This window comes from Pseudophryne corroboree, chromosome 3, assembly GCF_028390025.1.
Source record: "Pseudophryne corroboree isolate aPseCor3 chromosome 3, aPseCor3.hap2, whole genome shotgun sequence".
Taxonomy (NCBI): domain Eukaryota; kingdom Metazoa; phylum Chordata; class Amphibia; order Anura; family Myobatrachidae; genus Pseudophryne; species Pseudophryne corroboree.
The window spans coordinates 68414648-68486736 of NC_086446.1; the positions used below are offsets into that span (position 1 = coordinate 68414648).

The 72089-nt window shown below is 47.1% G+C and overlaps 1 protein-coding gene and 1 long non-coding RNA gene across 2 annotated transcripts in view; both read right to left on the minus strand.

Moving 5' to 3' along the window:
- Positions 1 to 1481: 1481 nt before the first annotated feature.
- LOC135054763 (gastrula zinc finger protein XlCGF17.1-like) lies at positions 1482 to 29984 on the minus strand. Its single transcript, XM_063958085.1, has 3 exons — positions 29933 to 29984; positions 28561 to 28646; positions 1482 to 3790 (listed from the first exon to the last, which is right to left on the minus strand). The coding sequence occupies exons 2-3, from the start codon at positions 28589 to 28591 to the stop codon at positions 2817 to 2819; spliced, it is 1005 nt and encodes a 334-aa protein (XP_063814155.1). The 5' UTR covers positions 28592 to 28646; positions 29933 to 29984; the 3' UTR covers positions 1482 to 2816.
- A 34927-nt stretch (positions 29985 to 64911) lies between these two features.
- LOC135054764 (uncharacterized) overlaps positions 64912 to 72089 on the minus strand; it is a 10127-nt gene continuing 2949 nt past the window's right edge. Inside the window, exons 2-4 of the long non-coding RNA XR_010243566.1 lie at positions 70632 to 70682; positions 66320 to 66395; positions 64912 to 66132 (exon numbers count right to left, since the gene is read on the minus strand). This is a non-coding gene — a long non-coding RNA (uncharacterized LOC135054764). The remainder of the gene's footprint in view (positions 66133 to 66319; positions 66396 to 70631; positions 70683 to 72089) is intronic.

The window sequence follows — 72089 nt, forward strand, 5'->3', positions numbered from 1 at the left end:
GCGGGCAGCGAGGGCACATCCGGTCACACCAGGCATTCCACATTATGGATCCCACTAGTATATTGGACCTGGCATATGCTGGGTCACTGCAGTCTCCATCCCCCGGCTCTGCCCCTACAAACCGCTCCACACTGTACCATCCACCCCATGCCCACTGCTCCAACCTAATCAACCCTCGTCACTCTGTCCTGACACCCACAACTCCCCCCCCCCCCCCCCCCCCCTGGTTTTTATTTACCCCTGTACCCAATGGCAGGTCCTCCTCTCCTAATTAACTTTTAAGACCCGGTTTTGCCTTCTACATTGGTATGAAAGTGTACAGTTAAGTGCATTGTTTGTCGTAGTTCTCTTATCAATGTATGTGAGTAAAGCAAAGTTTTTAATGTTCTTTAATTATATTGGTGTCTTTTCTTGCTTTCTGTCTTATGCATGATCTAACGTAAACATCACACCACCTTACTTACCTTCAAAGTGATATTCATAATGATCGGTGGTCTTCTTGGGACTCGCAAATGCTGTGCTTCATGGGCAACTGGGTCTAAAATGGCATAACTGGCCATCAAAATACCACTGCATAGAGCAAAATTATAACAAGTCTTACAAAAAAAACACTTACGCAATGACACAAGATATGACCAATCTTAGATATGAAAATGTCCGAATGGGTCTTACATAAGAGCATTCGGACATGTTCCAATTATCTGGTGCTGTGTACAGCAAGGTTCCAGCTAGGCAGGCCAATCCCGGACCGTTTTTCCAATCCCGGGGCTCGGGATTGAAAAATGCTCAATCCCGGGATTCACAGAGGTCCAGAGGCAGGCAGCAGGGCAGCGCATTGTGAGTATCACTCCACCTGCTTTAGGGTCCTCGTTACTTTAAAATTATGGTGGGCAGGAGAGCTGGCAGGCAGGCGCATTGGAGGGCGGATGTGGCAGAAGGAGCGGCCATGTCTGGTAAGGGGCTGTGCAGCGTGACCTCGCTGACATTACGCCGCACACAGCAGGGCAGCCAGGCCGGGCAGCGTCTGAGGCTGAGCCGAGCGCTAGTGCTCAGCGGCCCTGCCCGGTCAAGAATCAGTAGTTCGCATGCGCACGTGAATCCCGGGATTGAAAGCTCCAATACCGGGATTCAAATCCCGGCATTTTTTGCCCCAAATCCCGGGATCCCGCCGATCCTGATCCCGGGATTGGCCACCCTAGTTCCAGCAACCGATGTAAAAATAAGGATCACTTATTCTTATGTGAAAACAAGAATCTTCAGTACAGTATTATTATTTTTTTTAAAGATGATTGATCACGAATGCTCCTTATATGATTTTTGGTCAATCATTTGTGTGGAAAATGACTCTCTCAATCTCAACTAGGGATTATTGATCCTTTTTTATAAATCTATTGTGGTTGCAACACATATCATTCTATTACAGGCATCTGCGTAATAGCTATAACGAAAATAAATGATAAAAACAAGTTAATGTTGAGCACTTCAAATTTAAATATACCATTTCCTTTTATTTATGCAGCGACATCAAGTCTCATCTGATGAGCCAAGTCTTTTGAGTGTTTTTATACAGTCTCAGAGTTACAAATGCACATAATACACAAAATAAATCTGTGTTAATTAGCAAACGAAACAAAAAAAAAAACCCGCTGTAATTTGTCTTGACAAAAACAGCATTTGTTGGAAAGCCGACAAAGAAAATGTCCTGTGCTGAAACGGGGGGAAAAAAACACAAATACCAATATTTTCCTATAATACAGCTCTTTTTGGCAGAATAAATGCTTTAATACACGTTTAATGCTTTACGGTGGGGTCAGCTATGAAGGGTCAGCCTTCGTCAGAGAAATGGCCTGGCCTGTGCTTCCCATGGGCATAATACTAGGATCAAGCTGCCAGGTTTTATATCATGTTCATCATGATATTGTTTATATGTTATGTGAAATTGCTACTTTATTTAATGTTACACTTAAAATCAACCCCACAGTAAGGAGTACAGGAATGCGGACTGGCCCATTGTGACCAATGTTCAACGATGTAGACATTTTATTGAGCATACAACCGCACGGATGCAAGCCAAATGTTTATTAACGGTTAGCCAGTCACCGGTGAAAAGAGGTCATGACCCAATCAACGATTTCCCTGTCACCCAGACCATATAACTGTTTCCTGCTGGTTACAATGTGAAGAAAGGCTTATGGATAAGAGGTCTACAGACAAGCTTCATGTCATGCCCACCACTGCGGACTCCGTGAGAAGATGTAGGGAATGTCACAAAATCCATAAACCGCTTACGTTAAAGTCAAACCGTTTGGATACAACGTTATACCCATACTTGGGTATTTGAACAGATTGAAGCTTCCAAGACTTATTCTCAAAGTCAGATATGGTATTCAAAGTTGACCTCTTCTTCAAAAAGAGTGAAGGTTCCTCTTCTCAGACACCATTAGTTTGGTCAAAGATATGTTGCCAAGCACTTTTTTTTTGATTTTTTAAGGATTTCCTTATTTCTCCAACCAAGGCCAGAATTTACCAAAACAAATAGCCACGTACATCAAAACATCACGACTTCTTGAACACGAAGAATCTCAAGCATCTCGCCCTGTCACAAATGATCATTAGTAGCCCAAAGCACCACTAAGCATGAAAACACTAGTTGCTTGACATAAAAGAGCTAAAATGATCATTCGCAAATATACATCTTAACGTTTTCGGGGTACTTATAAGGAGTTAAAATATTTTAAATGTAGAAAATTGTGACATTGATATATATTCATAGGTTAATAGTAGCTCTTCTGTATAAGCCGACTTGTGCTTTAGGCTCACTGGTCCTTTAGCATTTTTTCACTGGTAATAAAGACGGGAGGAGGTTTTGGGTGGGTTTTTTGGTGTCTGAGAAGTTTCGAGTACTGGGTAAAGTCTTTGCCGCAACCCGAACACAGAAAGAGTTCTTCCACAGGATGGACCCTCCGGTGGGCAATGAGCTCAGACTCAACTTTGAAACATTTCCCACAATCGTTGCAGGAAAACTTTCTCTCTCGATTGTGCATCAGCTGGTGGTTAAAGAGGTCATCTGTTTTGGCAAAACCCTTCCCGCATTCCGAGCAGGAATACAACTTCTCCCCGGAGTGGATCTTCCCATGGGTGACCAAACTTGACCTGGCATTGAAACATCTTCCGCATTCGGTGCAACAGTACGGCTTTTCCCCGGTGTGGGTCCTGCGATGTATCACAAGAGCGGTGTTGTGCCGGTAGTATTTCCCACACTCGGTGCAGGGAAAGAGTTTGACATTTAAGGTGTGCATGGGCTCGTGTCGGGCAAAAGCCTCGCTGGTGGCGAACATTTTTTTGCACTTGGAACAGTAGGTCGGAGTCAGGACAGACGTGGACGCAATCTCGGTGTTCGGCTCGCCCAGCTTCCTGCCCCTAGATCCCAAGAGGTGCTTGTTCTGTTCTATAATATAACTGCTGCTTTTGCTACGCTCTGCCATAGTAGTTGGCATGTACGATGTCTGGGTGTGTTGTCTGGGTGCCTGGATGCTTGGAACTTTGAAACGTGCAGCTTCACTTGAGACTACTTCCACCTTATTCCGGATAGATGCATATTTTTTCTCTGTGTGATCTGTAGATGTATAAATGTAATCAGCTTTGAGGTTTCCTTGTTCTGTCGGGACTGGTTCCCCCTTAAGCCGTTTAGATGCATGCTGCATAGTATCTGTGGATGTGCTTTTATTGGTGTATTTAAGATCTCCTTCTTCACATAAGACCGGTTCTACTTTAACATGAGTAGATAAACCTGTGGAAAAGATAGCATTCAGATTATTCTGGCAATTATTAATTATACTTCAAATCTGGCACTACTAAGGGGGGTATGCAATTTGCGCCTGTAATTTCAGAGCTGTTGATTTCAACCCCCTGCCTATTCAATTGAGGCCCGTTTTTTAGGGAAATTTTGACCAATGCTTTTTCACCTTTTTTTGCCCCCAGGGAAAAGGCATTGGGGAAAAAAAAAATGGCTCAAAATCGTTGAGAACGGCAAAATCGCCGATACACGTTTTTCACACCTGCTGAATTTTTTACCTACCTGTAGGCAAAAAAACAGCCCTGCTATTGAATAGGGTGAATCCCCACTCGTCCTAAAAATAGCGTAAAGTCATGTTTTTATCACCTAAAAACACGGACCTAATTGCATATCCCGTAAATCCTTTAAGTACTAAAAAAGCCCCACTGCGGGCAAAAAAAAAATAAAAATTATTGTCGGTAGGCTGTTTTTTTTTGGTTTTTTTTCTCCCAATGAAATGAATGTTTAAAGGTTTATAAATGCTTTAATTTCTTTTTTTATATATATATTTTAAGACTCTTTTTTTTTCCCCCACAAGGAGGACTGAGAACCCAAGCCGGCTAGCCAACTCCTACATGCCCACATTCCCAGAGGCTGGCCTGGCAAAGCAGTAAGTTAGCATTTACCATGCCTGACCAGTCTTGCAGGTGATATTATCTTGATAACTGAATGAGTGGACACTCCTGGTGGATGCCCCAACACAAAAAGCTCAGAATGAATATATTTAACTATGCACCTCTTTCATCATAATATATAAAATGACAACATTTGGTACAGTTACACAATAGTTTATTTATAGAATATTTTAAGACACAAATAATAGTTTCTTTTATGTCTACTTATTGAGTTATATTCACGCAATAGTCATTACAGCTGGTACTACATCACACCAAGGAGGTAAATTTACTGACGGTCGATTTAATATAGAGAGAATAAGTCACAAATTTAGTAACTCTTAAAAAACTTATTAAAAAAAATTGTGTGTTAGTAAATGTGCAAAAAGCCCCAGGAACAACACAGATCTAGATCGTTTTGAAATTCATTAAAATAACCTTAAGTGAAGTTATCCCCTAAAGATTGTTCACATTACAATTCCATTACCTAAAAAAAAAAAAGCATGTTACACTCCAACTAGAAAGTTTATGCGATTCTGTAACCATGTTTAGCACTTGTTATGTTTGCACATATATAGGTATAGGTGAAAGCACAGTCACTGTTTTCATTATTACATGATTGAAAAATGACTTTCAATCATTTATGATAATAAGAGCACTTGTATATTTGGTCCAAAGCAATAAATCTAATATTTAGGTTGCGATTTCATTAATTAATGTATTTAGTGTTCATTCTAACATCTGTGTAGTTCCTCCTTCTTGCCTTGGATGTTGCTGTCTACTCTGGTGCTTCTAGCACACTCAGGTCTGTATCTCAGTGCTGAGATACAGACCAGAGTGTACTAGAAGCACCAGAGCAGGGACCGACAACCCAGGCATGAAAGAGGAACTGCACGGATTGTGACAGGTGCAGGGTGCTAGAATGAACACTACCTATTTGATATGACAATTAACTATACTAATACAAAGGATAAATCCCCCACCCCCCCCCCCCCCCCCCTTTGGACAAAAGATTTTGGCATTCTCATGTATTCATTCCTGCCCTGATGTAATATAAGTAATGGAATATACTAATTTGTTTGGAAACACGTGAATGGTGGCTTTAAACTTTAGTTCGGAAGAGAAAAACAAGGAACCAATTAGCTTAAATGTTCTTTTGATTGGTTAAAGGTGATGACCAATCAAAACGTAGTTCTAGGATTGGCAAATGTCCTCTTTATAAAACCAGCAGTTTTGGAACGGCAGTTTCACTCAATGGGGTCAATTCAATTTGCCGTCAGTTGAATAGCGCCGGGAATTAGCTCCCGGCGCTATTCAATACAGCAACATATGACACTAAATTGTCGGGAATTCCTCTTGCACCCCCGACAAAAGTGCTGGCGTGCGGCCGGTGCGAGGCTGATTCTGACGGGAATCAACATCGCGCCGGGCAGTTCAGTCGGAGAATGCCCGTTCTCCCGACAAATCAATCTGTTAAATCCGGGAGAACGGGCATTCGCCAACTTAACATGAGCAGAATTGAATAGCGATGGGAGCTAATTCCTGGCGCTATTCAACTGTCGGCAAATTGAATTGACCCCAATGATACAGTAGTTGGTAAAACGCGTGTCAGACATGCAGACGCCAGGGGCTTGGTTTGATTAGTTATATCAGATAATCTTTGGCGTAGACAGATAACTGTACAATGTAGAAGGAATATGGCAAAGACTATGGGAAATCTTTAAGGAAGTGTTATCAGAGAGTGCGGTTATATGAAATGATATGTAAAATAAGGGTAAAAAAGTGACAGTATCCGGATGACAGATCTACAATGTCCAGGTAGTCAATAGGTCAACAGCATATGGTCGGAAAGCATTAGGTCAACAGGTACAAATGAATGGTCACCAGTGCTTAAGGTTGACAGGTTCAAACGGTCTACATGTAGTACAACCCCAACTAGGATGCAGGATCTTAAGCCAAGGAAATCAATAATAATACAATTAGATTTTGAATACCTGTATAACCAAATTTTGAGTTTAAGGTCCAGATTCTGGGGGGCATGCAAATGCAGCAGCGTCTATTGGCAGTCGCCCATCTGTGAGTTTATGCAAATGGCCCATAAACGTCTTCCCCTGTGCGTATCCGTGCGGCTGGAATGTACAAGGTCTGAGACGCCCACTTTTAGCATCCATGCACACAGTACTTGCTGCGTCCTTATACGCCATCACTGACTCTTGCATCTGCATTATGTCTACGTCTGTGAATGCAGCCGCTTCCACATAACACACCCCCTGAATGTACCATTTTTTGCATTCATTTCTTGCCTCCCCGTCCAGTCACTGTGCCGGAACGCCCATGACACTTCCGCCATACTCTTGATACTACGGGGGGGGGGTTGGAATGGGGAGATGTAACAGCCTGCGAGAAGCAGGAAGTGCAAGACTTTGGGCGAGTGTACTTCTTTTTCTTTAACACATCTCAAAAAAGTTCTAAAAAAAAAATGCTATGTGCAGACACAACCCTTAGAGTTCTATGATATGTATAGATGGTCCCTCCAACTTATTCGATTGGAAATTTAAAGTTCCTAAAATGTAGAACATGAAGCAGATTTAAGTTGACTCTAACCCTGAAGTACTCACCATTTTTTTGTGGTGAAACATTTTCTAAAGTCTTTGGCTGCTATTAATGGACATCTTACCACCATAGACTATGGGCAGTATGGATGGTGTAATGATTAGCATTACTGCCTCACAGCACTGAGGTCATGGGTTCAATTCCCACCATGGACCAACTGTGTGGAGTTTGTATATTCTCCCCGTACTTGCGTGGGTTTCCTCCGGTTTCCTCCCACAATCCAAAAATATACTGGTAGGTTAATTGGCTCCCAACAAAATTAACACTAGTATGAATGTGTCTGTGTACATGTGGTAGGGAATATAGAATGTAATCTCCACTGGGGCAGGGACTGATGTGAATGGCCAAATATTCTCTGTACAGCGCTGCGGAATATGTGTGCGCTATATAAATAACTGGTAATAAATAATAAAAATAAAATAGACTCTATGGGACAGATTCCATTCAGAGTAATAAACTCAAACCTGCCATCAGAACGGCACATCGTGACCGCAACATGCTCATTTTACCCCCAGGGGTGTGCTGTAAAGCTATGTTGCGCTATGGTAATGGGCGCAGTCGCACATTGCCCGGTACTGAACTGCACTGTATGGTTACATTTTAATGCATGTAGTGGCGGAACATCCCTTATATGCAACGACTGAAATCTCACAACCTGGGAGAAACCCTGGGTTAAGTTAGGCTCCTCAGGGGAGGTGTAACAGGCGTCCTGAGACTTCCATTCTCTTTGGACACTGGGAAAACTTTAGTGGTTTTGCCAAACTCCTTCCATGATTATTAATAAAGACAATACTACTGTCTGTATGTGGGTGTGACATGCATTGACTTCTATGAGCACCGTGTAACCCTATTTCAATTTTAAATGGCATGTGCCTATTTCTCACCAGCAGCAAAGTACAAATCCCTGGTATTATATGTCAAGACTTATCTAGCAGTAAAAGGGCCCATGAAATTCGGTGGCGTGTGCCTCTTTTCCACCGAGACCCTCAACTGAGCCCCTCAGTGGAAAACAGGCACATGCCACAAAATTACATTTTGATAGGACAAGTTATAAGAAAAGAAGTGTCCTGTGGAAAGTTGGCGCCTATGGGCAGTACAGATGGTGTAATGGTTAGCATGGGTGTAGCATGGTATGCCGGCGGCCAGCGTACGGCAGCTGGGTGAGCGCAAATGAGCCCGTTGCGGGCTGCTACGCGCGACACGCTATTCTCCCTCCAGATGGGGACATGGACCCCCAAGAGGGAGAATAATTGTCGGTATGCCGGGTGTCGGGATTTCGGCTCCGGTATACTGAGCGCCGGGATCCTAACAGCCGGCATACTGAAAACCACCCGGTTAGCATTACTGCCTCACAGCAGAGATCATGGGTTCAATTCCCACCACGGCCCTAACTGTGTGGAGTTTGTACATTCTCCCCGTGCTTGCTCTGAGTACTCCGGTGTCCTCACCACAATCCAAAAATATGCTAGGTTAATTATCACCCAACAAAAAATGAACCCTAGTGTTTGCGTGTACATGAGTAGACTAGATGGGCCAAGTGGTTCTTATCTGTATTTATTTGAACTGGAATTTAAATTAAAAGATTTATTGCTGCTATTATCAAATCTTGGATTAAAATTCATGTTGTTTTCTCTAACGTCCTAGTGGATGCTGGGAACTCCGAAAGGACCATGGGGAATAGCGGCACAACTAAAAGAAAGCTTTTAGACTACCTGGTGTGCACTGGCTCCTCTCACTATGACCCTCCTCCAAGCCTCAGTTAGATTTTTGTGCCCGGCCGAGCTGGATGCACACTAGGGGCTCTCCTGAGCTTCTAGAAAGAAAGTATATTTTAGGTTTTTTATTTTACAGTGAGACCTGCTGGCAACAGGCTCACTGCAACGAGGGACTAAGGGGAGAAGAAGCGAACCTACCTGCTTGCAGCTAGCTTGGGCTTCTTAGGCTACTGGACACCATTAGCTCCAGAGGGATCGACCGCAGGACCCGTCCTTGGTGTTCGGTCCCGGAGCCGCGCCGCCGTCCCCCTTACAGAGCCAGAAGCAAGAAAAGGTCCGGAAAATCGGCGGCAGAAGACATCAGTCTTCACCAAGGTAGCGCACAGCACTGCAGCTGTGCGCCATTGCTCCTCATACACACTTCACACTCCGGTCACTGAGGGTGCAGGGCGCTGGGGGGGGGGGGGGGGGGGGGGGGGGGGGCGCCCTGAGCAGCAATAAAAATACCTTGGCTGGCAAATAGATCACAATATATAGCCCCAGAGGCTATATATGTGATAAATACCTCCTGCCAGAATCCATTAAAAAGCGGGAGAAAAGTCAGCCGAAAAAGGGGCGGAGCTATCTCCCTCAGCACACTGGCGCCATTTCTCCCTCACAGCTCCGCTGGAAGGAAGCTCCCTGGCTCTCCCCTGCAGTCTACACTACAGAAAGGGTAAAAAAGAGAGGGGGGGCACTAAATTTAGGCGCAGTAAATATTATAGCAGCTATAGGGGACATAATTCAGTTAGTCCCTGCATTATATAGCGCTCTGGTGTGTGCTGGCATACTCTCCCTCTGTCTCCCCAAAGGGCTTCTGTGGGGTCCTGTCCTCTGTTAGAGCATTCCCTGTGTGTGTGCGGTGTGTCGGTACGGCTGTGTCGACATGTTTGATGAGGAAAATTATGTTGAGGCGGAGCAGATGCCTAAAGAAGTGATGTCACCCCCTGCGGGGCAGACACCTGAGTGGATGGTCTTATGGAAGGAATTACGTGCAAGTGTCGACTCCTTACACAAAAAATTTGACGACATGCCAAATGCGGGACAGCCGGCTTCTCAGCTCGTGCCTGCCCAGGTGTCTCAAAGGCCATCAGGGGCTTTAAAACGCCCGCTACCTCAGATGGCAGACGCAGATGTCGACACGGATACTGATACCAGTGTCGACGACGATGAGTCTAATCTAATGTCCACTAGGGCCATTCGTTACATGATTGAGGCAATGAAAGAGGTGTTACACATTTCTGATATAAACCCAGGTACCACTAAAAAAGGTATTATGTTTGGGGAGAAAAAACTACCCATAGTTTTTCCCCCATCTGAAGAATTAAATGAAGTGTGTGAAGAAGCGTGGGCTTTCCCCGATAAAAGATTGGTAATCTCTAAAAAGTTACTAATGGCGTTCCCTTTCCCGCCAGAGGATAGGGCACGTTGGGAAACACCTCCTAGGGTGGATAAAGCACTCACACGTTTTTCTAAAAAGGTGGCACTTCCGTCTCCGGATACGGCCGCCCTGAACGAGCCTGCGGATAGAAAGCAGGAGGCGATCCTGAAGTCTGTATATACACACTCAGGCATTATACTTAGACCAGCTATTGCGTTAGCATGGATGTGCAGTGCTGCAGCTGCATGGTCAGATTCCCTGTCAGAAAATATTGACACCCTAGACAGGGACACTGGGGCAGATGTATTAACCTGGAGAAGGCATAAGGAAGTGATAAACCAGTGATATTTGCAAGGTGATAAAGGCAGCAGCCAATCAGATCCTAACTGTTAATTTACATATTGGAGCTGATTGGCTGGTGCCTTTATCACCTTGCAAATATCACTGGTTTATCACTTCCTTATGCCTTCTACAGGTTAATACATCTGCCCCACTATTCTGCTAACCATAGAGCATATAAAAGACTCAGTCTTATACATGAGAGATGCACAGAGGGAGATCTGCCGGCTGGTATCTAAAATAAGTGCATTGTCCATTTCTGCTAGGAGAGGCTTATGGACTCGGCAGTGGACAGGGGATGCAGATTCCAAAAGGCACATGGAAGTTTTGCCTTATAAGGGTGAGGAGTTATTCGGGGATGGTCTCTCGGACCTAGTTTCCACAGCAACAGCTGGGAAGTCAGCATTTTTACCCCATGTTCCCTCATAGCCTAAGAAAGCGCCGTTTTATCAGGTACAGTCCTTTCGGACCCAGAAAAACAGGCGAGGAAAAGGCGGGTCTTTTCTGTCCAGAGGCAGAGGTAGGGGAAAAAGGCTGCAACAAACAGCAGGTTTCCTGGAGCAAAAGTCCTCTCCCGCTTCTTCCAAGTCCGCAGCATGACGGTGGGGCTCCACAGGCGGAGCCAGGTACGGTGGGGGGCCGCCTCAAAAAATTTCAGCGATCAGTGGGCTCGTTCACAGGTGGATCCCTGGATCCTTCAAATAGTATCTCAGGGGTACAAACTGGAATTCGAGGCGTCTCCACCCCACCGTTTCCTAAAATCTGCCTTGCCGATTACTCCCTCAGACAGGGAGGCTGTGCTAGCGGCAATTCACAAGCTGTATTCCCAGCAGGTGATAATCAAGGTGCCCCTACTTCAACAAGGACGGGGTTACTATTCCACACTGTTTGTGGTACCGAAACCGGACGGTTCGGTGAGACCCATTTTAAATTTGAAATCCTTGAACACATACATAAAAAAGTTCAAGTTCAAGATGGAATCGCTCAGGGCGGTTATTGCAAGCCTGGACGAGGGGGATTACATGGTATCCCTGGACATCAAGGATGCTTACCTGCATGTCCCCATTTATCATCCTCACCAGGAGTACCTCAGATTTGCGGTACAGGATTGCCATTACCAATTCCAGACGCTGCTGTTTGGACTGTCCACGGCACCGAGGGTGTTTACCAAGGTAATGGCGGAAATGATGATACTCCTTCGAAAAAAGGGAGTTTTAATTATCCCGTACTTGGACGATCTCCTAATAAAGGCGAGATCCAGGGAGCAGTTGTTGGTAGGAGTAGCATTATCTCAGGAGGTGCTACACCAGCACGGTTGGATTCTGAATATTCCAAAGTCACAGCTGGTTCCGACGACACGTCTACTGTTCCTGGGAATGATTATGGACACAGTCCAGAAAAAAGTGTTTCTCCCAGAGGAGAAAGCCAAGGAGCTGTCATCTCTAGTCAGAGACCTCCTGAAACCAAAACAGGTGTCGGTGCATCACTGCACGCGAGTCCTGGGAGAGATGGTGGCTTCTTACGAAGCAATTCCTTTCGGCAGGTTCCATGCCAGAATCTTTCAGTGGGACCTGTTGGACCAATGGCCCGGAACGCGTCTTCAGATGCATCGGCTAATAACCCTGTCTCCAAGAACCAGGGTGTCTCTGCTGTGGTGGCTGCAGAGTGCTCATCTTCTAGAGGGCCGCAGATTCGGCATACAGGACTGGGCCCTGGTGACCACGGATGCCAGCCTTCGAGGCTGGGGGGCAGTCACACAGGGAAGAAACTTCCAAGGACTATGGTCGAGTCAGGAGACTTCCCTACACATAAATATTCTGGAACTAAGGGCCATTTACAATGCCCTAAGTCAGACAAAACCCCTGCTTCTACACCAGCCGGTACTGATCCAGTCAGACAACATCACGGCAGTCGCCCATGTAAACCGACAGGGCGGCACAAGAAGCAGGACGGCAATGGCAGAAGCCACAAGGATTCTCCGATGGGCGGAAAATCACGTACTAGCACTGTCAGCAGTGTTCATTCCGGGAGTGGACAACTGGGAAGCAGACTTTCTCAGCAGGCACGACCTCCACCCGGGAGAGTGGGGACTTCATCCAGAAGTCTTCACACTGATTGTAAATCGTTGGGAACGGCCACAGGTGGACATGATGGCGTCCCGCCTAAACAAAAAACTAGAGAGATATTGCGCCAGGTCAAGGGACCCTCAGGCGATAGCGGTGGATGCTCTAGTAACACCGTGGGTGTACCAGTCAGTTTATGTGCTCCCTCCTCTGCCTCTCATACCAAAGGTACTGAGAATAATAAGAAAACGAGGAGTAAGAACAATACTCGTGGTTCCGGATTGGCCAAGAAGAGCGTGGTACCCGGAACTTCAAGAGATGATCTCAGAGGACCCATGGCCTCTGCCGCTCAGACAGGACCTGCTGCAGCAGGGGCCCTGTCTGTTCCAAGACTTACCGCGGCTGCGTTTGACGGCATGGCGGTTGAACGCCGGATCCTAAAGGAAAAGGGCATTCCGGAGGAAGTCATTCCTACGCTGATTAAAGCCAGGAAAGATGTAACTGCAAAACATTATCACCGCATATGGCGGAAATATGTTGCTTGGTGTGAGGCCAGAAAGGCCCCAACAGAGGAATTTCAGCTGGGTCGATTTCTGCACTTCCTACAGGCAGGAGTGACTATGGGCCTGAAATTAGGCTCCATTAAGGTACAGATATCGGCTCTGTCTATTTTTTTCCAGAAAGAACTAGCTTCACTACCTGAAGTTTAGACATTTGTAAAAGGAGTGCTGCATATTCAGCCCCCTTTTGTGCCTCCAGTGGCACCTTGGGATCTCAACGTGGTGTTGAGTTTCCTAAAATCACATTGGTTTGAGCCACTGGATCTAAAATATCTCACGTGGAAAGTGGTCATGTTGTTGGCCTTGGCTTCGGCCAGGCGTGTATCAGAATTGGCGGCTTTGTCATTTAAAAGCCCTTATCTGATTTTCCATATGGATAGGGCAGAATTGAGGACTCGTCCCCAGTTTCTCCCTAAGGTGGTATCTGCTTTTCACTTGAACCAACCCATTGTAGTGCCTGCGGCTACTAGCGACTTGGAGGATTCCAAGTTACTGGACGTAGTCAGGGCCTTGAAAATTTATGTTTCCAGGACGGCTGGAGTCAGGAAAACTGACTCGCTATTTATCCTGTATGCACCCAACAAACTGGGTGCTCCTGCTTCTAAGCAGACTATTGCTCGCTGGAATTGTAGCACAATTCAGCTGGCGCATTCTGCGGCTGGACTGCCGCATCCTAAATCAGTAAAAGCCTATTCCACAAGGAAGGTGGGCTCATCTTGGGCGGCTGCCCGAGGGGTCTCGGCTTTACAACTTTGCCGAGCTGCTACTTGGTCAGGGGCAAACACGTTTGCAAAATTCTACAAATTTGATACCCTGGCTGAGGACCTTGAGTTCTCTCATTCGGTGCTGCAGAGTCATCCGCACTCTCCCGCCCGTTTGGGAGCTTTGGTATAATCCCCATGGTCCTTTCGGAGTTCCCAGCATCCACTAGGACGTTAGAGAAAATAAGATTTTACTCACCGGTAAATCTATTTCTCGTAGTCCGTAGTGGATGCTGGGCGCCCATCCCAAGTGCAGATTGTCTGCAATACTTGTACATAGTTATTGTTAACTAAAGGGTTATTGTTATGAGCCATTTGTTGAGAGGCTCAGTTATGTTTCATACTGTTAACTGGGTATAGTATCACGAGTTATACGGTGTGATTGGTGTGGCTGGTATGAGTCTTACCCGGGATTCAAAATCCTTCCTTATTGTGTCAGCTCTTCCGGGCACAGTATCCTAACTGAGGCTTGGAGGAGGGTCATAGTGGGAGGAGCCAGTGCACACCAGGTAGTCTAAAAGCTTTCTTTTAGTTGTGCCCAGTCTCCTGCTGAGCCGCTATTCCCCATGGTCCTTTCGGAGTTCCCAGCATCCACTACGGACTACGAGAAATAGATTTACCGGTGAGTAAAATCTTATTATTACACACTACTAACAATCTAATAGTTCCTTATTTATTCAGATTTTTCTATTAGGATGATAACATTTAATAACGCACCTGTTGCATTATTGTGAATAATGAAATAACACATAAAATACTAAATTAATATAGATTACCAGTACTAAATATTTAAATTGACAAATTATGTAAAATTAGGTATACAAAGTCAATGGGTAATGAGTGATTATTATTACTAAACTTTTTCTATCACATCAAACTCCTCATCAATGTTTTCAAGTTCTATGACAATATGTAATAGCCTTCGAGATGCAGACTGTTCGGGAAATTGTGTGTGTCTTCCCGTATTTTTAAAGCAGCAATCATTTCCAAGGCAAAAATCGACCTGGTTTTGCTTTGTAAGGATTGCCGCTTTAAAAATACTGACCTGGTTTTGCCTTGTAAAAGATTGCCGCTTTAAAAATACTGACCTGGTTCTGCCTTGTGATTGCCGCTTTAAAAATACTGAACCGGTTTTGCCTTGTGATTGCTGCTTTAAAAATACCAACCCGATTTTGCCTTGTAAATGATTGGCGCTTTAAAAATACCGACCTGGTTCTGCCTTGTAAGTGATTGCCGCTTTAAAAATACTGAACCGGTTTTGGCTTGTGATTGCCGCTTTAAAAAATACAGACCTGGTTCTGCCTTGTAAATGATTGCCGTTTAAAAAATACTGAACCGGTTTTGCCTTGTGATTGGTGCTTTGAAAATACCAACTCGGTTTTGCCTTGTTAATGATTGGCGCTTTAAAAATACGGGCAGACTCGCACAATTTCCGGAACAGTCTGCATCTTGCAGTCTATTATTTAATGCCCCTAGTCTTTCTTGACTTTCATCAGATTTCAAGGATTGATAAAATTTCAGCAGCAGTAGCAAGGGGTCTGTTGACATGCTTACCTCTTTCACCTTGATGGGGCGTATGAACAGACACCCGTGAAGAGTTCCACTCGGAACTAGAGGGAGATAATGGACTTTTTTCTTCCTCAGAAATATCACTGTGTATTTTTTCAGCTATTCGCACATTTCTTAGACGCTTCACTGAAATTCCGTGGAGTGCTAAAAAGGCACTTCTGCAAACTTCAATTTCACTAACACTGGTATCACGAACAAAGTATCTAAATGATACTTTCCTTTGGCTTGTCGTTGCAACCTTCCTTTTGTTAACATAACCTCTCTTGCACTTATATGGCCTTACCAGTCCGAGCAAATATGCGTTTTGCTTGCTGTATTCCTCTAGCCGGTAAAACTCTAGAAATATTTCTTCTTTCTGAATTTGACTGAGCATAGAAAACTTACATGAACTTAGTTTGCAGCAAGGATCTAGGTCTTGAAACACTTTTTCAGGCAAAACTGTATTATTTCGACGTACAAACTGTTTTCTGCTGTTTCGAAATCTTTCTTTCATTGTCCTTCCATTTATATTCATTACAAGAACGTTTTTTAAACCCGTTAATTTGGCATTTTCTTCATCTAATACATTAACCTCACTGCCTGCAGCCGCCATCTTGAAAACAATGTAAAAAGCACTGGAAAAAAAAAATTCAAAAGAAACAGCCAATCAGAGCGATCGGAATATAACCATTAGCAGACCAAGAGGCATGGGCCCCTTTGCAACTAGATATGTCTTGAAATATAATACCAGGGATTTGTATTTTGCTGCTGGTAAGAAATAGGCACATGCCACTACGTCAAAAGTTAGCAGAGTAGACACTAGATGGCAGAAGCTACTTGTTGGCAGCAAAAATTCACAATCCATGTAGATGTGGCATGTGCCCCTAAATTATGGGAATTTAATAGCGAGTCAACTTTATTTTTTATATATACATATGTTTACAAGACTTCTTCCTTATAAAGGGTATTTGCTTTGTTTGGCCAGTAGAATAGTTATTTGGGCAATTCGACAGCTGAAAGGTCTTCACCAAAATGATGGAACTCACATTTGTTTCTAAATTCTGTTACATACATCAAAGAGACATATCCAGAATACACACTATATCTTACACCGGACACTGCACTCTATCTCCTGCATTGATTACTGCAATATTCTCCTTACTGGTCTTCCCCATACAAGACTTTCATCCTCTACAACCTATTTTGAAAGCAAGGGCTAGACTGATCTTCCTCGCTAAATATTCTTCTTCTCTTCTATTGTTTCAATATATCTCCCAACTCAACCCCTCTGCTCAGCACAAGATATTGTCACTCATCTGTTCTCAATCTCTTCTCCGGTTACAGCACCAACTCTGTGGGATGCCCTCCCTCACACTACAAGACTTTCCTCTAGTTTCCAAATCTTCAAGTGGTCCCTGAAAGATGACTTCATCAGGCACGCTTTGAAATTCCAGAACCACCCACTCAACCTGCCTAAGCCATTCTAGGCATTAAAACACTAATCTACAGAGTTCCAACAAAATGTACCGTATATACTTGAGTATAAGTCGACCCGAATATAAGCCGAGGCACCTAATTTTACCACAAAAACCTGGGAAAACTTATTGACTCGAGTATAAGCCTAGGGTGGGAAATGCAGCTCTACCCGTACACAGACCTCATAGTGCCATATATGCCCCACAGTGCCAGATATGCCCCACAGTGGCAGATATGCCAGCTATGCCCCACAGGGCCAGATGTGCCCCACAGTGCCAGATGTGTCAGATATGCCCCACAGTGCCAGATATGCCCCACAGTGCTAGATACTTCCCCTCCGTCGCTACCGCGCTGTCTTCTGAAGGAGGGACACGGAGAGCGCAGCGCGCGGCTCTCCTGTGCCCCTCCTGCGTGTATGTGTTAAAGGAAGTGCCGGTTCGTGCACTTCCTTTAACACACACACGCCGCTGCCGCCGGACACGCAGGAGGGACACAGGAGAGCCTCGCACTGTTCCCTCTGTGTCTCTCCTAAATCCTGACTCGAGTATAAGCCGAAGTGGCTTTTTCAGCACAAAAAAAATAAGAATTTACTCACCAGTAATTCTATTTCTCGTAGTCCGTAGTGGATGCTGGGGACTCCGTAAGGACCATGGGGAATAGACGGGCTCCGCAGGAGACTGGGCACTCTAAAGAAAGATTAGGTACTATCTGGTGTGCACTGGCTCCTCCCTCTATGCCCCTCCTCCAGACCTCAGTTAGGGAAACTGTGCCCGGAAGAGCCGACATTACAAGGAAAAGGATTTTGGAATCCAGGGTAAGACTCATACCAGCCACACCAATCACACCGTACAACTTGTGATAACTTTTTTTACCCAGTTAACAGTATGAATAACAACCGAGCATCACTCAACGGATGACTCATAACAATAACCCTTTATTAAGCAATAACTATATACACGTATTGCAGAAAGTCCGCACTTGGGACAGGCGCCCAGCATCCACTACGGACTACGTGAAATAGAATTACCGGTTTCTTATTTTCTCTAACGTCCTAGTGGATGCTGGGGACTCCGTAAGGACCATGGGGATTATACCAAAGCTCCCAAACTGGCGGGAAAGTGCGAATGACTCTGTAGCACCGAATGGGCAAACACAAGGTCCTCCTCAGCCAGGGTATCAAACTTGTAGAACTTTGCAAATGTGTTTGAACCTGACCAAGTAGCAGCTCGGCAAAGCTGTAAAGCCGAGACCCCTCGGGCAGCCGCCCAAGAAGAGCCCACCTTCCTTGTGGATTAAGCTTTCACTGATTTTGGATTCGGCAATCCAGCCGCAGAATGAGCCTGCTGAATCGTGTTACAGATCCAGCGAGCAATAGTTTGCTTTGAAGCAGGAGCACCCAGCTTGTTGGATGCATACAGGATAAACAGCGAGTCCGTCTTCCTGACTCCAGCTGTTCTGGTGACATAAATCTTCAAAGCCCGGACTACGTCCAGCAACTTGAGAGTCCTCCAAGTCACGAGTAGCCGCAGGCACCACAATAGGTGGGTTTAAATGAAAAGACGACACCACCTTCGGCAGAAATTGTGGACGAGTCCGCAATTCTGCCCTGTCCTTATGGAAAAGCAAATAGGGGCTTTTACATGACAAAGCCGCCAATTCTGACACCCGCCTAGCCGAAGCCAAAGCCAACAGCACGACCACTTTCCACGTAAGATACTTTAGTTCCATAGTTTTAAGTGGCTCAAACCAGTGGGATTTCAGGAAATCCAACACCACATTAAGATCCCATGGTGCCACTGGTGGCACAAAAGGGGGATGAATATGTAGCACTCCCTTTACAAACGTCTGAACCTCAGGCAGTGAAGCCAGTTCTTTTTTAAAGAAAATGGATAGGGCCGAAATCTGGACCTTTATGGACCCTAATTTTAGGCCCAAAGTCACCCCTGACTGTAGGAAGTGCAGGAATCGACCCAGCTGGAATTCCTCTGTAGGGGCCTTTCTGGCCTCACACCAAGCAACATATTTTCGCCATATACGGTGATAATGTTTTGCTGTCACGTCCTTCCTAGCCTTTATCAGCGTAGGAATAACTTAATCCGGAATGCCCTTCTCTGCTAGGATCCGGCGTTCAACCGCCATGCCGTCAAACGCAGCCGCGGTAAGTCTTGGAACAGACATGGCCCTTGTTGCAACAGGTCCTGTCTGAGAGGCAGAGGGCAGGGGTCCTTTGTGATCATCTCTAGTAGTTCTGGGTACCAAGTCCTTCTTGGCCAATCCGGAACAATGAGTATTGTTCTCTCAGCAGCTTGGGTATGAGAGGAAGAGGATGAAACACATAGACTGACTGGAACACCCATGGTGTTGCTAGTGCGTCCACAGCTATCGCCTGAGGGTCCCTTGACCTGGCGCAATATCTTTTTAGCTTTTGTTGAGGTGGGACGCCATCATGTACACCTGTGGCAGTTCCCATCGATCTGCGTGAAGACTTCCTGATGAAGTCCCCACTCTCCCGGGTGGAGGTCGTGTCTGCTGAGGAAGTCTGCTTCCCAGTTGTCCACTCCCGGAATGAACACTGCTGACAGTGCTAGCACGTGATTCTCCGCCCAACGAAGAATCTTTGTGGCTTCCGCCATTGCCACCCTGCTTCTTGTGCCGCCCTGGCGGTTTACATGGGCGACCGCCGTGATGTTGTCTGACTAAATCAGCCCTGGTTGGTCTCAAACCAGAGGCTCCGCTTGACTCAGGGTGTTGTATATGGCCCTTAGTTCCAGCAGATTTATGTGCAGACAAGTCTCCTGACTTGACCACAACCCTTGGAAGTTTCTTCCTTCGTGGAGGCTTGCATCCGTGGTCACCAGGACCCAGTCCTGTATGCCGAACCTGCGGCCCTCGAGGAGGTGGGCACTTTGCAGCCACCACAGAAGAGACACCCTGGCCCTGGGGGACTGGTGATCAGACGATGCATCTAAAGATGCGACCTGGACCACTTGTCCAGCAGATCCCACTGAAAGATCCTCACATGGAATCTGCCGAATGAAATGGCCTCGTATGACGCCACCATCTTTCCCAGGACTCGCGTGCAGTGATGCACCGATACCTGTTTTGGTTTTAGGAGGTCTCTGACCAGAGTCACGAGCTCCTGTGCCTTCTCCACCGGTAGAAAAACCTTCATCTGGACTGTGTCCAGAATCATGCCCAGGAAGGGCAGACACGTCGTACGAATCAGCTGCGACTTTGGGATGTTTAGAATCCAACCGTGTCGATGCAACACTTCCTGAGAGTGTGCTACGCTGATCAGCAACTGCTCCCTGGACCTTGCCTTTATGAGGAGATCGTCCAAGTATGGAATAATTTTGACCCCTTGCTTCCGAAGGAGCACCATCATCTCTGCCATCACCTTGGTAAAAAATTCTCGGTGCCGTGGACAGGCCAAACGGCAACGTCTGGAATTGGTAATGACAGTCCTGTACCACAAACCTGAGGTACTCCTGAAGAGGCGGATAAATGGGGACATGCAAGTAAGCATCCTTGATGTCCAGAGATACCATAAAATCCTCCTCATCCAGGCTTGCAATGACCGCTCTGAGCGATTCCCTTTTGAATTTGAATTTCTTCAGATAGATGTTCAGGGATTTTAAACTCATAATGGGTCTGACCGAACCGTCCGGTTTCGGTACCACAAACATAGTGGAATAGTAGTCCATTCCCCTTTGAAGGAGGGGAACCTCTACCACCACCTGCTGGAGAAAAAGTTTGTGAACTGCCGCCAGCACTACCTCCCTTTCTGTGGAGCCCCAGCGTCATGCGGTGGATTTAGTGGAAGCCGGGGAGGACTTTTGTTCCTGGGAACTGGCTGCGTGGTGCAGCTTTTTATTCCCCATGGTCCTTATGGAGTCCCCAGCATCCACTAGGACGTTAGAGAAAAGTGCTGAAAAAGTCGGCGTATACTCGAGTATATACGGTATAAGTCTTCTCTTTTCAAACTCAACAACCCTTTGACCTCAGGACAATGTTGTCGCTTGACTGCACCATGTAGACCACTAAGCACTTTTCAACCTTATAATGTGGATGAAGCAAAATGCAATGAGTGGCACCTAACCTCATATATAAACCTGCTATTTCCCCATAGATTGTAAGCTTACAAGCAGGGCCCTCTTACCCCGGGCCTAATTCAGACCTGATTGCAACAGCAAACTTTTTCTTTAATGGGCAAAACCATGCGCACTGCAGGTGGGGCAGATGTAACATGTGCAGAGAGAGTTAGATTTGGGTGGGGTGTGTTCAAACTGAAATCTAAATTGCAGTGTAAAAATAAAGCAGCCAGTATTTACCCTGCACAGAAACAAAACAACCCTCCCAAATAAAATAATAAACTAAATAAACTCACCAATATAAGCTACAATTGCAATTACTAAGGAGCTATAATTCTGAATACCAATCGATTATAGGCTTGTTACTTGTAATGAACTAATACAAGTCTTCACAGTTTTTGTTCCAATTTGCCATTACAAAGAATTCCTAAATAAATGATTTTTTTATGGCCGAATACCAAAAGGGGGCGAATACTCTCTATAGCCAATGTGCGCTCATAAACGCAGTGTATTCACATCATGCACACCACGATACACTTAGCTCTAAAACAGACGGGGACCTCTATACATGCTAAACCTATGCTGGATGTTATCTGAAGTCTGATATATTACATGTGGAAGGACTGTAGATGATTTCACCATACACCTTCAGCAGAGTGATTAATGAAAACATGTACCTTAGTGCGCGCGCAGTGCAACCGTGACGCATACTCAGTTGGCTGATAATCGCTCAACGCATAAATATCTGCATTGCGTACATCTGTTAATGACCCTTCACAAACTTCTCTCTTTAATCTTAAGTGTACCAAATCCAGTGTTCTCCCCCAGAAATGGTTTTATGCCGGGCAGCATTACGCTGCAGGTAGGGGTGGGAGGAAGAGGTGTGTGTGTGGCCGCGTGCAAACCGGAAGGGGAAGAGGTTTGTGGCTGCTTCAGAACCGGGGGAAGGGGGTCTGAACCCTACCACAGCAGGTTAGCGGCACTCCATCTTGCGCCCCCGGTGGGCACAGTAAAGGGGGAGGCTGCCCTGTTTGCTTTTATTGGTAGGTTGGGCCAGGGTTGAGGCGACGGCCGGCATCCTTTTGCTGGGTGGACCACCTGTGAAATATAGCGTGGGGAGAACATGCAAAATCTATCCTTGTCCGATGTCTACTTTATCAGGCAATGCCCAACATTTCCTTGAATGATACAATATATCTGATGGGTTTCCATTACTAAAATCTCCAATAAAACTGGATAATACTTGACAATGGGGGGCATTCCGAGTTGATCACTAGCTGCATTCGTTCACTGTGCAGCGATGAGACAAAAAATAAGAATTTACTTACCGATAATTCTATTTCTCGTAGTCCGTAGTGGATGCTGGGACTCCGTCAGGACCATGGGGAATAGCGGCTCCGCAGGAGACAGGGCACAAAAGTAAAAGCTTTAGGATCAGGTGGTGTGCACTGGCTCCTCCCCCTATGACCCTCCTCCAAGCCTCAGTTAGGATACTGTGCCCGGACGAGCGTACACAATAAGGAAGGATTTTGAATCCCGGGTAAGACTCATACCAGCCACACCAATCACACTGTACAACCTGTGATCTGAACCCAGTTAACAGCATGATAACAGCGGAGCCTCTGAAAAGATGGCTCACAACAATAATAACCCGATTTTTGTAACAATAACTATGTACAAGTATTGCAGACAAACCGCACTTGGGATGGGCGCCCAGCATCCACTACGGACTACGAGAAATAGAATTATCGGTAAGTAAATTCTTATTTTCTCTGACGTCCTAGTGGATGCTGGGACTCCGTCAGGACCATGGGGATTATACCAAAGCTCCCAAACGGGCGGGAGAGTGCGGATGACTCTGCAGCACCGAATGAGAGAACTCCAGGTCCTCCTCAGCCAGGGTATCAAATTTGTAGAATTTTGCAAACGTGTTTGCCCCTGACCAAGTAGCAGCTCGGCAAAGTTGTAAAGCCGAGACCCCTCGGGCAGCCGCCCAAGATGAGCCCACCTTCCTTGTGGAATGGGCATTTACAGATTTTGGCTGTGGCAGGCCTGCCACAGAATGTGCAAGCTGAATTGTACTACACATCCAACTAGCAATCGTCTGCTTAGAAGCAAGAGCACCCAGTTTGTTGGGTGCATACAGGATAACAGCAAGTCAGTTTTCCTGACTCCAGCCGTCCTGGAAACCTATATTTTCAGGGCCCTGACAACATCTAGCAACTTGGAGTCCTCCAAGTCCCTAATAGCCGCAGGTACCACAATAAGCTGGTTCAGGTGAAACGCTGACACCACCTTAGGGAGAAACTGGGGACGAGTCCGCAGCTCTGCCCTGTCCGAATGGACAATCAGATATGGGCTTTTGTGAGACAAAGCCGCCAATTCTGACACTCGCCTGGCCGAGGCCAGGGCCAACAGCATGGTCACTTTTCATGTGAGATATTTCAAATCCACAGATTTGAGCGGTTTAAAATGTGATTTGAGGAATCCCAGAACTACGTTGAGATCCCACAGTGCCACTGGAGGCACAAAAGGGGGTTGTATATGCAATACTCCCTTGACAAACTTCTGGACTTCAGGAACTGAAGCCAATTCTTTCTGGAAGAAAATTGACAGGGCCGAAATTTGAACCTTAATGGACCCCAATTTGAGGCCCATAGACACTCCTGTTTGCAGGAAATGCAGGAATCGACCGAGTTGAAATTTCTTCGTGGGGCCTTCCTGGCCTCACACCACGCAACATATTTTCGCCACATGTGGTGATAATGTTGTGCGGTCACCTCCTTCCTGGCTTTGACCAGGGTAGGAATGACCTCTTCCGGAATGCCTTTTTCCCTTAGGATCCGGCGTTCCACCGCCATGCCGTCAAACGCAGCCGCGGTAAGTCTTGGAACAGACATGGTACTTGCTGAAGCAAGTCCCTTCTTAGCGGCAGAGGCCATGAGTCCTCTGTGAGCATTTCTTGAAATTCCGGGTACCAAGTCCTTCTTGGCCAATCCGGAGCCACGAGTATAGTTCTTACTCCTCTACGTCTTATAATTCTCAGTACCTTGGGTATGAGAAGCAAAGGAGGGAACACATACACCGACTGGTACACCCACGGTGTTACCAGAACGTCCACAGCTATTGCCTGAGGGTCTCTTGACCTGGCGCAATACCTGTCCAGTTTTTTGTTCAGGCGGGACGCCATCATGTCCACCTTTGGTCTTTCCCAACGGTTCACAATCATGTGGAAGACTTCCCGATGAAGTCCCCACTCTCCCGGGTGGAGGTCGTGCCTGCTGAGGAAGTCTGCTTCCCAGTTGTCCACTCTCGGAATGAACACTGCTGACAGTGCTATCACATGATTTTCCGCCCAGCGAAGAATCCTTGCAGTTTCTGCCATTGCCCTCCTGCTTCTTGTGCCGCCCTGTCTGTTTACGTGGGCGACTGCCGTGATGTTGTCCCACTGGATCAATACCGGCTGACCTTGAAGCAGAGGTCTTGCTAAGCTTAGAGCATTGTAAATTGCCCTTAGCTCCAGTATATTTATGTGGAGAGAAGTCTCCAGACTTGATCACACTCCCTGGAAATTTTTTCCCTGTGTGACTGCTCCCCAGCCTCTCAGGCTGGCATCCGTGGTCACCAGGACCCAGTCCTGAATGCCGAATCTGCGGCCCTTTAGTAAATGAGCACTCTGCAGCCACCGCAGAAGAAACACCCTTGTCCTTGGAGACAGGGTTATCCGCTGATGCATCTGAAGATGCGATCCGGACCATTTTTCCAGCAGATCCCACTGAAAAGTTCTTGCGTGAAATCTGCCGAATGGAATCGCTTCGTAAGAAGCCACCATTTTTCCCAGGACCCTTGTGCAATGATGCACTGACACTTTTCCTGGTTTTAGGAGGTTCCTGACTAGCTCGGATAACTCCCTGGCTTTCTTCTCCGGGAGAAACACCCTTTTCTGGACTGTGTCCAGAATCATCCCTAGGAACAGCAGACGTGTCGTCGGAAACAGCTGCGGTTTTGGAATATTTAGAATCCACCCGTGCTGTCGTAGAACTACTTGAGATAGTGCTACTCCGACCTCCAACTGTTCTCTGGACCTTGCCCTTATCAGGAGATCGTCCATTTTCTTTGAAGAAGAATCATCATTTCGGCCATTACCTTGGTAAGGACCCGGGGTGCCGTGGACAATCCAACCGGCAGCGTCTGAAACTGATAGTGACAGTTCTGTACCACGAACCTGAGGTACCCTTGGTGAGAAGGGCAAATTGGGACATGGAGGTAAGCATCCCTGATGTCCCGGGACACCATATAGTCCCCTTTCCTGGTTCGCTATCACTGCTCTGAGTGACTCCATCTTGATTTGAACCTTTGTATGTAAGTGTTCAAATATTTCAGATTTAGAATAGGTCTCACCGAGCCGTCTGGCTTCAGTACCACAATATAGTGTGGAATAATACCCCTTTCCTTGTTGTAGGAGGGGTACTTTGATTATCACCTGCTGGGAATACAGCTTGTGAATTGTTTCCAATACTGCCTCCCTGTCGGAGGGAGACGTTGGTAAAGCAGACTTCAGGAACCTGCGAGGGGGAGACGTCTCGAATTTCCAATCTGTACCCCTGGGATACTACTTGTAGGATCCAGGGGTCCACTTGCGAGTGAGCCCACTGCGTGCTGAAACTCTTGAGACGACCCCCCACCGCACCTGAGTCCGCTTGTACGGCCCCAGCGTCATGCTGAGGACTTGGCAGAAGCGGTGGAGGGCTTCTGTTCCTGGGAATGGGCTGCCTGCTGCAGTCTTCTTCCCTTTCCTCTATCCCATGGCAGATATGACTGGCCTTTTGCCCGCTTGCCCTTATGGGGACGAAAGGACTGAGGCTGAAAAGACGTTGTCTTTTTCTCCTTTATACGGCAATACTTCCATGTGCCGTTTGGAAACTGCATCACCTGACCACTGTCGTGTCCATAAACATCTTCTGGCAGATATGGACATCGCACTTACTCTTGATGCCAAAGTGCAAATATCCCTCTGTGCATCTCGCATATATAGAAATGCATCCTTAAATGCTCTATAGTCAATAAAATACTGTCCCTGTCAAGGGTATCAATATTTTCAGTCAGGGAATCCGACCAAGCCACCCCAGCGCTGCACATCCAGGCTGAGGCGATCGCTGGTCGCAGTATAACACCAGTATGTGTGTATATACTTTTTATGATATTTTCTAGCCTCCTATCAGCTGGCTCCTTGAGGGCGGCCCTATCTGGAGACGGTACCGCCATTTATTTTGATAAGCGTGTGAGCGCCTTATCCACCCTAAGGGGTGTTTCCCAACGCGACCTAACTTCTGGCGGGAAAGGGTATAACGCCAATAATTTTCTATCGGGGGAAACCCACGCATCATGACTCACTTCATTTAATTTATCTGATTCAGGAAAAACTACAGGTAGTTTTTTCACACCCCACATAATACCCTTTTTTGTGGTACTTGTAGTATCAGAAATATGTAACACCTCCTTCATTGCCCTTAACAAGTAACGTGTGGCCCTAAAGGAAAATACGTTTGTTTCTTCACCGTCGACACTGGAGTCAGTGTCCGTGTCTGTGTCGACCGACTGAGGTAAATGGGCGTTTTAACGCCCCTGACGGTGTTTTAGACGCCTGGACAGGTACTAATTTGTTTGCCGGCCGTCTCATGTCGTCAACCGACCTTGCAGCCTGTTGACATTATCACGTAATTCCTTAAATAAGCCATTCATTCCGGTGTCGACTCCCTAGAGAGTGACATCACCATTACAGGCAATTGCTCCGCCTCCTCACCAACATCGTCCTCATACATGTCGACACACACGTACCGACACACAGCACACACACAGGGAATGCTCTGATAGAGGACAGGACCCCACTAGCCCTTTGGGGAGACAGAGGGAGAGTTTGCCAGCACACACCAAAACGCTATAATTATACAGGGACAACCTTTATATAAGTGTTTTTCCCTTATAGCATCTTAATATATATAATCATATCGCCAAATAAGTGCCCCCCCTCTCTGTTTTAACCCTGTTTCTGTAGTGCAGTGCAGGGGAGAGCCTGGGAGCCTTCCCACCAGCATTTCTGTGAGGGAAAATGGCGCTGTGTGCTGAGGAGAATAGGCCCCGCCCCCTTTTCGGCGGGCTTCTTCTCCCGTTTTTCTGAGACCTGGCAGGGGTTAAATACATCCATATAGCCCCAGGGGCTATATGTGATGTATTTTTAGCCAGTATAGGTACTTTCATTGCTGCCCAGGGCGCCCCCCCCAGCGCCCTGCACCCTCAGTGACCGCTGGTGTGAAGTGTGCTGACAACAATGGCGCACAGCTGCAGTGCTGTGCGCTACCTCATGAAGACTGAAAAGTCTTCTGCCGCCGGTTTCTGGACCTCTTCACTCTTCGGCATCTGCAAGGGGGTCGGCGGCGCGGCTCTGGGACCGGACTCCATGGCTGGGCCTGTGTTCGATCCCTCTGGAGCTAATGGTGTCCAGTAGCCTAAGAAGCCAATCCATCCTGCACGCAGGTGAGTTCACTTCTTCTCCCCTAAGTCCCTCGTAGCAGTGAGCCTGTTGCCAGCAGGACTCACTGAAAATAAAAAAGCTAACAAAACTTTTACTCTAAGCAGCTCTTTAGGAGAGCCACCTAGATTGCACCCTTCTCGGCCGGGCACAAAAATCTAACTGAGGCTTGGAGGAGGGTCAGAGGGGGAGGAGCCAGTGCACACCACCTGATCCTAAAGCTTTTACTTTTGTGCCCTGTCTCCTGCGGAGCCGCTATTCCCCATGGTCCTGACGGAGTCCCAGCATCCACTAGGACGTCAGAGAAAACGGCACTTCTGCGCATGCGCAACGTACAGTTACAACAAACGATGTCGTTTCGCACAGGGTCTAACAAAGCCTTTCAGTTGCACTGCTGGCCGCAGAGTGATTGACATGAAGTGGGCGTTTCTGGGTGTGTTTGGAAAAACGCAGGCATGTCAGATAAAACGCAGGCGTGGCTGGGCGGAAGCAGGGCGTGTTTGTGACGTCAAAACAGGAACTAAACAGTCTGAAGTGATTGCAAGCGCTGAGTAGGTTTAGATCTACTCAGAAACTGCACAAAAAAACTTTGTAGCCGCTCTGCGATCCTTTCGTTTGCACTTCTGCTAAGCTAAAATACACTCCCCAGTGGGCGGCGGCATAACGTTTGCACGGCTGCTAAAATCTAGCGAGCGAACCACTTGGAATGACCACCAATGAGAGAAGAGAGACCAAGACAGCTCTTCAAATTAACCATTTTCATAACACCCTATATTTGTTTAAATGTCTGAAAAGAGATTTGTATCTACACAATCCAGCTTACAGTCTTATAGACTGCATTACAGCACCCGACTTGTCCAGTCCTGCCATCTCCTTGAAGTTTACATGTCAGCCCCTTATAAGGAACTTTATTCCAACTAGATCTACTATAGTTTCTATAACAAGGCAATTACACACATCCATAGCACAGGCTAAATAATCTATACTTTTCCATACCCAGTGATGGAAGGCGCTGGCGATTCTCCATCGTGTCCACCTTGTATTTAGTGTTCAGCTCTTTGATACCACGAGAAGACAGGAACCTAAGAAACATAATGATCTAGTCATCATCCAGACACATTCCTAGATGCAATAAGTCGCCCCTGCTCAAACGTCTGGCGTGTGTTGTCTCTAACGTTAATGTTCTGCACCTCTAATTTCCCCATCAGTTACTGACCAACTGCAGGAATCTGGGCTGCATAAATTGGGTAACAAATATAATTACGGGAATGTTTTGCTATTGGAAAAGGTTGGTTCTATATCGGAGTGGCTGAAGGGACCTTGTGACGTACCTAGGGGAGGAGCTACGTCACCAGGGGGAGGAGCTACGGGCGAACAGGGTACCCGAAAAGTACCCTCGCGGGCTTGCTTCGCTCGCCACGCTTCGGGCACAGTGGCTCGCTTCGCTCACCACCTAATTACTAAAGGTAATAGTTGGTGGCGTGGATAGTAGAGGAACTATCCCGCTGGCCTAGCTCCTCCCCCTTGCATCGTAACTCCTCCCCCTTACGGAAAAGGTCCCTTAGCCCACTTGATTCTAGCATCTACCTATTGGAAAATGGGAGTACACAACACTGTTGGAATGGGTCATGGTGCCAGGTCATCTGCAAGTGGCCCCACACACTGGCTCTCTCAGTGGGTCAATGCTAACCTTGCACACATATTTAATAGCAGGTCCATTCCAACCCTACCCAGACTTCTGTACGTTAAAAAGTGCAGGCTCATTATAGGATGGTCAATAGCTCCTTCCACCACCACCGGGTCAGTCACTGAGGGGTCCATTCATGAAGCAGTGAAAAGTGTTGAGAAGCAAGCCTGTGGAGAAGTTGCCCATGGCAACCAATCAGCTGCTCCGTACAATTGTACAGTATGCAAATTATAAATGTTACTTCAATGCTGATTGGTTGCCATGGGCAACTTCTTCACAGGCTCGCGTCTCAACACTTTTCACTGCTTCATGAATAGACCCCTACGTCTCCTCCCTATCACCGGGTCAGTCACTATCTCTCCTCCTTGTTACTGGGTCCATCATTCTGTCATACATGACCAGTCACTATGTCCCTTCCCGCCACCATTGAGCCAGCCATTGTATCCTTCCGCGGGTCAGAACCTGTCACCTGGACTGTCATCATGTCTCTTCCCCCATTACTTGACCATAGACTTGCCCCTGCCGGTCTATTGACACCCGACACCACCCCCCCCCTGTCATGGTGGCTCAACCTCCTGTCACAGTGGCTTCTCCTTTCCACCACTGTGACCAGTCAGTCCCTGTAACCCTTGTTTATTGCATTCAGTCTGCCTCCTAACCAATAGATACTCATCACCATACCTTGTGCCCCCAATAACGTGACTAGAGGGTGTCAATTCCCCCAATAACCGGAGAATACCCACCTACCGACCAGCGCGGCCCTTCCCGACCTGTCTACACAGCACCGGAAGCACAACCTGCAGGTCTCCGGCAATCCCGCCCAACTTCCGGCCCGTGCGTTCCAAATCACTTCCTGCTTCGCTCGCAGCTGGTGCGTTCCACCGTTTTCCTTTCCGGGTGATGCGTTCCAAAAGGCACCCAAGACCGCGCTCCCATACGGATAATGCGTTCCAAACCACTTCCGGAACCCCTGCAGAGGAGGCGCTCCACCGCAGCCACTTCCGGGTCTTGCGTTCCAACTTATGCCCAGAGCGTGCGTTTCACGGGAGCCTCCTCTGAGATTCTGCGGAGAGTGCTTCTGGGTGCCGGCTCCCTCTGGTCTCTAGGTGCTGCCGAGATGGTGCCGGGATGCTGATGTTGCCAGTAGTGACCAGTATTAATAGAATTCTACTGACATAAATAGCTCTACGTCATTACTATGGGATATTACTGCCAGCTGTCCCTATTTTCCCAGTATTTTCCCTCAAAATAGAATTCCCCTTACCATGTATGTTTATTTACCTTGGTATTTATTGAGAGTGTTTTTTAAATTCGTAAAGATTCAGCTTGATCTCATTCAAGACTCATGGCATGCTGGGCATTGTAGTGCATGCAGCTGCATCAGGAAATATTGACGCGTAACCAATATGGAGATTGGAGACGCCAGCCCAGCCTCAAGTGAAACGTTGAAAAAACAAAATCAGCTGCGCAAAATATCAGGGAAAAAGAAACAATGAAGTAAAAGAGAGCCGATGTATATATATAAAACAGATATTATATTTATTAACTGAAAATAAGAAATAAAAATAATGAATAAAATTGCTAATGTGACAGTAATTGTTGATAATTAAAAAAGCACACCTTAAACCGATATATCCATTAAGGCAGACACTAATAGTGTCAATATTGTAGGTATAGTCCACAAAAGATAAAGTCCAAGTGTTTTGGAAGCAGTTTAGTGGTTATAGCCGTGGAGTTTGATACTCAGAATGCGGTAAATGAACAGTGAGATATGGTCCCATATCATGGATTTATGCCAGTGTTGGTTGCTGATTAAGTTACCTCTCCTTGGGTGGGCTGGTCCAATATTGACACTATTAGTGTCTGCCTTAATGGATAGATCGGTTTAAGGTGTGCTTTTTTAATTATCAACAATTACGGTCACATTAGCAATTTTATTCATTATTTTTATTTCTTATTTTCAGTTAATAAATATAATATCTGTTTTATATATATACATCGGCTCTCTTTTACTTCATTGTTTCTTTTTCCCTGATATTTTGCGCAGCTGATTTAGTTTTTTCCTTGTTTCTTCACAAACACCCACATAGTGTTTCTCAGCTGCGCATAAACCAGGGAATTAGTCCATCAGTTTCTTGCTATTTAGGCGCTGTATAAGCAGTTTTTTGTTGTCTCTCAAGTGAAACGTTATATACGTCAATCAGTGCATGTTTACATTGCCGGTTGGGTAAATTAGTTTGGCGTACTGAGAGTAGAGATTAGTGGTCCCCTTAACTAATTTGTGAAGGCCTGTTGTGAAAATTGCCCCCTCACCGCTAGCATTGTAGATGAAAGATGCGTTTTTCAAGGTTAACAAATGTCTCTGATTTTTTCCATACATTACCAGATTCTTAAGATCAGTCCCTGGGAATGTCCCTGGCATGAATAAGGAGCACAGTACCACTTCTCTGGGTGTACATCCTCATCATCTCACCAGAGGCTCATTATGAGTGGGACGCAAAGGCGGTTGTGTGTGCATGAAGCTGCAGTTAATGTGAGCTTCTGTAGGGCTAATGCGAGGATCCTTATGGCTTGAAGTGGGAAAACCCTCCGTCCGCTGTTGTTCCATTCACAGCCGCCACCATCATCATTAGTATCTGCACTTGTACCAGCCCCGTGCATGACACCCATCTGAAATAAAGCTTCCCTCGCATGACTAGTTCGGAACTCAAGCTACAAACCCTGACACACCTACAAAGAGAGCCATCATCTGACTAGGAATCAGTCCCCAGGTGCATTCTATGGGGGTCATTCCGAGTTGATCGTAGCTAAATTTAGCACAGCTACGATCATCTTCACTGACTTGCGGGGGGACACCCAGCACAGGGCTAGTCAGCCCTGCATGTCAGTCCGGCCCCCCCTTCCCCCTCCCCTCCCGCACAAATACAAAAGCATTGCACAGCGGCGATGCCTTTGTATTTGAGGAGCAACTCCCGGCCAGCGCAGCTACTGCGGCTGGCCGGGAGTTAATTGTCGCTGCTACTGGTTGCAGCGGCTGCGAGACGTCATGCAGCCGCCACGCCCCCCCCACGGGCCGGCTACGCCTGCGTAGGCCGGACCGCTTCCCTTAAACGGTGGCTTAATGGGGCTAGACCGCCCGCATGTCAGGCCCTACCCCCTCTGTGGTGATGTTTTTGTACTTGACGGGTAGCTCCCTACCTGCACAGCTCCTGCGCGCTGGCAGGGAGCTACCTGTCGCTCTCCGGGTCGCAATGCCTGCGTTGCCTAGACCGTGCCCCCAAAACGGCGGCCAAACGCCGCTGGCCTGCCCCCTCCCACCCAGCGACCGCCTCTGCCTGTCAATGAGGCAGATGCGATCACATGGCTGAGATGGCCATCGGCTGTCTGGCATGCAGCGGCGCATGAGCAGTTCAGACCGATCAGGTCTGAATTAGGCCCTATGGGCGTGATGTAATGGAGTCCTAGATCGCAGGAGGTGCGGGATGCCGGATTTTATTTAAAGGGGCAATCATTCACAAGCCATCGTTTTGCCTTGTAAATGATTGCCCCTTTAAAAAAAAGTCTGAGATCTGCTGGCATCCCACACGTTCTGCGATCTCAGACTCCATTACATCCTGCCCTATTTGTTCACAAAAATACTGTGCTGTGTCTGTCTGACTGAGCTACATCCCATACATAACGTTTTGTTATAAAACAAAATAATAAAAAAAAAAATTATGTTATCTAAAAAAACCTGCATTTTTTTTTCTAATTCAGTTTAAATTGTATTTTTCAAAAAGTGTGTGTTTTGTAGTTGCAGTGTATGTTACGGACTTACGGTTGGTATCCGGATGATAGGTCTGACCAACTTAAGGGGGTAATTCCAAGTTGATCGCAGCAGGAATTTAGTTAGCAACTGGGCAAAACCATGTGCACTGCAGGGGTTACAAATATAACATGTGCAGAGAGAGATAGATTTGGGTGGGGTGAGTTCAATCTGCAATCTAATTTGCAGTGTAAAAATAAAGCAGCCAGTATTTACCCTGCACAGAAATACAATAACCCACCCAAATCTAACTCTCTCTGCACATGTTATATCTGCCTCCCCTGCAGTGCACATGGTTTTGCCCAGTTGCTAACTAAATTCCTGCTGCGATCAACTTGGAATCACCCCCTAGGTCAAGAGTCAATAGGTTGACCCCATATGGTTGAGACACTTTAGGTCGACTGGTAGAAAAGGTCAATGCGGTCATTAGATCAACACATAAAAGGTCGACTGTGTCTGAGGTTGATAGGTACAAAAGTATGACAGGTGCAAGTGGTCAACATGACAATGGTCGACACAACATTTTTTAAAATTTTGTTTAACTTTTTAAAACTTTTTTCATACTCATTAGTCCATGTGGACTAAGATTGCCCGAGGCGTGGTCAGTGAAGCGATATACTTATTGGGGTATTAGAGTTTGAAAAATTATTTTTAAAATAAAAAAAATCCTTCAAATATGTTGTATGAGTTATGGTCAACTATCTGCACAATATCCATGTATAGAGAAGATATAGGTAGGTTGCAGCCACAAAATCAACTATGTTCCTCCTCAAGTATACTTAAGAGTTTTTGTCCCAGACCTTTCTAATAGGCTCTACACACTTTCCGATCCGCCGCCGAGCTGCCCGACGGTGGGGGGGGGCAGTGACGGGGGGAGTGAAGTTTCTTCACTCCCCCCGTCACCCGGCTGCATTGAAGTGCAGGCAAATATGGACAAGATCGTCCATATTGGCCTGCATGTACAGCCGACGGCGGACCAGCATTGAACGAGCCCATCGTTCATCGCTGGAGCCTCCACACTGCACGATATGAACGGTATCTCGTTCATATCGTGCAGTCATGTCGGTCAGTGTGTAGGGCCCATTAGTGTGTGTAGTGGGGGAGAGGGAAAGGGAGGGTTGGTTAAAGAAAAAAAAGGGAAAGCGATCCTCTTGGGAAAAAAAAAAAATTTAAATGTTTTTTTTTCCACAAAAATAGAAAATATTTCTCATACGTCCTAGAGGATGCTGGGGACTCCAAAAGGACCATGGGGTATAGACGGGATCCGCAGGAGACATGGGCACTTTAAGACTTTGAATGGGTGTGAACTGGCTCCTCCCTCTATGCCCCTCCTCCAGACCTCAGTTAGATTCTGTGCCCAGAGGAGACTGCTTGCACTACAGGGGAGCTCTACTGAGTTTCTCTAAAAATACTTTTGTTAGGTTTATTTTTTTTCAGGGAGCATGCTGGCAACAGTTTCCCTGCTTCGTGGGACTGAGGGAAGAGAAGCAGACCTACTTCTGTGAGTTTAAAGGCTCTGCTTCTTAGGCTACTGGACACCATTAGCTCCAGAGGGTCTGATCACTTGGTGCACCTAGCTGTTCGTTCCCGGAGCCGCGCCGCCGTCCCCCTCACAGAGCCTGAAGAGAGAAGCCGGGTGAGTATGAGAAGCAAGAAGACTTCAAAGGCGGCTGAAGACTTCAGATCTTCCGGAGGTACCGTGCAGCGGTCGCGCTGCGCGCCATTGCTCGCTTCACAAGTTGCACTACATGGGTGGGTGGCGCCCTGGGCAGCAATAAAACCTCAAATTAGGACTGGCTACATATATATATATATATATATATATTGCCTAGGCAATGTATAGGGACCCCCGCCAGTATAAAAAAACGCGGGACCGAAGCGCGCCATATAGGGGGCGGGGCTTCCTCAGCTCTCACCAGCGCCATTTTCTCCACAGCACAGCTGCAGAGTCGCTGCTCCTGGCCCTTCACTGCTCCTTCAAGTAACGGGGCACAAAAACGAGGGGGGGGGGGGGCATGGCAATTTGGTGTTGATTATTATCATATAAAAGCGCTTACAGGTCTGGGGCATTGTTTAATTCCGTCAGACCGGTGGGGCGCTGGGTGTGAGCTGGCAAACTCCCTTTCTGTCCCTCTGAAGGTCCTTCTTGTGGGTCTGTTCCCTATAGCCCAGTGTGTTTGGGGGTGTCAGTACTTGTGTGTCGACATGTCTGAAATTGAATGCTTTTCCCTGGAGGAGGCTGGTGAGGGGGAAGAACAGAATGTGGGAGTGACTCCGTCGGCACCGCCGACTGCTGATTGGTTAGATATGTGGAAAGTTTTAAATGCAAGTGTGGCTTTATTGCATAAACGGTTAGACAAATCTGAGTCTCAGAACCAAGCATGGAGACAATCCATGGGTGATGTTTTATCACAGTCTCAGACCCCCTCAGGGTCTCAGAAACGTCCACTTACCCAGGTAGCGGACACGGATACCGACACGGATTCCGACTCCAGTGTCGACTACGGTGATGTTAAGTTACATCCTAAAGTGGCTAAGAGTATTCAGTACATGATTGTGGCTATTAAAGATGTGTTACATATCACAGAAGACCCCACTGTCCCTGACACAAGGGTCTGTATGTTTAAGGGAAAGAAACCTGAGGTAATGTTTCCTCCCTCTCATGAATTGAACTCTCTTTTTGAACAGGCCTGGGAGTCTCCTGACAAAAGACTGCAAATTCCCAAGAGAATTGCTATGGCGTATCCTTTCCCCTCGCCGGATAGATTACGGTGGGAATCATCACCCACAGTGGACAAAGCCCTGGCGTGTTTGTCCAAGAAGGTGGCGCTACCGTCCCCTGACACGGCAGCCCTTAAGGATCCTGCAGATCGTAAGTAGGAAACTACCTTAAAATCTATTTATGTTACTACAGGTACGCTACTCAGGCCGGCCGTGGCATCAGCATGGGTGAGTAGCGCTGTTGAAAAGTGGGCAGATAACTTGTTATCTGACATAGACACCCTGGATAGGGATAGCGTAATTTTGACCCTGGGTCACATAAGGGACGCAGCGGTATATCTAAGGGAGGCTGCGAGAGATATTGGCCTCTTGGGATCAAGGGCCAATGCCATGGCAATCTCGGCTAGGAGGGCGTTGTGGACTCATCAATAGAATGGTGATGCTGACTCTAAGAAGGCTATGGAGGCTCTACCCTACAAAGGTGAAGTTTTGTTTGGTGAGGGCCTCGCGGTCCTGGTTTCCACAGCTACCGCGGGTAAGTCTTCCGTTTTGCCTTTTGTCCCTCCACAGCAAAAGAAACTGCCTCAATACCAGATGCAGTCCTTTCGGTCTCATAAGTTCAGAAAAGGATGTGGTTCTACCTTCCTCGCGGCCAGAGGTAAGGGAAGAGGTAAAAGATACCCGGCTGTCGCCAGCTCCCAGGAACAGAAGTCCTCCCCGGCTTCTACCAAATCCACCGCATGACGCAGGGGCTCCGGTGCGGGAGTCCGCACCGTTGGGGGCACGTCTGCAACTCTTCAGTCAGGTCTGGGTTCGCTCGGACCTAGATCCTTGGGTGCTGGATATTGTGACCCAAGGGTACAAGCTGGAATTCCAAGACGTGCCTCCGCACCGATTTTTCAAATCGGCCTTACCAGTTTCTCATCCAGAGAGAGAGGTAGCGTGTGCTGCAATAGAAAAGCTGTGTCAACAGCAAGTCATTGTCACGGTACCCCCGTCACAACAGGGAGACGGGTTTTATTCAACCCTGTTTGTGGTCCCGAAGCCGGATGGCTCGGTCAGGCCAATTCTGAACTTAAAATCCCTCAACCTTTATTTAAACAAATTCAAGATGGAATCTCTCCGAGCAGTGATCACCAGTCTGGAAGGGGAGGATTTTATGGTGTCAGTCAACATAAAGGATGCATACCTACAAGTCCCCATATATCCTCCTCATCAGGCGTACCTGAGGTTCGCTGTTCAGGATTGTCATTACCAATTTCAGACATTGCCGTTTGGTCTTTCCACGGCCCCGAGGATTTTCACCAAGGTAATGGCGGAAATTATGGTGCTCCTGCGCAAGCAAGGGGTCACAATTATCCCATACTTGGACGATCTCCTGATAAAGGCGAGAGCACAGGAGCAGTTACTAAAAAACATTGCGCTCTCCCTGCAGGTGCTGCAACGGCATGGCTGGCTCCTAAATTTACCAAACTCGCAGTTGATTCCGACAACTCGGCTGTCGTTTCTAGGAATGATTCTGGACACCGATCTGCAGAAGATCTTTCTCCCATTGGAAAAAGCTCAGGAAATCCAGAACATGGTCAAGGAACTTCTGAAACTGCCAAAGGTGTCGATTCATCACTGCACTCGAGTGCTGGGGAAAATGGTAACGTCCTACGAGGCCATTCCGTTTTGCAGGTTCCATTCAAGAACGTTTCAGTGGGACCTGCTGGACAAGTGGTCCAGGTCCCATCTGCAGATGCACCGGAAGATAAGCCTGTCCCCCAGGGCCAGGATTTCTCTCCTGTGGTGGCTCCAAAGTTCTCACCTTCTAGAGGGTCACAGGTTCGGGATCCAAGATTGGATTCTGGTGATCACGGATGCGAGTCTCCGAGGTTGGGGAGCAGACACACAGGGACAAAATTTCCAGGTAAAATGGTCAAACCAGGAAGCTTGTCTGCAAATAGACGTGCTGGAGTTAAGGGCCATCTACAACGGCCTCCGGCAGGCGGAACACCTTCTTCGCGACCTGCCTGTCTTGATTCAGTCGGACAACATCACAGCCGTGGCGCACATAAACTGCCAGGGCAGAACAAAGAGTAGAGCGGCGATGGCGGAGGCCACCAAGATTCTTCGCTGGGCGGAAAAACATGCAAGCGCTCTGTCAGCAGTCTTCATTCCAGGAGCGGACAACTGGGAAGCAGACTTCATCAGCAGACACGATCTCCATCCAGGAGAGTGGGGTCTTCATCACGAGGTCTTTGCAGAAGTAAGAAGTCGTTGGGGACTTCCTCAAATAGACATGATGGCGTCTCGCCTCAACAAGAAGCTTCAGACATATTGTTCCACGACAAGGGACCCTCAAGCAATAGCAGTGGACGCACTAGTGACACCATGGGTGTTTCAGTCGGTCTATGTGTTCCCTCCACTTCCACTCATCCCAAAGGTGATAAGGATCATAAGAAGAACAAGGGATCAGGCGATACTCGTTGTTCCAGATTGGCCAAGGAGGGCTTGGTATCCGGATCTTCAGGAATTACTCATAGGAGATCCATGGCCTCTTCCTCTAAGAGAGGATCTGTTACAGCAAGGGCCGTGTGTGTTCCAGGACTTACCGCGGTTGCGTTTGACGGCATGGCGGTTGAACGCTAAATCCTAGCTAGGAAGGGTATTCCTGGGGAAGTCATCCCCACTCTACTTAAAGCTAGAAAGGAGGTGACTGCGAAGCATTATCACCGTATTTGGAGAAAATATGTGTCTTCGTGTGAATCCAGGAAGGCTCCTACGGAAGAATTTCAGCAGGGACGTTTTCTCCATTTTTTTGCAAGCAGGTGTGGATGCGGGCCTGAAGTTGGGCTCCATTAAAGTGCAGGTGTCGGCCTTATCAATTTTCTTTCAAGAGGAATTAGCCTCACTTCCAGAAGTACAGACTTTCGTGAAAGGCGTACTGCACATCCAACCTCCATTTGTGCCCTCAGTGGCACCGTGGGACCTTAACGTGGTGTTATAGTTCCTTACGTCACATTGGTTTGAACCTTTACAAAAGGTTGAGTTGAAATTTCTCACTTGGAAAGTGGTCATGCTGTTGGCATTGGCGTTCGCAAGGCGGATGTCTGAATTGGCGGCTTTGTCTCATTTTCCATGATGATAGAGCGGAGTTGAGAACTTGTCAACAATTTCTACCTAAGGTGGTTTCTTCATTTCACATGAACCAACCTATTGTGGTGCCTGTGGCGACTGAAGCCATGGCTGATTCCTAGTCTCTTGGTGTTGTCAGAGCCTTGAAGATTTATGTAGCCAGAACGGCTCGGGTTCGGAAAACAGAGGCGCTGTTTGTCCTGTATGCGGCCAACACTGTTGGCGCTCCTGCTTCTAAGCAGACTATTGCACGCTGGATCTGTAATACGATTCAGCAGGCTCATTCTACAGCTGGTTTGCCGTTACCGAAATCGGTGAAAGCCCATTCCACCAGGAAAGTGGGCTCATCTTGGGCGGCTGCCCGAGGCGTCTCGGCATTACAGCTTTGCCGAGCAGCTACTTGGTCGGGGTCAAACACTTTTGCGAAGTTCTACAAGTTTAATACCCTGGCTGATGAGGACCTCCTGTTTGCTCAATCGGTGCTGCAGAGTCATCCGCACTCTCCCGCCCATTTTGGAGCTTTGGTATAAACCCCATGGTCCTTTTGGAGTCCCCAGCATCCTCTAGGACGTATGAGAAAATAGGATTTCTCTGACGTCCTAGTGGATGCTGGGAACTCCGTAAGGACCATGGGGAATAGCGGCTCCGCAGGAGACAGGGCACATCTAAAGAAAGCTTTAGGATCACCTGGTGTGCACTGGCTCCTCCCCCTATGACCCTCCTCCAAGCCTCAGTTAGATTTTCTGTGCCCGACGAGAAGGGTGCACACTAGGGGCTCTCCTGAGCTCTTTGTGAAAGTTTTAGTTTAGGTTTATTATTTTCAGTGAGACCTGCTGGCAACAGGCTCACTGCATCGAGGGACTAAGGGGAGAAGAAGCGAACTCACCTGCGTGCAGAGTGGATTGGGCTTCTTAGGCTACTGGACATTAGCTCCAGAGGGACGATCACAGGTTCAGCCTGGATGGGTCACCGGAGCCGCGCCGCCGGCCCCCTTACAGAGCCAGAAGAGCGAAGAGGTCCGGAAAAATCGGCGGCAGAAGACTTTCCTGTCTTCAGATAAAGGTAGGCGCACAGCACCGCAGCTGTGCGCCATTGCTCTCAGCACACTTCACACTCCGGTCACTGAGGGTGCAGGGCGCTGGGGGGGCAGCGCCCTGAGACGCAATAAATCGATAGAAAACCTTTTATGGCTAAAATAAATGCATCACATATAACTCCTGGGCTATATGGATGCATTTAACCCCTGCCAAAACATACAAGAAAACGGATGATAAGGACGCCGAGAAAGGGGCGGAGCCTATCTCCTCAGCACACTGGCGCCATTTTCCCTCACAGCTCAGTTGGAGGGAAGCTCCCTGGCTCTCCCCTGCAGTCACTACACTACAGAAAGGGGTTAAAAAAGAGAGGGGGGCACAAATTAGGCGCAGTATAAACAATACAGCAGCTATAAAGGGAAAAACACTTATATAAGGTTATCCCTGTATATATATAGCGCTCTGGTGTGTGCTGGCAAACTCTCCCTCTGTCTCCCCAAAGGGCTAGTGGGGTCCTGTCCTCTATCAGAGCATTCCCTGTGTGTGTGCTGTGTGTCGGTACGTTTGTGTCGACATGTATGAGGAGAAAAATGATGAGGAGACGGAGTAGAGTGTCTGTAATAGTGTTGTCACCGCCTGGGGGGTCGACACCTGAGTGGATGTACTGTTGAAATTGCGTGACAGTGTCAGCTTTGTATAAAAGACAGTGGTTGACATGAGACAGCCGGCTACTCAGCTTGTGCATGTCCAGACGTCTCATACAGGGGCTCTAAAGCGCCCGTTACCTCAGATACAGACGCCGACACGGATACTGACTCCTGTGTCGACGGTGAAGAGACAACAGTGATTTCCAATAGGGCCACACATTGCATGATTGAGGCAATGGAAAAAGTTTACACTCTTCTGATAATATAAATACCACCAAAAAAAGGGGTATTATGTTTGGTGAGGAAAAACTTCCTGTAGTTTTCCTGAATCTGAGAAATAAAATGAGGTGTGTGATGATGCGTGGGTTTCCCCCCGATAACAATTGATAATTTCTAAAAAGTTATTGGCAGTATACCTTTTCCCGCCAGAGGTTAGGGTGCGTTGGGAAACACCCCCTAGGGGGGATAAGGCGCTCACACGCTTGTAAGAACAAGGGCTCTACCCTCTCTGGAGATGGCCGCCCTTAGGGATCCTGCTGATAGAAAGCAGGAGGGTATCCTAAAATGTATTTACACACATACTGGTGTTATACTGCGACCAGCAATCGCCTCAGCCTGGATGTGCAGTGCTGGGTTGGCGTGGTCGGATTCCCTGACTGGAAATTTGATATCCTAGATAAGGACAGTATATTATTGCCTATAGAGCAATTAAAAGATGCATTTCTATATATGCATGATGCACAGCGGAATATTTGCCGACTGGCATCAAGTATAAGTGCGTTGTCCAATTATACCAGTAAAGTGGTCAGGTGATGCGGATTCCAAACGGCATTTGGAAGTATTGCCTTAACAAAAAAAGGGGATGTACCCCAGGTCGCCTCTCAAAATAAGACGCCGTATTATCAGGCGCAGTCCTGGTTGGCAAGCGGACAAAAGGGTTCCTCTTTTCTGCTCGTGACAGAGGGAGAGGAAAATGGCTGCAGAGATCAGCCAGTTCCAAGGAACAGAAACTCTTTTCCGCCTCTGCCAAGCCCTCAGTATGACGCTAGGGCTTTACAAGTTCAGGCACGGTGGGGTCCCGTTCTCAATGAATTTCAGTGCGCAGTGGGCTCACTCGCAAGTAGACCCCTGGATCCTTCAGGTAATATTTCAAGGGTACAAATTGGAATTCGAGACGTATCCCCCTCGCCGTTTCCAAAGGTCTGTTTTACCGACGTCTCCCGCTGACAGGGAGGCAGTTTTGGAAACCATTCACAAGCTGTATTCCCAGCAGGTGATAATCAAGATACCCCTCCTGCAACAGGGAACGGGGTATTATTCCACACTATTGTGGTACCGAAGCCAGACGGCTCGGTGAGACCGATTTTAAAATCTAAAATCTAAAATCTTTGAACACTTGCATACAGAGGTTCAAATTCAAAATTGAGTCACTCAGAGCAGTGATTGCAAACCTGGAAGAAGGGGACTACATGATGTCTCGGGACATCAAGGATGCTTACCTTCATGTCAAAATTTACCCTTCTCACCAAGGGTATTTCAGGTTATGGTACAGAACTGTCACTATCAGTTCGGACGCTGCCGTAGGGATGGTCCACGGCACCCCGGGTCTTTACCAAGGTAATGGCCGAAATGATATCCCTTCGAAGGAAGGAAATTTTAGTTATCCCTTACTTGGACGATTCCCTGATAAGGGTAAGATCCAGGGAACACTTGGAAGTCGGTGTAGCACTATCTCAGGTAGTGTTGCGGCAGCACGATTGGATTCTCAATATTCCAAAATCGCAGCTAGTTCCGACGACTTGTCTTCTGTTCCTAGGGATGATCCTGGACACAGTCCAGAAAGAAGGTGTTTCTCCCGGAGGAGAAAGCCAGGGAGTTATCCGAGCTAGTCAGGAACCTCCTAAAACTGAACCAAGTCTCAGTGCATCAATGCACAAGGGTTCTGGGTAAAAATGGTGGCTTCCTACGAAGCAATCCCATTCGGCAGATTCCATGCAAGACTTTCCAGTGGAACCTACTGGACAAATGGTCCGGGTCGCATCTTCAGATGCTTCAGCGGATAACCCTGTCACCGGGGACAAGGGTATCCCTCCTGTGGTGGTTGCAGAGTGCTCATCTTCTAGAGGGCCGCAGATTCGGCATTCGGGACTGGGTCCTGGTGGCCACGGATGCCAGCCTGCGAGGCTGGGGAGCAGTCACACAGGGAAGGAATTTCCAGGGCTTATGCCCTAAGTCAAGAGGCAGGCCTGCCACAGCCAAAAATCTTAAAATGCCCACTCCACAAGGAAGGTGGGCTCATCTTGGGCAGCTGCCCGAGGGGTCTCGGCTTTACAACTTTGCCGAGCAGTTACTTGGTCAGGAGCAAATACGTTTGTAAAATTCTACAAATTTGATACCCTGGCTGAGGAGGACCTGGAGTTCTCTCATTCGGTGCTGCAGAGTCATCCGCACTCTCCCGCCCGTTTGGGAGCTTTGGTATAATCCCCATGGTCCTTACGGAGTTCCCAGCATCCACTAGGACGTCAGAGAAAATAAGAATTTACTTACCGATAATTCTATTTCTCGTAGTCCGTAGTGGATGCTGGGCGCCCATCCCAAGTGCGGATTGTCTGCAATACTGGTACATAATTATTGTTACCAAAAAATTCGGGTTATTGTTGTAGTGAGCCATCTTTTATAGAGGCTTCTCTATTATCATGCTGTTAACTGGGTTCAGATCACAAGTTGTACAGTGTGATTGGTGTGGCTGGTATGAGTCTTACCCGGGATTCAAAATCCTTCCTTATTGTGTACGCTCGTCCGGGCACAGTATCCTAACTGAGGCTTGGAGGAGGGTCATAGGGGGAGGAGCCAGTGCACACCAGGTGATCCTAAAGCTTTCTTTAGATGTGCCCTGTCTCCTGCGGAGCCGCTATTCCCCATGGTCCTTACGGAGTTCCCAGCATCCACTACGGACTACGAGAAATAGAATTATCGGTAAGTAAATTCTTATTTTTAATACCTACCGGTAAATCCTTTTCTCTTAGTCCGTAGAGGATGCTGGGCGCCCGTCCCAGTGCGGACTCCTTCTGCAGTAAGTGTATATAGTTATTGCTTGTGTTACACAATGGTTGTGTTTGGTAAGGGTCAGACTGTTGCTGATCTGTTTTGGTTCACGCTGTTAACTGGGTTTAGTTAAATGCCATGTTGTACGTTGTGGTGTGGTGTGAGCTGGTATGTATCTCACCCTTAGTTTAACAAAATCCTTTCCTCGAAATGTCCGTCTCCTCTGGGCACAGTTCCTATAACTGAGGTCTGGAGGAGGGGCATAGAGGGAGGAGCCAGTTCACACCCATTCAAAGTCTTATAGTGTGCCCATGTCTCCTGCGGATCCCGTCTATACCCCATGGTCCTTTTGGAGTCCCCAGCATCCTCTACAGACTAAGAGAAAAGGATTTACCGGTAGGTATTAAAATCCTATTTTTTTAAAACATCAATAAAGTGACATTTAAAACTGGTAACTCCTAATGGAGCACTCAGTACGGACTGCACAGTGTCCAAAGCATGTGTCAGGGACCAACAAGTGCTGCAGGTCCCCTGACACATTTATATCATTGCCACCACCCGCAATAATCCTACAATAAAACCAGGGGAGTTGCGGGCCTCCTGAAACGCCTTTTATATACTAATTGTGCAGAAGGCTTAGTGATATCCACATCCATGCAGTCTGGGATAACGTTCCCTGCTCCGGCAATTTATAACCGTGTATTATTACTATCCCCAATTGCACAGGCTCAGCAACACAGACCTCCACGCGGTATGGTTGTGTGCCTACTGTTTCAGCAATTAATAACACCTCTGTATGACAATTGTGCATAGGCTCTGCGAACAGACATCCACAAAGTACGTTGTCGCACCCTACTTGGCAACTAATAACAAATGATAGCATAATTTAGCGATTTAACAGTGTCTTCAAAGAATTTGGGTTCTTGGAGCATTTATACGACAGATTAAAAAAAGGAATTTTTATTATAACAAAAAAATGGTACAACGCTTATTTTAGAAAGTTACAAAAAGTAGTGGTTACAGAATAAAAGAGTTACAAATAATATACATACAGATAAGCAAAGGGTAAATAGAACAGGATTAATTTACCTTAGCCTTAACACGTAACTAGGTCTGTCTGCAGGGTAACAGTGGGAAATATGTATAGATTACAGGCGAAAACCCTTATGTTATGAACCCTGAACCATAGGTCAGCATAACTTTTATTAGCAGAGTATCACCTTTGGTGATGTCATCTGAGTCCCTGCTGATTGGCTGATTCGATATTAAATCCTTGGACCTCCCATGACTGGCTCATACAATTTATAACTAAGATTCACATAATTGGACATAATTTCCCCAGCAAATTTATAATCTTTGTTCTGTAAAACAAGGGGAGTCCATTGAACCCTTTGCTATTTTAGCAACGATATAAATATAAATATTCTGCGTTTGTGACATGAGTTAGGGGAGAGGTTTAGCTTTTCAGAGGTATGAAAAATGCAGTCCACCTCCACATACTAGGTTTCTCTATGGGGAAACTTATATGTATTTAAGGACTATGGAAATGTACATTTTACTCCATATACCACATGAAAGCTGAGAAGGTTTTCATATGCCCTGTGTTTAAGCTGCCGTTTGGCTCAACCCTGAATACATGTGTGGTCTGATGACTGCCCTCCATGGGGTCCTTCCCTGGAGATGCCAACATAGACAAAAGACTGTCCTGTCAGAAAATTGGCATTTTCCTCTGAATTCAATTACCATCTCCCTGCAGTATCACTTTCACTTTTGGAGTAATTTGGTCCGTAAATAGGAGTCTGCTTTGTCACTTAACAGAGATGGCATATGCAGGGAACTCTTGTTAGCTCACAAAAGGTATCATTAGCATGTCAAGGCTAATTCAGGTCTAGGAAGGCCTTTGGGTGATGTCAGGTCTTCTCTCCAAGGCTTGGTAGATTTGGGCCTTAAGGCCTAATTTAGACCTGATCCCTTCTCTGCAGATTTGTAGAGGTTTATGACCAGATAGTCGCCGGCCAGACAGAATGAATACCCGCCCCGTGCAAGTCTGCGTACGGCATGCGTAAAGCTTCGCAAACGCCGGCCAGCTGCAAATCCATTCTCAACTCACTATCAAATGTTTTTTCCCAGTGTGTGCAGTCTGTGTGTAGCCCAGGCCCTACTCCTACAGTGCGATAGAATCAGGCTGATGGGGACCAGAGCTGACGTCACACACCCTCCCTGAAAACACTTGGGAATGCCTGTGTTTTCCCTGACACTCCCAGAAAATGGCCAGTTACCACCCACAATCGCCCGCTTCCTGTTAATCAGCCTGCATTCACCTAGCGATAAAAAAAGAACAGGATTTTTTTGCAGTTTGGCCTCGCGCCTGCGCATTACGATCTGTCTCATGTGCAGTTGTTCGATAATCGTCTGCCTTGCGATTTCGCACAACAGTGATCAGGACTGAATTAGGCCCTTAGGTTTTTAAAGGAATGTATAAAGAAGAAGCATATAGCTCAGGTGTCATTTTCTTGTTTATACATTCCTTTAAAACACGATACATGCTTTGGACGCTGTCCAGGTCACAACAAGTGCTGTATTATCCATTGGGAGTTACCAGTTTTAATTTTAAGTGTCACATTGTTGATGTTTTAAAAAAATAAAATATATATTTGATATGTGTGAAAATAAAATATATTTTTTTAAAATATATTTTTGCAAGCTGGATCGCCTCCTCCTTTTTCTTCATTATTTTTCTTCCTTTACTTTAACCAACCGCCCCCCCCTACACTAAGGAAGGTCGGCGGCGAATACCCCCCAATTCTTAAATAATGATGTGTTTACTTTTTTGTGTTGACCATTTTCATGTCGACCTTTTTGTCCTGTAGACCTTTTGTACCTTTCAACCATAGACCCTGTTGACATTTTACATGTTGACCTAACTGCCCTTTCGACCTATTGACTGTTGACCTAATATGGGTCGACCCATTGATCCATACCCATTACCGTTGTTACTGTGTGTTAGCATCCAGGTGATATCTGCACGATAATAATTATTGCAAAGAAGACGTTTTCTATCCAAAAAGTTACCAGTCTTTTACAGTCATATTAAAAACTTTGTATAGTGGAGGCGATTCAGAGATGGATACAGACGCACATCTGCATGTAGCAGCCGCAGTGTGCATGCGCGACCCTTCTTGCGGTCGCATCCTGGATGTCAATCACCTTGCGGCGGCAAGGTGATTGACAGCGGCGGTGTTCGGGGGGTGGCATTTCAGCTTTTTGTAGGCGTGGTATCCCAAACTGGGGCGTGTCACAAGTGTTTTCGGGGCAGCTGCGTGACGTCACATGTAGCCACTCTAATTAAAAAAATTGTCTGCGACTGCAATGTGAGTGTCCGCACAGCCACTGTGGGGCCGCTGCATGGCGGCAAACTGCGCTGTGGGCTGCTACTGCGGCTGAGACTGAATAACCCCCTTAGTGGGAGTGGACTCCAACTGCATGGGGAAAATAAATAAGCAGTGTCTCCAGTCTTTTGACCACTTAACTGGGAAATTTGTTTTTCCGAAAACCGCTCCGAAATTGTTGGATTTTTTTTATGAGTGAATTAGGGGATGAACATGTATTTAAACTCATCCAAAATTATTTTCTCTTACGTCCTAGAGGATGCTGGGGACTCCGTAAGGACCATGGGGTATAGACGGGCTCCGCAGGAAACATGGGCACTACAAAGAACTTTTAGTATGGGTGTGCACTGGCTCCTCCCTCTATGCCCCTCCTCTAGACCTCAGTTAGATCTTGTGCCCAGAGGAGATAGGGTGCACTGCAGAGAGCTCTCCTGAGTTTCTCTGTTTAAAGAATTTTGTTAGGTTTTTTATTTTCAGGGAGCACTGCTGGCAACAGGCTCCCTGCATCTTGGGACTGAGGGGAGAGAAACAGACCTACTTAAGTGATAGGCTCTGCTTCTTAGGCTACTGGACACCATTAGCTCCAGAGAGAGTCGGAACGCAGGTCTCACCCTGCAGTTCGTTCCGGAGCTGCGCCGCCGTCCTCCTCACAGAGCCGGAAGATAGAAGCCGGGTGAGTATGAGAAGAAAAGAAGACTTCAAGGCGGCAGAAGACTTCAGATCTTCACTGAGGTAAGCGCGCAGCGGTAACGCTGTGCGCCATTGCTCCCACACAACACACACAGAGCAGACACAGATGGGTGCAGGGCGCAGGGGGGGCGCCCTGGGCAGCAATAAACCTCAAGGGTGGCATGATAGAGTTTATTAGGCTGCGGAGGCAGTAAATAGATTAACCCACGCCATTTTCTGAAAATCATCGGGACCGAAGCCCGCCGCTGGAGGGGGCGGAGCTTGATTCCTCAGCACTAACCAGCTCCATTTTCTCCACAGAAGCTGCAGAGATGCTGGCTCCCCGGACTCTCCCCTGCAAAATGGTACAACATGGTACAACGCTTATTTTAGAAAGTTACAAAAAGTAGTGGTTACAGAATAAAAGAGTTACAAATAATATACATACAGATAAGCAAAGGGTAAATAGAACAGGATTAATTTACCTTAGCCTTAACACGTAACTAGGTCTGTCTGCAGGGTAACAGTGGGAAATATGTATAGATTACAGGCGAAAACCCTTATGTTATGAACCCTGAACCATAGGTCAGCATAACTTTTATTAGCAGAGTATCACCTTTGGTGATGTCATCTGAGTCCCTGCTGATTGGCTGATTCGATATTAAATCCTTGGACCTCCCATGACTGGCTCATACAATTTATAACTAAGATTCACATAATTGGACATAATTTCCCCAGCAAATTTATAATCTTTGTTCTGTAAAACAAGGGGAGTCCATTGAACCCTTTGCTATTTTAGCAACGATATAAATATAAATATTCTGCGTTTGTGACATGAGTTAGGGGAGAGGTTTAGCTTTTCAGAGGTATGAAAAACGCAGTCCACCTCCACGTACTAGGTTTCTCTATGGGGAAACTTATATGTATTTAAGGACTATGGAAATGTACATTTTACTCCATATACCACATGAAAGCTGAGAAGGTTTTCATATGCCCTGTGTTTAAGCTGCCGTTTGGCTCAACCCTGAATACATGTGTGGTCTGATGACTGCCCTCCATGGGGTCCTTCCCTGGAGATGCCAACATAGACAAAAGACTGTCCTGTCAGAAAATTGGCATTTTCCTCTGAATTCAATTACCATCTCCCTGCAGTATCACTTTCACTTTTGGAGTAATTTGGTCCGTAAATAGGAGTCTGCTTTGTCACTTAACAGAGATGGCATATGCAGGGAACTCTTGTTAGCTCACAAAAGGTATCATTAGCATGTCAAGGCTAATTCAGGTCTAGGAAGGCCTTTGGGTGATGTCAGGTCTTCTCTCCAAGGCTTGGTAGATTTGGGCCTTAAGGCCTAATTTAGACCTGATCCCTTCTCTGCAGATTTGTAGAGGTTTATGACCAGATAGTCGCCGGCCAGACAGAATGAATACCCGCCCCGTGCAAGTCTGCGTACGGCATGCGTAAAGCTTCGCAAACGCCGGCCAGCTGCAAATCCATTCTCAACTCACTATCAAATGTTTTTTCCCAGTGTGTGCAGTCTGTGTGTAGCCCAGGCCCTACTCCTACAGTGCGATAGAATCAGGCTGATGGGGACCAGAGCTGACGTCACACACCCTCCCTGAAAACACTTGGGAATGCCTGTGTTTTCCCTGACACTCCCAGAAAATGGCCAGTTACCACCCACAATCGCCCGCTTCCTGTTAATCAGCCTGCATTCACCTAGCGATAAAAAAAGAACAGGATTTTTTTGCAGTTTGGCCTCGCGCCTGCGCATTACGATCTGTCTCATGTGCAGTTGTTCGATAATCGTCTGCCTTGCGATTTCGCACAACAGTGATCAGGACTGAATTAGGCCCTTAGGTTTTTAAAGGAATGTATAAAGAAGAAGCATATAGCTCAGGTGTCATTTTCTTGTTTATACATTCCTTTAAAACACGATACATGCTTTGGACGCTGTCCAGGTCACAACAAGTGCTGTATTATCCATTGGGAGTTACCAGTTTTAATTTTAAGTGTCACATTGTTGATGTTTAAAAAAAAATAAAATATATATTTGATATGTGTGAAAATAAAATATATATTTTTTAAATATATTTTTGCAAGCTGGATCGCCTCCTCCTTTTTCTTCATTATTTTTCTTCCTTTACTTTAACCAACCGCCCCCCCCCCTACACTAAGGAAGGTCGGCGGCGAATACCCCCCAATTCTTAAATAATGATGTGTTTACTTTTTTGTGTTGACCATTTTCATGTCGACCTTTTTGTCCTGTAGACCTTTTGTACCTTTCAACCATAGACCCTGTTGACATTTTACATGTTGACCTAACTGCCCTTTCGACCTATTGACTGTTGACCTAATATGGGTCGACCCATTGATCCATACCCATTACCGTTGTTACTGTGTGTTAGCATCCAGGTGATATCTGCACGATAATAATTATTGCAAAGAAGACGTTTTCTATCCAAAAAGTTACCAGTCTTTTACAGTCATATTAAAAACTTTGTATAGTGGAGGCGATTCAGAGATGGATACAGACGCACATCTGCATGTAGCAGCCGCAGTGTGCATGCGCGACCCTTCTTGCGGTCGCATCCTGGATGTCAATCACCTTGCGGCGGCAAGGTGATTGACAGCGGCGGTGTTCGGGGGGTGGCATTTCAGCTTTTTGTAGGCGTGGTATCCCAAACTGGGGCGTGTCACAAGTGTTTTCGGGGCAGCTGCGTGACGTCACATGTAGCCACTCTAATTAAAAAAATTGTCTGCAACTGCAATGTGAGTGTCCGCACAGCCACTGTGGGGCCGCTGCATGGCGGCAAACTGCGCTGTGGGCTGCTACTGCGGCTGAGACTGAATAACCCCCTTAGTGGGAGTGGACTCCAACTGCATGGGGAAAATAAATAAGCAGTGTCTCCAGTCTTTTGACCACTTAACTGGGAAATTTGTTTTTCCGAAAACCGCTCCGAAATTGTTGGATTTTTTTTATGAGTGAATTAGGGGATGAACATGTATTTAAACTCATCCAAAATTATTTTCTCTTACGTCCTAGAGGATGCTGGGGACTCCGTAAGGACCATGGGGTATAGACGGGCTCCGCAGGAAACATGGGCACTACAAAGAACTTTTAGTATGGGTGTGCACTGGCTCCTCCCTCTATGCCCCTCCTCCAGACCTCAGTTAGATCTTGTGCCCAGAGGAGATAGGGTGCACTGCAGAGAGCTCTCCTGAGTTTCTCTGTTTAAAGAATTTTGTTAGGTTTTTTATTTTCAGGGAGCACTGCTGGCAACAGGCTCCCTGCATCGTGGGACTGAGGAGAGAAAAGCAGACCTACTTAAATGATAGGCTCTGCTTCTTAGGCTACTGGACACCATTAGCTCCAGAGAGAGTCGGAACGCAGGTCTCACCCTGCAGTTCGTTCCGGAGCTGCGCCGCCGTCCTCCTCGCAGAGCCGGAAGATAGAAGCCGGGTGAGTATTAGAAGAGAGAAGACTTCAAAAGTGGCAGAAGACTTCAGATCTTCACTGAGGTAAGCGCGCAGCGGTAACGCTGTGCGCCATTGCTCCCACACAACACACACAGAGCAGACACAGATGGGTGCAGGGCGCAGGGGGGGCGCCCTGGGCAGCAATAAACCTCAAGGGTGGCATGATAGAGTTTATTAGGCTGCGGAGGCAGTAAATAGATTAACCCACGCCATTTTCTGAAAATCATCGGGACCGAAGCCCGCCGCTGGAGGGGGCGGAGCTTGATTCCTCAGCACTAACCAGCGCCATTTTCTCCACAGAAGCTGCAGAGATGCTGGCTCCCCGGACTCTCCCCTGCTGAACACGGATCAGAGGGCTGAAAAAAAGGAGGGGGGCACAATTATTGGCGCAGTGAGTGGGAAAATTATTGTTATAATATAAAAGCACTATCTGGGTTTATTCCAGTGTCAGTTTGGTGCTGGGTGTGTGCTGGCATACTCTCTCTCTGTCTCTCCAAAGGGCCTGGGTGGGGAATTGTCCTCTTATAGTTATATCCCGGTGTGTGTGGGGTGTCGGTACGTGCGTGTCGGCATGTTTGAAGCGGAAGGCTCGTCCAAGGAGGAGGTGGAGCAGATGAGTGGTGTGTCCCTGTCGGTGGTGCCGACTCAAGAATGGATGGATATGTGGCATATGTTAAATGCAAGTGTAGCATCCTTACATAAGAGACTGGACAAAGCAGAGTCCAGGGAGACAACAAGGGGGTCAATCCACGGATTAAACCGACTCACAGGGCCCTTCGGGGTCTCAAAAACGTCCCTTGTCACAAATAGTAGACACGGATACCGACACGGACTCTGACTCCAGTATCGACTATGATGAAGCAAGATTGCACCCTAGGGTGACAAAAAGTATTCAGTGTATGATTATTGCAATAAAGGATGTTTTGCATATCACTGATGAACCCTCTGTTCCCGACACGAGGGTACACATGTTTAAGGGAAAGAAGCAGGTAGTAAACTTTCCCCCATCTCATGAACTTAACGAGTTATTTGAAAAAGCTTGGGAAACTCCAGATAAGAAACTGCAGATTCCCAAAAGGGTTCTTATGGCATACCCTTTCCCTACGCAGGACAGGGTACGTTGGGAATCCTCTCCCAGTGTGGACAAGGCTTTAAGACGCCTGTCCAAGAAGGTGGCGCTGCCGTCTCCTGACACGGCGGCCCTCAAGGATCCTGCGGACCGCAGGCAGGAGACTACATTAAAGTCTATCTATACACATACTGGTACTTTCCTCAGACCAGCAATTGCGTCGGCATGGGTATGTAGCGCAGTTGCAGCTTGGACAGATACCCTGTCAGCTGACCTTGATACCCTAGATAGGGATACCATTTTGTTATCTTTAGCCCATATTAAGGACGCAGTCTTATATATGAGAGACGCTCAAAGAGACATTGGATTGCTGGGTTCCAGAGCCAATGCCATGGCTATTTCTGCGAGACGATCCTTATGGACCCGCCAATGGACGAGTGATGCGGACTCAAAAAAGCATATGGAGGTTTTACCTTACAAGGGTGACGTGTTGTTTGGGGATGGGCTCGCGGACCTGGTTTCCACAGCTACAGCGGGTAAATCTACCTTTTTACCTTTTGTTCCCCAACAGCAAAAGAAAACTCCACAGTATCAGATGCAGTCCTTTCGGTCGCATAAGTCCAGAAGAGGTCGGGGCTCCTTCTTCCTTGCCAGAGGTAAGGGTAGAGGGAAAAGAACACCTGCTTCGGCTGGTTCCCAGGAGCAGAAGTCCTCCCCGGCTTCTACTAAGTCCACCGCATGACGCTGGGGCTCCCCTACGGGAGTCCGCACCGGAGGGGGCAAGCCTTCGACTCTTCAGCCAAGTCTGGGTTCGGTCAGACGTGGATCCTTGGGCGATGGAAATTGTTTCCCAAGGCTACAAGCTGGAATTCGAGGAGGTGCCCCCACGCCGGTTTTTCAAGTCGGCCTTACCAGCTTCTTCCCCAGAGAGGGAAGTAGTGTTGTCTGCAATTCAAACGCTGTGTCAACAGCAAGTGATTGTCAGGGTTCCCCTGGTCCAACAGGGAAAAGGATATTATTCGACCCTGTTTGTGGTCCCGAAACCGGATGGTTCGGACAGACCAATTTTAAATCTAAAATCCCTAAACCTGTACTCGAAAAGATTCAAATTCAAGATGGAATCGCTCCGAGCTGTAATATCCAGCCTGGAAAGGGGGGGGGGGGGATTTTATGGTGTCGCTAGACATAAAGGATGCTTACCTTCATGTCCCCATATATCCCTCTCATCAGGAGTACCTGAGATTTGCTGTACAGGATTGTCATTACCAGTTTCAGACGTTGCCATTTGGGCTTTCCACTGCCCCGAGGATTTTCACCAAGGTAATGGCGGAAATGATGGTGATCCTGCGCATACTTGGACGATCTCCTGATAAAGGCAAGATCAAGAAATCAATTGCTGAAGAACGTGTCGCTCTCCCTGAGAGTGCTCCAACAGCATGGTTGGATTCTCAATCTGCCAAAGTCGCAATTGGTTCCAACAACTCGACTATCGTTCCTAGGCATGATACTGGACACGGAACGAAAGAAGGTTTTTATCCCGTTGGAAAAAGCCCAGGACCTCCAGAACATGGTCAGAGACCTGCTAAAGCCAAAAAGAGTGTCAGTTCATCAATGCACTCGAGTTCTGGGAAAAATGGTGGCCTCCTACGAGGCCATTCCCTTCGGCAGGTTTCATGCGAGGACGTTTCAGTAGGACCTTCTGGACAAGTGGTCCGTGTCCCATCTACAAATACATCAGAAAATAACGCCAGGGTGTCTCCTCTATGGTGGCTGCAAAGTGCTCACCTTCTAGAGGGTCGCAGGTTCGGCATTCAGGACTGGGTTCTGGTAACCACGGACGCGAGCCTCCGAGGATGGGGAGCAGTCATCCAAGGAAGAAATTTTCAGGGACTATGGTCAAGCCAGGAGTCCTGTCTGCACATCAGCGTGCTGGAATTAAGGGCCATATACAACGGCCTTCGACAAGCCAAGAGTCTTCTTTGCAACCTACCGGTTCTGAGTTGCGATGGCGGAAGCCACCAGGATTCTTCGCTGGGCGGAAAATCACGTAAGCGCTCTGTCAGCTGTCTTCATTCCGGGAGTGGACAACTGGGAAGCGGACTTCGTCAGCAGGCACGATCTCCATCCAGGAGAGTGGGGACTTCATCAAGAAGTCTTTGCAGAGATAACTGGTCTCTGGGGAATTCCTCAAATAGACATGATGGCGTCACGCCTCAACAAGAAGCTTCGGAGGTATTGTGCCAGGTCCCGGGACCCTCAGGCAATAGCAATAGATGCCCTGGTAACACCATGGGTGTTTCAGTCGGTCTATGTGTTTCCTCCTCTTCCTCTCATCGCAAAAATTTTGAGCATCATAAGACGAAAAAGAGTACAGACAATACTCATTGTTCCAGATTGGCCTCGAAGGGCCTGGTACTCAGATCTTCAGGAAATGCTCACAGAAGATCCTTGTCCTCTTCATCTCAGGGAGGACCTGTTGCAGCAGGGACCCTGCGTGTTCCAAGACTTACCGCGGTTACGCTTGACGGCATGGCGGTTGAACGCCGGATCCTAGCTGGGAAAGGTATTCCGGAGGAGGTCATACCTACACTAATAAAGGCTAGGAAGAAGGTGACAGCGAAACATTATCATCGTATCTGGAGGAAGTATGTCTCTTGGTGTGAAACCAAGAATGCTTCTACGGAAGATTTCCATCTGGGCCGTTTTCTCCACTTCCTACAGACAGGAGTGGATATGGGCGTGAAGTTAGGCTCCATTAAGGTACAGATTTCGGCCCTATCTATATTCTTTCAGAAGGAATTGGCTTCTCTCCCAGAAGTCAAAACTTTTGTGAAGGGAGTACTGCACATCCAGCCTCCTTTTGTGCCCCCAGTGGCACCATGGGACCTGAACGTGGTGTTACAGTTCCTTAAATCACACTGGTTTGAACCCCTTCAAACGGTTGATTTGAAATTTCTCACCTGGAAGGTGGTTAGGTTATTAGCCTTGGCATCTGCGAGGCGGGTGTCAGAATTGGCGGCCTTGTCTCAAAAGTGCCCCTACTTGATTTTTCATGTGGATAGAGCAGAATTGAGGACTTGTCCTCAATTTTTACCTAAGGTGGTGTCTTCATTTCATATGAACCAACCTATCGTGGTGCCTGTAGCTACGAGTGACTTGGAGGACTCCAAGTCCCTGGATGTAGTCAGGGCTCTAAAGATTTATGTAGCCAGGACGGCTAGGGTTAGGAAAACAGAGGCTCTGTTTGTCCTGTATGCAGCCAACAAGATTGGCGCGCCTGCGTCGAAGCAGACTATTGCTCGCTGGATCTGTAACACGATTCAGCAGGCTTATTCTACGGCTGGATTGCCGTTACCAAATTCGGTAAAGGCCCATTCCACTAGGAAGGTGGGCTCTTCTTGGGCGGCTGCCCGAGGCGTCTCAGCTTTGCAGTTATGCCGAGCAACTACTTGGTCGGGTTCAAAAACTTTTGCTAAATTCTACAAGTATGATACCCTGGCTGATGAGGACCTTGCGTTTGCTCAATCGGTGCTACAGTCATTCGCACTCTCCCGCCCGGTTTGGAGCTTTGGTATAAACCCCATGGTCCTTATGGAGTCCCCAGCATCCTCTAGGACGTAAGAGAAAATAAGATTTTAAACCTACCGGTAAATCTTTTTCTCCTAGTCCGTAGAGGATGCTGGGCGCCCGTCCCAGTGTGGATTTACTCTGCAAGACTTGTATATAGTTGTTGCTTACAGAAGGGTTATGTTACAGTGGGAATCGGTCTTTGACTGATGCTGTTTTTTGTTCATACTGTTAATTGGTTGCATGTTTCCAGGTAATATGGTATGCTTGGTGTGGGCTGGTATGAATCTTGTCCTTGGATTAACAAAAATCCTTTCCTCGTACTGTCCGTCTCCTCTGGGCACAGTTCTCTAACTGAGGTCTGGAGGAGGGGCATAGAGGGAGGAGCCAGTGCACACCCATACTAAAAGTTCTTTGTAGTGCCCACGTCTCCTGCGGAGCCCGTCTATACCCCATGGTCCTTACGGAGTCCCCAGCATCTTCTACGGACTAGGAGAAAAAGATTTACCGGTAGGTTTAAAATCTTATTATCATAAAAAAAAATAAAAAAATCTTAAATATTTATAAAATAAAAGAAAAATTGAGTTCTCAAACATCGGAACATCAACATCAAAATATCGAAATATCGAAAAACATTGATGGCCACAGTGATCGGAGCAGGAGGGTTGACGCTGGGCTGCCTGCCCGATCACTGCTGGTTGCAGTGATCAGGAGAGAGGGAGTTGGCAGGAAGGAGGGCAGAGCTGTGATGCTTTTACTGATGCCCGATCAGGAGGGAAGGGGGTAGGGGTTCTGCCAGGTGGTGGGAGCCGCGGTGCTGCCCGATTACTGTAGTCAGAAGTGCAGGGGGGTGTTGTTGGGGGAGGGGGGTTAGGGTTAGGCTGCAGGGGAGAGAGGGTTAGGGACCACCAGGGAGGGTTAGGCTGCAGGGGAGGAGGGGGTTAGGTTTAGGCACAACTGGGCTGGAAGCGGGTGTGGGGGGAGGGTAAGTGTACTTAGCATCGGGATGCCTGTGGGGCTAATTCAGTTAGAATCGTAAAAAGTACAAATTTGCAAAAACTGCGACCAATTGCAAAATTTGCGAAAGCACGCCCCAACGGAAACTCTGCAACACTAATGTAATGTTTAAAAAAAAGGTGGGCTTGTCAAATTTGCAAATTTTGCGATGAGATTTAAATATCCGCATTTTCTGCGAAAAAACCTACACTTAGTCGCATTTTTTGTGTAAAGGTTTCTGATGTCACAATTTAACATCAGCCACACATAACATTGAGCCAACCATCAGAGCCGGCGCTACCCGCTCAGCAAGGGGATGCAGTGCAGGGAGGCGCCGTGCTGAAGGGAGGCGCCGTCCTGCTCTGCAACCCCGCTGATGCTGGCAGCTTGTAGCGTGGCTCTCTCCCCGCATCCTTCCCCAGAGAGTGGCCTCAGGCCGACGGGTATTTTGGGGGCGTGGCCTAATCGGGGAGGCGTGGCCACGCCCCCTTGTGAAAAAAGTTTTTTTGTCTTTATAACTTTGGCGTGCCGAGCAGGGTGTAGGGCTTCGGGGGGGGTCCTGAGCCAATTTGAGGGGGGAGTGTGATCACTTCCCCCCACTACCCATATAGGCATTGGCTCAGCAGTAGCAGCAGCCTCACAGCAGCACAGCACACTGCAGCATGTGCTGTGCTGCCAAGATGCGTGCTTATGCTGCTGTCCAATAAGGAGGGAGGGGGTAGGGAGTGCGGTGGACCAGGGCCCCACCGGGCCCTCCATCAGTCCGTGGCCCGAGAAATTAGTACCCGTTCCCTCCCTCTCGGCATAACTGCCGACATCCTACAGAACCGCTGCTGCGGGGGTAACGCCGCCTCCGAGAGACATGAGGAGAAGGCCGAGGAGGAGCAGCGCCGGAGTTGGGGACCTCCTGCAGGTACTGGGGCAGTGCTGTGGAGGGAATGAAGTATGTACCTGGCATAATATGTATAATAGGCTCTACCTGGCCGCATGTGTATAAAGTGCTCTTCTGTGTGGGTACTACTGTGCAGTGTAATGTGACTAATGGACACTACTGTGCAGTGTTATGTGACTAACGGACATTACTGTGCGGTGTAATGTGACTGACGGACACTACTGTGCAGTGTAATGTGACTAACGGACATTACTGTGCAGTGTAATGTGACTAACGGACACTACTGTGCGGTGTAATGTGACTAACGGACACTACTGTGCGGTGTAATGTGACTGACGGACACTACTGTGCGGTGTAATGCGATTGACGGACACTACTGTGCGGTGTAATGTGAGTGACGACACTACTGTGCGGAGTAATGTGAGTGACGACACTACTGTGCGGTGTAATGTGATTGACGGACACTACTGTGCAGTGTAATGTGACTGACGGACACTACTGTGCAGTGTAATGTGACTGACGGACACTACTGTGCAGTGTAATGTGACTGACGGACACTACTGTGCGGTGTAGTGTGACTGACGGACTCTACTGTGTGATGTAATGTGACTGACGGACACTATTGTGCGGTGTAATGTGATTGACGGACACTACTGTGCGGTGTAATGTGATTGACGGACACTACTGTGCGCTGTAATGTGACTGACGACACTACTGTGCGGTGTAATGTGATTGACGGACACTACTGTGCAGTGTAATGTGACTGACGACACTACTGTGCGTTGTAATGTGACTAACGGACACTACTGTGCGATGTAATGTGACTGACGGACACTACTGTGCAGTGTAATGTGACTAACGGACACCACTGTGCAGTGTAATGTGACTAACCGACACTACTATGCTGTGTAATGTGACTAGCGAACACTACTGTGCAGTTTAATGTGACTAAAGGGCATACTATGCGGTGTAATGTGACGAGCGAACAACATTGAGCAGTGTAATGTGACTAGCGAACACTACTATGGGGTGTAATGTGACTAACGGACACTACTGTGCAGTGTAATGTGACTAACGGACACTACTGTGCGGTGTAATGTGACTGACGGACACTACTGTGCGGTGTAATGCGATTGACGGACACTACTGTGCGGTGTAATGTGAGTGACGACACTACTGTGCGGAGTAATGTGACTAACGGACACTACTGTGCGGTGTAATGTGATTGACGGACACTACTGTGCAGTGTAATGTGACTGACGGACACTACTGTGCAGTGTAATGTGACTAACGGACACTACTGTGCGGTGTAGTGTGACTGACGGACTCTACTGTGTGGTGTAATGTGACTGACGGACACTATTGTGCGGTGTAATGTGATTGACGGACACTACTGTGCGGTGTATGTGATTGACGGACACTACTGTGCGCTGTAATGTGACTGACGACACTACTGTGCGGTGTAATGTGACTAACGGACACAACTGTGCGGTGTAATGTGATTGACGGACACTACTGTGCAGTGTAATGTGACTGACGACACTACTGTGCGGTGTAATGTGACTAACGGACACTACTGTGCGATGTAATGTGACTGACGGACACTACTGTGCGGTGTAATGTGACTAATGGATGCTACTGTGCAGTATAACGTGACTAACAGACGCTACTGTGTGGTGTAATGTGAATAACGGATGGTACTGTGCGGTGTAATGTGAATAACGGACACTACTGTGCGGTGTAGTGTGAATAACGGACGGTACTCTGCGGTGTAATGTGAATAACGGACACTACTGTGCGGTGTAATGTGAATAACGGACGCTACTGTGCGGTATTATGTGAATAACGGACGCTACTGTGCGGTGTAATGTGAATAACGGACACTACTGTGCGGTGTAATGTGAATAACGGACGCTACTGTGCGGTATTATGTGAATAATGGACGCTACTGTGCTGTGTAATGTGAATAACGGACACTACTGTGCAGTGTAATGTGACTGACGGACACTACTGTGCAGTGTAATGTGACTGACGGACAGTACTGTGCAGTGTAATGTGACTGACGGACAGTACTGTGCAGTGTAATGTGACTGACGGACAGCACTGTGCAGTGTAATGTGACAAACGGACAGTACTGTGCAGTGTAATGTGACAAACGGTCAGTACTGTGCAGTGTAATGTGACTAACGGACACTACTGTGCAGTGTAATGTGACTAACGGACACCACTGTGCAGTGTAATGTGACTAACCGATACTACTATGCTGTGTAATGTGACTAGCGAACACTACTGTGCAGTTTAATGTGACTAAAGGGCATACTATGCGGTGTAATGTGACGAGCGAACAACATTGAGCAGTGTAATGTGACTAGCGAACACTACTATGGGGTGTAATGTGACTAACGGACACTACTGTGCAGTGTAATGTGACTAATGGACACTACTATGAGGTGTAATGTGACTAGCGAACACTATTGTGCAGTGTAATGTGAATTGGTACTATTGTGTGGCCCCTATATTTTTGGCGCTTCCCCCTGTAGGGGGAAGCTGCATGTGTAAAAGGGTGCTCTACCTGGCGCAAAGTGTAGAAGGGTGCTCTACCTGGAGTAATGTGTGACTGGCTCTACCTGGTGCAATATGTAAAACGGGGCTGTATCTGGCATAATGTATATAAGGGGCACTACCTGGCGTAATGTATATAAGTGGTAATACGGTGTGGCGTAATTTTGAATAATGTTGACTACTATGTGTCATAATTATTTTACGCCCCTATATTTTATGTCATTTTTTTATGACCCTATATTTATGGATCTTGAGGGGGGGCACCAAAATGTCTAGTTACAGCTCTGAGGATGAGATCGGTCACATTTGTATTTGTAGAAAGGCGCAAAATTGATAGTTTGCAGGAGGGCGCCGAACACCCTAGCACCGGCCCTGCCAACCATGCCTACTGACAGGAGGCGTCAAACAACAAGACGAGCTACTTCCGCTGGTGAATCCACAAACGCAGGCGGAAAAAGGAAAAAAAATATAGTTTTTTTTTAATGTTGAAAGTTTACATACATGACATATTAATGTTTCTTTGTTATTATTAACATTCCTTATGTTACTGTTTAATGTGAAAATATATTTAAAAAAAATGTGCATAATTAAAATGTCCACAAAATCACAATTATTGTGGTGATGTTACTGAACATATGTTTCTTTGTCAAGGGGAAAAAAAAAAAAAAAAAAAAATTACACATGTATGGGGGTATGATTATTGAAGATAATAATTGTTTGTTGCTTTAAATCATAAAAAACACAGCTTTTGAACAAAAAGCCATTATTAACCAAACAAAAAAAAACAACAACTTGCTTTTTAATGTTATTGTACATGTTTGTAGGAAAACAAGTGTGTTCTTGACAAACCTGCATTGTTATTAACTTCAACAATTATTAGGTTACTAACATATATGTTAGAGTAAAAAATACATGTGTTAAATAGTTTAAAGCTCCCTTACATGATGTGAAGTTTCAGTGCAGCTGAATAAAGTGAATTGTGGTCAGCAGTGTGAGGTGTATCAGCTGGGTGTAATGAAGCAATGATTGCAGTATATATCGAACATTCTACAACTGAGGTCAGCTTGCGCAGATTTTAAGGTAGACCTGTAGTCACTCAGAAACTGCACACCATAAATGTGCGTTCAGTTGGAAAAAATGTGTATGCACCGCATGTCTAAAATCTAAGATCCATGCTTAAAATCTAAGTAATCTGACTAGATTTTAAGCACAGGTAACTCGTGTGTACCCCCCTCAGCGATAGCGATGTGCGGCCCCGCACATCGCTATCGCCGGTGCTAGATTGGCCTGCATGCAGGCTCAATCTAGCACGTCGCTCATTTCACCCGCTGGGTGAAATGAGCGGCCCCCCGTCCTCCCCCGCATCGCTCAGCACACATTTCTCCCGTGTATAAGGGCCGTAAGCCTTGTATGGAGATAAATCCGTTGGAAATAAAGGGGCAGATGTATTAACCTGGAGAAGGCATAAGGAAGTGATAAACCAGTGTATGTGCAAGGTGATAACTGCACCAGCCAATCAGCTCCAATATGTAAATGAACAGGATTTGATTCACTGCTGCCTTTATCACCTTGCACATATCACTGGTTTATCACTTCCTTATGCCTTCTCCAGGTTCATACATCTGCCCCAAAGTACCAGCCAATCAGCTCCTAACTGTCATATTTCAAACCCAGCCTGTGACATGCCAGTTAGGAGCCGGTTGGCTGGTACTTTATCTCCGTCGGATTTATCGCCATCCAAGGCTTAGTAAATAGACCCCTAAATCCAGCGATTGGTGGCCTACCCATTTATTTTATTTTACCTTGCACACATGACTCCCTACGACAAGAGGGCTGGGTTGGGGGAGGGGTGGTTGTAGACATGGCCAAAGCATACTTGCCTACCTGACCCTCTCCATGAGGGAGAAGATGCTCTGTTCCTGGACTTTCCTGGTAATGTATGATTGCCATCACCTGTGGTGAAACACCTTTCTTATCAATTATCTGCTCACCACAGGTGATGGCAATCATACATTACCAGGAAAGTCCAGGAACAGAGCATTTTCTCCCTCATGGAGAGGGTCAGGTAGGCAAGTATGGGCCAAAGTAGAGTGCAGCATGTTATGGTGGTGTTGATGTAAAGTCCAGCCAAAATGGCCACAGAAGAGACATGATCCTGCCTGTTTGTAGGGACTGGACTTTTGGGTTCTTCAACCCTGTTGCTGGTTTTAAGATGTCATGATGATGGCTACTGGCTGTGTCTAATTGGTAATAAGTAATTAGTTTGTCACACCTATTAATGCTAATTAAGTTAAAGTACTGATTAAAAGTAAGATTACATTTTACTGACTATTTATTTTATAAAGAAAGTATGTTTCTTAGTCTGGGAAGGGGAAGGCTGCTCATAGGTTTATTAGTGTTGACTTAAAAAACATACAATTTTATATTTGCATCTCACATGCTCCAATAGTATTGGGCACTATTATTTTTATTATTTGCACTCTCCAGCCATTTACTTTACTGCGATTTTAGCAGAGTTTCTACTCACAGTGAAATCATACTGCTCAGAGCCGGTCCTAGCTATAAGCAAGCTAATCAATTGCCTAGAGCAGAGGTTCTCAAATGCTGACCTCAATGCACCCCAACTGTCCAGGTTTTAGGTATATCCATGGCTAAGCACAGATGGTTAAATCAAATTGACAGAGGTGCTAATTAAGTCACCTGTGTCCAAGCATGGATAAACATTAAACCTGGACTGCTGGGGTGCCTTGAGAACCCCCAGAGGCATTCAAGCATGTCTGCAGGATCTCATGCTGTGAAGGACAGTCTGCAAACTATCTGTTACTTTACAAATGTATTCAATCACTACTTGTATACACTGCTGATTACATTTGTCACGTAGATTGCAGACTGTCCCTTACTCCCTCCCAGCATTAGATCCTGCAGACATGCTTGAATGCCCCTGACTTGTGAGACCTCAGAGACAGCAGAAGCCAGGTAACTGCAATTCTCGGACCTCACTGTAATATTTTCACTGACTATATAAGGTTATTACTGGATGGCTCCTTATAATACCACATGTGTATTTTGAAAGACTGCTACACATTATACTGACATCACCTATACTGCTTGTGCTTAAAATGTGCACATGGGAGAGGGAACCCTGCCATCCTGTGTGTCCCCCTTATACCTGTACAAACCCAGGTGTCTGCATGGTTGTAACATGGGCAGTGCTCTACCCACACTAGATTTCTCAGTCAGTCAACACTGTTGAATTCCCCTGCCATGCAGCACTGTAACATGGTCAGTAAGTTGCGTTGCGCTATTTCTATATGAAACGTCAGTGCAGCGTGACTTTTGAATGCGTCAGACTGGAGGGCAGAGCATATTTTTCCCACAGTATAAAATAAAAGGGCATGCAATTGCCGGGGGTAACAGACACCAGCAAAAACACTGAACAGGGAAGAGAGTGGACAGTTGCTACATGTTTGTTACTGTTTTTTTTTGTATAACCAGCAAGTATGGCAGTATCAGGACACTGCTGCCATCTGTGTCCAACCAGCAAGTGCACAGTATCTGGGCAAATGTATGTGTCCAAAAAGCGAATATTAGGGATAAGACTTGCAAAGGACGGCATACCCTGTGAGCAGGGCCGGTTCCGGGGCTTCTGGCACCCCGGGCGGAATTAGGGGGCGTGGCTTCATACAGGGGGCGTGGTCAGTTACGCCGCCTGTACTGTTGTAGGATGTGTGGTGCGCGATGACGTCATCGCACACTGCACAGCAAAGGTCCTCCACAAAGGTAAACTAGACACTAAGCGTCTTGTTCCCTTTGCGGAGAGGACCTTTGCTGTGCGGTGCGCGATGACGTGAACGCACACCGCACATCATTACAGTTTCCCTTCACAGCGGGCCACGGCAGCGGGAGACACCACAGCAGCAGCGGATCTTGTCATGGTGCGGCGCCCTCCAGATGGCGCCGGCGCCCTGGGCAAAAGTCCTGCTTGCCAGTAGGCAAGATCCGCTACTGCCTGTGAGGTCACATCCCCTGTAGCGAGGACATGCCCCTTTAGTGGAGCACAGGCACGCACACACCCCGTAAATACCACAATGTTGCATGCCATGATGCACAGGCTGACCGCTCCCCCTTCCCCCTATCATGGTGCTCCCCCTGTCATTTTCTTCTAGATCCGCTCCTGGACAGAGGTCCTGCTTTGGGCTGGCTACAGAAATTGGAGCTCTCAGCAGCGGGAGCTGATGGGCCAGGGTTTAGGATTAAGCATCCCCGAGGACAGTAACGGTTAGGCTGTGAGGAATGGGAGTGTTAGGGTTAGGCTGCTGTAGAGGCGGGGGTTAGATGCACCTCTGAGGATGGTTAGGGTTAGGCTGCAGGGGAGGGAGGGTTAGGTTTTGGCTGGGGAGATAAGGGTTAGGCTACGCAAAGGGCGGGTTTGGGGGATCTTTCCAGCTGCTGGCATCCCAGCCGCCTGTAAAGCATATCACACCCCAAATAAGTAATGATGTAGTGCAGATAGAAATATGTTTAGTGCAGAGAGACAGGTCTCAGAATAGTCACAAAACAGTACACCTTCATGAAAAGGTCCTTTCACCACTGTACGAAAGTAACAAAACACAATGTTAGTCCTCTGCTTTCAACCGGCTTTGAAAAAGATAGTATTGGAAGTAACTAGTGTCCGCAATTCTTATGTTTAATAACCAAGATAAAAGACTTACAAAGGACTCGCTACAATTAAAACACTGGTTGCTCCTCTGGTATCATAAACTGGGCAGTGTTGATGACACGCCTATGGAAGGTCACATGACTCGGAGAACGCCAAAACTGTGGCATATTATTTTTCTGCAGCCTGTTTGATCATGTCAGTTTTGTCCATCGGGCCGAGGTCAGCTCAGTGTCCACAAGCTTCAAAGCTTTGCAAAATGGGAGAGTGCACAGTACTCTATTGGGTTCCATAGCTTGCCTATGTCTTTATGCGGATTGAATCTAACATTAGTGTCTTCCTTGATGATGGGGTAAATATAATAGATTACAATTTACGCAAATTGGCATTTTACAGCTAATTAGCATATAATTATTATTTTATTTATAAAATGCCTCAAGGGTTCTGTAGCACAATGAAAGGGGATAAAACTCACAAGACATAAGTACATGCAGTATAAAAATATGTACAGCAGGGGTCTGACATAAGAAGGGGGCAGATGTATTAAGCCTGGAGAAGTGATAACCAGTGATAAGTGCAAGGTGATAACACAGCAGCCAATCAGTTCCAATATGTAAATTAGCAGTTAGGAGCTGATTGGCTGGTGCGTTATCACCTTCCTCTTATCACTACTTTATCACTTCTCCAGGCTTAATACATCTGCCCCAATGGGGCACAAAAATTGCTTTTAATCATTATAGCGCACGCGTTGTTTTGTTCCCTAGTACCTACCACCCAAGGGCAACAGGAAGAGGCTAGGGCTTTTTAACATTGGCCCAGGAATGCCTAGGTGCGGGGTCCTCAATTGTCAGGTTTTCACTCACTCCTGATTGTAGTCATACCCTGCCCCAAACCATTGGAAATGTAGGGTTTACAGACCCGCCACACATTGACGCCTATTCCCATTAAAACTATCTAAACTGGTAAGTATTACATCTGGTGATTTGGAGGCCAAAATCACGTTACATTACATTTACCCTAAGGCATCTTCTAAACAATAGAGAACACACCAGAGGAAGTGGGACTCCTTGCTGTATTCTTGAATTTAGCACAGCGTGTTTTGGATAAAGGAGGCGGAACTACCACAGTTCCGGCTCCATCACAGAGAAGCGGCCAATTGGATGTGATTTGTGTTTTGGTAACAGCGTCCTCTCAGTAGTTGGGGTCAGTTTTGTCAGTCTTGATAGAGATCTGAAAAAAGAGAAGGCAACATTATTTCATTGACATGAAAACATGAAATATGTAGCTATATAGAGCATTGGGTGGATTAAAACCAGGGCAATGCTTATGTTGATTTTGTAAACCCCCCCCCCCCCCCCCCTCCTTCCCCATGCTAGAGTTGGTTTGCTCCGGGTGCTTAATAATACTTTCCACTTACCCTTCGTTCTCCCCGCGGAACTCTGTCATATCTTCCTTTGCCTGTTATTCCTGTTCAGTATTACATGAGTTCTTATCTTCACAGGCGATTGGGAGAGAGAGTATATATATAAAATATTATATTAAAACTATTTGTGAAATGAAATGAAGCATAAGGTTATTCTGTATAAAGTGTGCCTACTAATCATAACTGGTATATGCTGTATTAGATACTCAGGGCCGGCTGTAATGAAGCCTGAGTTGGCCGGAGGTGCGGGCTCTGGCCGAACTCGGATGTTGTTTTAAAGTGGCAATCATCTACAAGACAAAACCATGCCTTGTAAATGATTGGCGCTTTAAAAAAACGTCCGAGTTTGGCAAGCAACACGCACCTACGGCCAATTGGGACTTCATTACATCCGGCCCCAGAAATATGTTCCTTGGTCTTTAATTCGTCTCACAACAGAACTCATCAACCGTCCACCATGTACTCCCACCCTTACTCAATGACTTAGGGTCCCTTTTACGGAAAAAAAAAAAAAAGTCTGTGAAATAGACTGTGATGGGTACTGTATATTTGCTGAAGGTTGATTTTCAGTGATCATAGGGCCTGATTCTGCACGGATTGCAATTATGAATGAATGCACACTGATTGCGATCACAATTGCAAATCTGTGAAGACCTCTAGCCAAACCCACAGTCGCACAGCATCTATTCACCGTGAGAGAGGGTCTGGGGGCATACCTACAGCTTATTGAGCGCTGGTCACGCCCCCACATCGGTGAAAAGGGGGCCTGTCTTGCAATCGCAGCACTTCCTGCAAGGTCACGCCCCCTAACTCGGGTCTGTGTCCCGCCTCCCAACTTTAGAAAGTTAGGAGGTATGCATTGTGTAAACAAAATACATACATGTAAAATGTTGAAGCAAGTTACTTACAATAGTAATACGTTTTGCACAACACTGTGCTGAAATCGGCATACACATGAAAATAAACATACATACCTAAAGAAAAGTGTAATTTTGTCAATTGTAAACAGCTAACAGCACACTAATGCTGCATTCAGATCACAAATGCCGGATCCCACCCGGTAAGAGAAACGTGTCCTTACCGGGTGGGATCCGGCATTTGCGCTCCGTTGCTGGCTTTCCGACCCGGCAATATACCGGGTCGGTTGCCATAGCAGCGGAGGGCGCAGCAGCAGCAGGGGCGGGGGTGGAGGTGGCGCCGGGAGATGAGCTCATCTCCTGCGCCGCCTCTCCCTATGCTGTGAATAGGAGCCGATTCGCATCGGAACGGCTCCCATTCACACTGCGCCTGACCCGGCAATCAACCCGGTAAGAACCCTTCTTTTTTACCGGGTTGAATTACCGGGTCAGGCGACCCGCTAATTCAGAATTGGACCTTTCACATATATGGGGTATAACCAGCATTTCCTACATCATTGTGAACATCAGCTGCCTGGGATTTTGCAATTATTGGCTTGACCATCGGAACTTTTGCTGCTGCCATCAGCACTCCCACAGTCTGTGTAGCTATATTGGTGTGGTATGACTTGCCGGCGTCCGGGTTCCCGGTGCCCAGCATACCGGAATCCCGGCAGCAGGGCGAGCGCAAATGAGCTGCGATCGCCATGCTGTGGGCACAGTGGCAAACGTATTTATTCTCCCTCCAGGGAGGTCTGGACCCCCAAGAGGGAGAATAGGTGTCAGTATGCCGGGTGTCAGAATTCGGGCGCCGGTATACTGTGCGCCCGGATCCCAACAGCCGGCAAACTGAATACCACCCTACCTATATGGCTACTCGGGATCCGGTCTCTAGGTCGACAGTAACTAGGTCAACAATATTTAGGTTGACCACTGTTGGTCGACATTAACTAGGTCGACAGGGTCTCTAGGTCGACAGGCCAAAAGGTCGACAGGAGTTTTTCAAAATGTTTTTCCTTTTTTGGCGCTTTTTTCATACTTAACGATCCACGCAGACTATGTTTGGGAATAGTAACCTGTGCAGAGCGCAGCGGTAGCGGAGCGAGGCACCTTGCACGAAGCATGGCGAGCGAAGTGAGCCATGCGAGGAGACACGGTGCATTAATTGGGCTTCCCGGTCACTGTACGGAGAAAACGGCGCCAAAAAACATAAAAAAAACCTCATGTTGACCTATTGATCTGTCGACCTAGACCCTGTCGACCTAGAGACCCTGTCGACCAGTAGTGTTCGACCTAGACATTGTCGACTTAGTTACTGTCGACCTTCCATACCACACCCACCTGATACACAATATTGATTTAGATCAATTAGAAATGTATTAAAATCGACCTTTATTAATTATATCGCTGTGTGAAGCATGATTCACCCTTTTTTCTAGACAATTATACAGTAACCTGAGGAATATTTACATCAGGTTTGCAATTATAAAAACAATTAATCTACTTGGAGATCAGTTACATTTGGCAATGTCAGACAGCAGGAGGAGATGTAATAATGGAAAATATCCTGCTCTGAGGCTGCACGGGTTAAATCCCAGTAATGGCGTCATATCTTCCTCTTCTCCCAGCTAGACGGCCTGACAGGTTCCTGTGTTTATCTAACCTCACAATAAATCTGTCCTGCAGCCAAGTTCTCCCCCCTCTTCCTCTGCAATCAAGAACAGGACATACTTCTATACTTTTCAGAAATGCATTTCTGGTTTCCTCGCCCTTAGATACGACATAGCTCAGCTCTAGGCTTCAGAAACAGTTGCAGCCACGCAGAAGTTTGTGTTTTACCCAGGTGAATTGAAAGTAGGCGACTTTAAACAACTCTGCTTTGTTGACATAAAGGAATTGGGGACTAATCCGGAAAGTAACTGGAAAGGTAAAGTAATATCACTCAGAGTCACAGGAGACTATGGCCCTCATTCCGAGTTGTTCGCTCGCTAGCCGCTTTTCGCAGCAGTGCACACGCTAAGCCGCCGCCTCTGCGAGTGAATCTTAGCTTAGCAGAATTGCGAACGAAGTATTCGCAATATTGCGAAAAGGTTTTTCTTTGCAGTTTCTGAGTAGCTCGAGACTTATACCCCTTTTCCACTAGCTCAAAAAACACGGGTAAATGCACAGAGGCGCGCATTTACCCGTGTTTTTTGCAAGTGGAAAAGGGTAAACCCGGATCAAGTGATCCGGGAATCCTACCCTGGTAGCTAGCCGGGTTGAACACGTGTTCAACCCGGCTAGCTGTCTAGTGTGAACGGGAGCCGTGTCGAGGTGACACGGCTCCCGGTCACAGTGCATAGGGAAGGCGGCGCTGGGAGATCATGTGATCTCCCTGTGCCGCCCCTGCCGTGTCACTAGAAGCGTCACCAACCCGGCATTTGCCGGGTTGTGACTGCTAATGGGAAAGGGACCGAGCACGGGTCGCAGCAGGGGGCAGCTCCCGTGTCAGGCTCCCGGCTGCGACCCGTGCTCGTTAGTGGAAAAGGGGTATAACTCTTCCAGTGCGATCAGTTCAGTGCTTGTCGTTCCTGGTTTGACGTCACAAACACACCCAGCGTTCGCTCAGACACTCCCCCGTTTCTCCAGCCACTCCTGCGTTTTTCCCAGAAACGGCAGCGTTTTTTCACACACTCCCATAAAACGGCCAGTTTCCACCCAGAAACACCCACTTCCTGTCAATCACACTCCGATCACCAGAACGATGAAAAAACCTTGTAATGCCGTGAGTAAAATACCAAACTTCTTAGCAAATTTACTTGGCGCAGCCGCAGTGCGAACATTGCGCATGCGCAGTTAGCGGAAAATCGCACCAATGCGAAGGAAAATAACGAGCGAACAACTCGGAATGAGGGCCTATAGACACAATCGTGAATCAAGTTGTCTGGAGGTGAAGAAGCCGTTTAGGATGTAAATGCAGCAGGTGGTGTCTATTACAAGCAGACGCCTCCTGCTGCACTAGTGATCCGAGTCGTGTCCTAGGACGCAGTATTGGATCAAAGCACCCATCATTGGGTGGCTTGCAGCCATGGTGTTGCGCAAACCACCAGTCGCAGAGGCTAGGCAATTTCCGTCCTACAACAGAGATCCCTGTCCTCTTACCTCCCCCAAAACGGCGTCAAAACACCTCAGTTTTCACAAACAGAGGCTGTCGCTGCCCCCTCCCCGCCGCTGAAACGGCATCAGACTGTCATTCAATGACAGTCTGATGCTGACCTGTGTTCTATTCCGCAGGACCCATTTGCGCACACTCAGAATGGGTTCCCGAGCATGCTCAAAGTACCAAAAATCAGTATGTTGCGCTGATGGTCTCAGGTGCAAGCCGAATGACTCCCACTGTGATCTGTTAGGTAGAGGACTAATACACTTACCTGCATCTTCTTTTCGCTTTTCCCGCCTGCCGGCCGTCTTGATTTGATTTTCTAGAGAAACATACAACAGATCTGTTACAGTCACACAATATTTAGGCAATTAAATAAAGGACGGAAATTTCAGTGTGCAGGTTTGTATGACCGTCCGATTTGCGGGAGGGAACATTCGGGAGAAGACTCAGTAGATGCTGAGCACTGCGACCCACGTTGCAAGCTGGGATCCAACATCGAAAGCATCGGTTGCGATGTTCCACGCAGTCAGCCAGCTGAGTAAGCCTCAGATTGTGCAGCTGGCCAACGGAAGTGGGGGCTGCGAGGGAGGCCCTTGGCTCTCCCACCCAAGAAAATGGGGTCAATGAGGAGCCAGTAGAGGGGCTAATCCTTCTTCTAGTGAAAAAATTAAATTTGTACTTGTTATATATTATGCTGTCTTTTAACTATAACCTCAGTAGAAAGCCATCGATGGTTGAGTGCAGCCCATGCGCAAGACCTAGCTGTGCATGTGCAGACCTAAACATTGTGCCTCTGCTACCGATGTGCGGCATCGCTGGGACCCCATCTATGTCAATAAGAAACCCCCACTTGTCACCAGCCATAGACCATTGATAGTCACAGAACTATTATTGGTTGATGGCCATCTCTAAACCTCAGATCACATTCTGGGCCTGACCCAGAGTGGATGCTGTGCCGATATTTGCTCAGTTCAGCAACTGTTTTGCACTGCGCATGCATCAGATGTGAGCATTTGTGGAAGGTAATGTGTGTGTGTGTGTGTGTGTGTGTGTGTGTGTGTGTGTGTATGGGGGGGGCAACTCAAGTGCAAGTGTGTTACTACTATTTTGGCATCTGAGCTTGTGACTGCGTCTGTGCACAGTTGCAAAGGCTCCGGCGATTTACTTGCTACGGACTTGCTAAGCTCCAATGGTGCGAGCAAAGGAGCGTCTTTGTATGCAAGCTGTGTCACTGTACAAATAGCCGTGGCAGCACCAATAGCATATTTTTGCAGGTCCACAGACTTAGGGGGTTATTCTGAGTTGTTCGCTCGTTGCCAATTTTTGCTATGCTGTGATTTGTTGCTAATTGCGCATGCGCAAGGCACGCAGGGCGCATGCGCTTAGTTACTTAACACAAAACTTAGCAGTTTTGCTGTGGCTTCTGCGGTTCTTTTCAGTCGCACTGCTGTTCGGTAAATGATTGACAGGAAAGGGACGTTTCTGGGTGGCAACTCAGCGTTTTCGCTGCGTTTGCAAAAAAACGCAGGCGTGTCAGGGAAAAACGCGGGAGTGTCTGGAGAAACGGGGGAGTGGCTGGCCGAACGCAGGGCGTTTGTGACGTCAAACCAGGAACTAAACGGACTGAGCTGATCGCAATCTGTGAGTAGGTCTGGAGCTACTCAGAAACTGCTAAGAATTATTTAGTAGCAGTTTTGATATTTTTTAATTCGCTATTCTGCTAAGC

Bases quoted from the DNA above. Each gene is read 5' to 3' on its own strand.
- LOC135054763 (XM_063958085.1), bottom strand. From the start codon at position 28,591: ATGGAGAATCGCCAGCGCCTTCCATCACTGG. The intron at 3,791-28,560 runs GTATGGAAAAGT...TCTTTTCCACAG, and splicing joins CCAGCGCCTTCCATCACTGG to GTTTATCTACTCATGTTAAA.